Source organism: Ursus maritimus, unplaced genomic scaffold, assembly GCF_017311325.1.
Source record: "Ursus maritimus isolate PB19 unplaced genomic scaffold, ASM1731132v1 scaffold_11, whole genome shotgun sequence".
In the NCBI taxonomy this organism is placed as follows: Eukaryota; Metazoa; Chordata; class Mammalia; order Carnivora; family Ursidae; genus Ursus; species Ursus maritimus.
This window is the reverse complement of record NW_024423453.1, coordinates 28,567,657-28,639,745: the sequence shown is the minus strand read 5'-3', so window position 1 is coordinate 28,639,745 and position 72,089 is coordinate 28,567,657. Positions and strand designations below refer to the sequence as shown.

The 72,089-nt window shown below is 35.0% G+C and overlaps 1 pseudogene; it reads left to right on the top strand.

Moving 5' to 3' along the window:
* Positions 1-37,462: 37,462 nt before the first annotated feature.
* On the top strand, positions 37,463-37,860 carry LOC103657955 (annotated as a pseudogene).
* The last annotated feature ends 34,229 nt before the right edge of the window (positions 37,861-72,089 follow it).

Genomic DNA, 72,089 nt, shown 5'->3' with positions numbered 1-72,089 from the left:
GACTTCATTCCTCAAAACTGCATCTATAAAAAGGGAATAATAACAGGATCTCTTCCTTATGGCTGCTAAATCTATTATAGGTAATATGGAAAGTAGCATATAGAGAAAGAGCCCCTAAAATCTGAAGTGTGATATTTATTTACTTAATTTTATTTTTAAAAAGATTTTATTAATTTATTTATTTGAGAGAGAGAGAGGCAGAGAGAGCACAAGCAGGGGGAGAAGCAGAGGGAGAGGGAGAAGCAGACTCCCCGCTGAGCAGGACCCTGGGATCATGACCTGAGCCAAAGGCACACCCTTAACCAACTGAGCCACCCAGGCCCCCCTTAAACGTGATTTTTTAAAAAGTTAATAGAAATAGCAGGAACTTTAAAATCATGATTTCTAATCTGTGTTTTGGGAAGAAATCACCTGGAACCTTGGTTATGGGTGTTAGGGTGACTTTTGTTGGTATTATAAATAGTGGATTAAACTATCATAAGCATAGCTTTAAATCATTTAAAATTGTCCTAATGCTATTTGTTATTAACTAGGTATGCTGTTAATGTAAGACCATTTTATTTATTTATTTATTTAAAATATTTATTTATTTGACAGAGAGAGAGATAGCCAGCGAGAGAGGGTACACAAGCAGGGGGAGTGGGAGAGGAAGAAGCAGGCTCCTAGTGGAGAAGCCTGATGTGGGGCTCGATCCCAGAACGCCGGGATCACGCCCTGAGCCGAAGGCAGACGCTTAACGACTGAGCCACCCAGGCACCCTGATGTAAGACCATTTTAAAAAGAGGAGTTTATAGATAGACTCCAAATATTGTTCATTTAAATGTTATGTTCTCACTAAACTTAAGTTTGATAATCTTAATTAGTTCTTTATAGACAGTCCAGGGAAGGCAACAACTAATCTAGCAGATCAATATAACAAAACTTAATTTTATATTGGATTTGAGTTACAACGAGGTGTTCTGATACTATCATAACTTAATTATTTTATGAAGTAATACATAACAGTCCTTGGACTCGGTCCGCATAATGGTGTGGATTTCACTGTAATAAATTTGCACACTGTGCTCACCGTGTAGAGCCAAATTTAAAGTAAAACTGATGTTACAGTTTCAAACACAAGTCACTCCAGGTCTCCCACGTTACCTCAGTGATGCTCTTGTTTTCTCTAAAGGAACCCGGTCCTGAGAACTGCTTCCTGTTGATGTCCTGTAACAATGTGAACTGTTTGAAATATACATTAACTAAAACTACAGATTACATGGATTTAAATCAGTCACATACTGTGTTTTTATCCACAGGAGTCTGCAAATAATAGCACTCATGAAGAGAATATAATGTTTATTTGATAAATACTAATGCTTACCATGGGAAAATCACTTTCTTACAAAATTTCAAAGTGCATAACAAATGTTCAAGTTACTGTCTATAACCCTCTAGCAAACAAAGATTATTACTCTCATTTTACACGTTGCTAGATTTTAGAAAATAAGGCATTAAAACACTAAGTGGTTGAGAGAACAAATAAATGGAATCTGGACAGCAGTCAAGTGGAAAGAAATAGATTCTAATTATCTAGCCCAGTATGTCAAATGAATAAAGTATGATAGATTCTTACAATAAAATATCTTACCAGAATAACTTTATTAATATCAACACTTAAAATATTAGTCTTCATAGAAACAAAAATACCAACTTCAAGTTGTTGTGGAACCAAAAAATCCAAATGACAATTTTTTTGTGTGTGACTCTGCCTAAGTTTGAATCATACAGATCCCACTCTTTTGATTCTAATAGTCCTATAAGATGCTCACTATAAAGTGGAAACATAAAATATTTTACAAATTGTTATTTTTTTTTCTTTTTACACTGCACATATACATTTACCAACTGCAAGTAAGGAAAGAAACTTTAAATGTTATTTTTTAAATGTGATTTTTTTTTTTACTGCCTTTTTGACTTCGAGTCATTTCTTCTGACATTTTGATGAGATTCTTTCAATTTAATGGATCATTGGAGTCATGCCAAAACATGTTATTTGGTTTCAGTAAACAATTTAAAAAACCGCGTTTGAAAATTTGCGTTGGATGTGTAAAGAATGTGCAAAATCCTGTTTCAATATGAACATAGTTTCTAAACAAAACCATATGTTGCTGGCAGACCTTGGATAGTACTTAAAATCTGTTGGCTATCTATAAACATTACATTCTAGAAGAAAATGTTAAATTCTACCCTTTAAAACATCAAACTTAGAAAAACTACTTTTTATAGGTAACATTTTATTAGATCATACTAAAAGCAAAATAAAGGGAAAAGAAAGTAAAGATGGATGAAAGAATGAGAATTTTTGTGCTTTTTAGCTTACGTGTTAATAAGCAGGAGATGAAGAGTAGTGCCAATAAAGGAACTGAAGTTGAAGACGTCTAAACCCCACCCTCTGCCATAGGGCTACATTTTAGCAAAGGCCTGGTTGTCCATGATAGAGGCTGGGTTTTCAGAGGCTGGAGCTGGGGATGAAGTCTCTCTTCTAAGGAATTCCAGAACTGAATAACTTGAAATAACAAATCAATTAGGGAAAACCTATTATGAAATGCTAGCAAGATGAAAAACACAAACTCTGCCCATGGATCCAGTAGGGTGCTGATCCAATAGTTTGAACTATGTAAGATACAGAGTGAATTTGAAAGTGGGTTTGGAACCAGTGAAGTGGTCACACAGCAATGGTTACAAATAGCCTTAGAAGATCTCTTACCTTCTCTCATGTACTTATGCTTGAGTGTTTCAGGCAGGAGGAGAGTGTGAGAACTTGAAATAGGAGAACGCAATGGAACAGGTAGTTGTGTGAAGCAGGGAGTAGTGTAGATGGAGCATATGTTAGCCTTCCTAAAGATGAGGACTTTCTTCCCTAAAGTAATAGAAAAGAGAGGAAGAGTATATGGAAATAAAAGAAATTTTTATAAAATGTGGATACGCTTCTACTAGATGGATAAATAGTGGTGGGGGATACAGAATATGGTAGTCAAATTACACTTAACTCACACTGAAAAGCCAACTAAAACAATCAGACACTTTGATTCCTGCATTTTTGCTATGTCTTATTGAGAAATTGAGTATTGCTTTTTTTTTTTTTTTCTTTTTAAGTAGGCTCCACACCCAGCATGGAGCCCAACATGGCAGTTGAACTCACAACTCTGAGATCAAGACCCAGGCTGAGATCAAGTATCATACACTTAACCAACTGAGCCAGCCAGGTCCCCCAAAGAAAGAAAAATGAAAGCAGGATTTCTCTTAGGTTTCTCAGCTAGGGAACTTAGTGAATAGTGATGACAATTTCTGATAGAAATGAACCCCTGGAAGTCCCTGAGACTTTAAGTAGATCTGTGAAATCAAAATCAGTTTCATAATAATTTTAAGACACCATATGTCTTTTTAATTCTCATTCTCTCATGAATATTTCGTGGAATTTTTCAAAGACTATTCATTATGTGATAACATCTTTGCTCTGTTGGGCAATAAAATGGCTAGTCTGTGTATTCTTGTGTTCAAATGTTGCCTTTAATTCCTAATTTAGTAAGATAGCTGTAAGTCTTATAAGAAAAACTCTTTGGAGTCCTTCATTATTCAAAAAAACCAAGACATTCAAAGATTTTAATGAAACAAGTCCTTGAAAGTGACAAACTACCAAAAATCAGTTAAAGAAAAATAGATGGCTGGAATAACTCTTTATCTATTTAAGAAGGTAAAAGCTTTCATCTCAGTAATATTCCAGGCCCAGATGGCTTTACTGTTAAATTCTAACGTTTAAAGAAGAAATAATACCAATTTTACATAAATTCTTTCAAAAAATAGAGAACAAGGAACAATTTCCAACTCATTTTATGAGGTATGCCTTACCCTAATAGCAAAACAGAAGACACAAAGATATTACCAAAAAAAAAAAAAAGGAAAGAAAACTACAAACCAATTTACCTTACAAATATGGATACAAAAATTCTTTATATATATAATATATATGTATTAAATATATATGCAATCTCCTATATCCAAGTGAGGTTTACTGTAGGAATGAAAGGGTGGCTTAACATTTAAAAATCAATCAATTTAATTCACCGTATTAAGGTTCTAGGATGTAAAAATTTTATTATTAATTCAATAGATGCAAAAGAAAAAGCATTTGACAAAATTCAACACCCTGTCATAAAAATTTCTCAGCAAGTTGGATATTGAAGAGAAATTCCTCAATTAAATAAAGGTACAAAATCCCAGGGATAACATCAAATTTATGACATAATACTGAATTCTATCTCCCCATGATCAGAATAAAAGTAAGGGTGACCATTTCTATTTGATATTATAGTTGAAGTTCTATCTAGGGTAATAAGGCATACAAAATGGAAAGAAAGAAAAACAATTTGTATTTTCAGAGGACATAATCACCTATGTACTGTAGAACTATTAAGTTTGCTGCAAACAGCCTCTTCTGAGAGACATTTGTTAAGAACAATCAGAGGCAATTCTTGAATATCACCGAACAACCAGAGGCAGTTATTGAATATTGAAGCTATAGATAATAGTTGGGGCAAATAGGGTAGCCAAAAGCTTAAAAGGAAAAGCTGTGGAATGAGATGTCTATCTATAAGGGACATTGAAAGTCTACATCATATTCTTGGGAATGGAGAATGTTACACACGTATGTGCAGCTGTGCATACATGCAGGGCAGTGTGAATGCTCTGGAAAAACCAAGAAGGCCCTAACCTCTCCCTTCTAGCTACTCGTGAGACTCTGTGTAAAAATGAAGTAAAGGCTAAGATGGAGTTGTGAACTCTGGGTGGTGTTGAGGCATGTCCCAGAATACATACATAGCCTGTTGGCAAAAACTGGGATGTTTACTGGCTTGAGACATCTAAGAAAAATTTCTGTCCAATCATTGGCTGATATTTCAATGACCACGCATGACAAAGTGACTTCATAGAATTAGTTCAGAGATGTCACTAAACAAACAAACAATAACAACAAACAGCAAAAGCAACAATGTTGATAAGGGAGAAATATCTGATTTTCTAAGTTGCCACACTATATTATTTAAAATGTCCAGTTTTCAACAAATAATTGTGAGATATGCAAAAAACAATAAATAATGTCTCTTACATGTGAAAAAATCAGTAAATAGAAACTATCCATAAGAAAATCTAGATGTTGGATTTATTAGACAAAGGCATTACATCATTTATTTGAAAGAACTGAAAGGGACAGATCTAAAAACTAAAGAAAAGTATTAGGATAATGATTTACCAAAAAAAAAAAAACAAAAAACAAAAAAAACCAACAACAAAACCCCAATATCAACAAAACAGAAATTATAAATTAGAATCAAATAGATATTCTGGAGTTGAAAAGTATGATAACTGAAATGAAAATTTACTAGAGAGAATCAACAGCAAATTTTAGCAGATGAAAGAAAAAGTCAGCAAGTTCGAAGATGGATTAACTGAGATTATCCAGTCTAAGAAACAGAAAAAAATTAGAAAAATAAATAGAACCTCAGAGAGCTGTGAAACATCATCAAGTGTACTACCATATATATAATGAGTTCTAGAAGGAGAGGAAAGAAAAGGGGGAGAAAAATATTTGAAAAATAATAGCCAAAAACTTTCCAAATTTGATGAAAAATATTTATTTATGTATCTAAGAAGCTCAGCAAAATGCAAATAGGAAAAGTAAGAAACCAAATGCCTAAATGTAAGAGCTAAAAATATTAAATTTTACAAGAAATCATAGGTGTGAATCTTAGTGACCTTGGATTAGGCAATGGTTTCTTAGATATAACAACCAAAAGCACAAACAACCAAAGAAAAATAAGTAAGTTGGACTTCATCAAATTGGAAACTTTTGTGCATCAAAGGATGCTATCAAAAAGTATAAGACAACTCATGTAATGGGAGAAAACATTTGCAAATCATATATCTAATAAGGATCTAGTCCAAAATATATAAAGAACACTTACAACTCAACAATGAACAGACAAATAACCCAGAATATTTTTTATAGAGGGCTTTTATATTTAGTGAAAAACTCTGAATAACCCTTATAACTCAAGATACGGAGGCCTTGGTTTTGATCACTATGTGGTGGGAAAATCAGGCTTGTCTTTAGAATGTAAGAGATAGGTGGAAAGCACTAAAAATTCAGGAGCCTGGCCACATCTCAAGATATTTCCTGTTGTAACAATATCCACTCTGTTCCAATCCCTGAACTCCAAACTGACCACAGTATTTTAATTCTCTTCAGGAAAGGAGATTGGATCCATGAATTTGAATTGTATTCTAGAAGGAAGAAGCCATCAACACTACATCTTTCTCAAGAACGGTGGTGATACAACTTGGTTGACATAGGACAATTAGGATTATGCCTGTCATCCTATCTTCATTATCAATAACGTCCCTTTTATTTTACAATTTTATTGGTTTAACATGTAGTCATGTGGTCACACTAAATTGAAGCCACATTCAAACTAACAGATAAACAGATAAACAGATCCTCTTTGAAATAATTCTTCAGGGAGACCAGGATGGGAGAACGTGGGGATAAATAGCTGTTGCTACTTCTTTGTTCATAGCACAGACATCAATACAGCTTTTTAAAAATTATTCTTCTTAAGACTTGGTTTAGAGTTGTTCAAGTGTTCCCAATGTAGAAACACCCTGGTGGCACTTAAAGAGGCAGTGTCCAAATTATTAATCTAACAAGCCATTTTTTTTACAATTTTCTAACCTTCAGTATTCTCATATTTAAAATAGGGATGGCACCTTCTTCCTTCCATATGTCACAAGGATGTCATAAAGGAAGGTCATATATGATAATGTATCTGAGTTCAATTTATAAATCCCAATGTGAGTATATAATTGTTTTGAAAAAAACTTTTCCTTTTTCATCCCAAATCTTAACTTCCATTTAAATTTTCTTGAACCCTGTTTAGTAGCTATTTCTTGACTATCTTCCTCATTCACATTGTTTTCCTTAAATTGTTCTAGCGTCTGATGATGAAGATAAACCTAGAAATCAATGCTTGCCCCAAGTGACTGAACTGAGTTGGGCTTATGATCCAGGCTGACTCTGTCATCTTCCTCTTAAGGATTGGAACTGAGTTAACACGAAGCACTTTTCACGTGATGTCCCTGGAATCATAGGATTATATAAAGTCATGGCCAGAGTTGGTTCAAGGTTTACCCAAATTTTCTGGTAAACCAAAATGATGAGGAAACTGAAACAAAGAACCTTGCAGGTGAATGTCTTCCAGACAGAAGGGAAAAGAGCAGATGGAGAGATAAGTAGAGGCTGGCTGCCAGAGGGTTTAGCCTAGAGTAAAGAGAACCGCTGCCCTGTGACTTTCTGCATTCGGGTTCTGGGAGCTGTCTTGCATTCTTATCAGAGACCCCCCTTCACTTAAGATAGCTGATTTGAGTTTCAGTTCTTAGCAACCAAATGATCCCTAACTGAACTATGACATTCCCCTCACTGTATAAAACATCCCTTGATTTACTTCAACTTTCTTTGATAAAAATACAGCATTAAACTTATTCTTTCACTCCACTCTTATAATTACTACATTCATACCTCTAGACTTAGATTTAACTTTTTACTCTCAGTAAGTGATCCGAAAGAATATTGTCCATCTTTCAATATAAATCTGTAGCACCTATGACATTAAACACACTATCACTGACATACATATCTTTCAAATGATTACTTTGGTATACATAGAAAAAATAGATTTCTTGGAAATAAGAAAATATGAGGATTGTGGTATTTTTCTGCTAGTAGTGCAGCTTATTTCTCCATTCCCAGTTTTCCCTTGCTACAAAGTTTTCTGTTTTAAAGATTGCCCAACTAATGCAGCACTTGCTGGGAAGCTGAGGTATTATCCATGCAGCTTAAATATTTATGAGTAAAAAGAAACTACAGGCTGAAGGGTGTGCCATTTATGAAAGCTTTAATGGATGTCGTTTAGCCCAAACTGAAACCTGTTTGGGGAGCACAACTGCATTTGTTTAATGATACATGAAAATATTACTCTGTACTTGGCATAGCATCAGCAAGTAATTGGAAAGCAGAAAATGCCTAACTGTAGTTGGTGAGACTTTTACTGCTGGAAGAAAAACTGCTATGATTATAGCAGAAGACTATGTTAGCTAAATAACCGTGCTTCTGGGGCTTAAACGCAGGGAATATTATTGCACATATGTCATGACAATGCAGTCCCTGTCTTCTTAAGTGGGGGTTTGGTCCCACGTGGGCAGTGGTGAGCAAATATTGGATAACATTGGCACTTGGCAGCGACACCTGCAAAACACAGACGTCATTGGCAAGTATTGCACTTATTCTAATTCAGAGCCACGTTGGCTTCTAATTAGACTTCTGAGAAACAGTGGGATGGTGGATATTCACAGCTTCCAATTAGACTTAGGAGAAAAGGGAAACAAGCATGTAGAGAGATTATTTGGGAGACTCTGCCTTTGTTACATTGGCATATACTCTACCCACTCCCTCCCTCCTTTTATTTCCATTTGTTGAGAGACAAAGACCAACTCAGGCTAAGTGAGTCTCAGAGATTTGTTTCAAGTATGGATAGTTCCTAGTCACAGCTGATTGAATTTGCTATTGTGTGTTTGTGGGTGGGTAGAAGGGGGACAGATGAAAGAGAAAAGAAAGTAAGAGCCATACTGCCAGGGGCTGAGGGTGAGAAGTGTCAGCTGGGATTTCCTGTGCAGTCTGAATAGAGGAGTTCACCTCCACGAAAACCCTTTTCTATTGCCCAGGAAGAACACTCTTGAAGTACATCAGACCAGAAATGTCCGGTCAATTCATTTTACCTTGTTGGCTTCCGGTCTCCTAGGCCAAACTGAAAAGCACATAGCTAAATATAATTCATCTATCTTGAAAATAGCCTAATTTTTCATTAAACAACTCAAAAGCTCATCCTGATTATTTAGTACTTAAGAATTTTATACATGGTAAACAATGATTTTGATTTGATCTACCCAAATATAAAGAACCCATAGATTGTAATCTATGTGTGTATATATAAACACACATGTTGTAATTTTCGTTTTCAATTCAGTATTATGTGCATTAAAGAAAAATTAAAGTTATAAAAGTTATACATGCACATAGTTTCAAATAATTCTACAGGATTGAAAAAAGAAGCAATAGAATCTTCTTTCCCTTTCCCACAGTAATTCCCAACTCTCCCTACCTCCTCTCACCTCCAGGGGCAACCATTTAAAACTTTAGTTGTTTCTTTGGATATTTACCTCCATGTGTTTAAAAACATGCTAATGCTGCTATGTTTTGATTTTTTTTAGGCATATTGCTTTCCCCTATGTAAGATTAAAATATATTCTTTCATATATGCCATTAAAGAAAATTTATTCTGATACTTTTTAAAACAGTAAGGGAGACTTTATTCAGGACTATTGCAAAAGGTGTCAAGACTATCACAATAGGGAAGAGACATCAGGCTCAACTCTGAATACAGTGAAGACAGCTGGGGATTTGTAACCCCAGGAGCAGGGTGATGGAGACAATGGATATAAAATTACCAAGAGGAAACATCAAGGGTAAGAGGTTTATTGCTAAATTAATTTAACAGGACTTTTGCTGAAAGCAGGCCAGGGTGACCAGGTGTCAAGAGTAGGGATTTGGAATTTGATCAGGTATTAAGAGTGACATCAAGGATGGAAAGAATTCTTACAAAACTGACTTCGGGATTCTTGCTAGAATTGGACTAGGCAGACTGAGGACAAAGCAAAGGAAAAGAGAACTCTGGAGAGCCTGTCTAAAGTTTGGTTGAGAGAGATTTTATCAAACCCTCTTCCCTCACTACACCTAAATAAGTCTTCTCTTCCCAGATGGCTATGTGATAATTTTTAATCACCATTTGCTTTATGATTTCACAAATATAATGTATAATGTCTGTCAGATCCTTGCATCCCATAATCTCTGTGCCATCCATACTTCCGCATCTGTCAGATCTGCATATCCCGCATCATATCCTGGATCAGTTATTCTGATAACACCTGTTAAATGCCCATGTCCTACCTGGGTGGCTCAGTCAGTTAAGCATCTGCCTTTGGTTCAGGTCATGATCCCAGGGTCCTGGAATCAAGCCCTGCAATCGGGCTCCCTGATCAGCAAGGTGTCTGCTTCTCCCTATGCCCCTCCCCCTGCTTGTGCTCTCTCTCTCTTGCAAAAATAAATAAAATATTTTAAAAAATTCCAACCTCCTTAAAAAAAAAGATGATGGAAAGTGAGTTGGTGGCACTCAAGAAACAGAAGGAAGAAAAAGAATTACACAAAAATTGAGGTAATCTTAACTACAGAAAGAAGGAGAAAGGATATGGATGAAGACAGAGCAGCAACAGGGAGAATATGTTTGAAAAATAGACTAAACTAAAAATAGAAAGTAATTTTAAGAAAAATTAAAGAGAAAGTCATTGATATGAAAGCACAAGGAGATACAGGGTGTGTATAGTTTGTGTCCCTGAAGAAGAGAAAAAGAAATGGAGAAGTAAAATATCCAGAGATATAATTTAAGATAGCTTTCCTGAAATCAAGGAAGGGTTGAATTAACAGATTAAAAGGGTATAGTATATTCAAATAAAATCAATATGGATTTATCATATTGATTTATCAAACTCTAGGATTTGTCCTGGTTTTATGTGACTGCAAAGAGTAAGAACTATTCCCCTAAGTTTTAAGCAACAATATTCACAGCAAAACTTACAATAAATATCAAGTCACTGATAGGAAAAAATTCAGACTTTTCCAAGCAAAATGAAACATTTGAAATGCAGCCATTGTATATGGAGGGAAGAAAGTGCCAGAGACAGAGAGAAAGAGAGGCATAGAATGAATTCAAAGAAGGGCAGGGCCCAGATCATGTTGAGATTTTAAGTTGCAATAAGAGATTTAGATTTTAAGTGCACTGGGAAGAATTTGGGAGATGCAGTCCAGGGGAGAGATGGAAGTAATGGAAACTGAAGAGATAGCAAAGGAGATGGGGAGAAATAGTTGCGTTAGGTACATATTTTGGAAGGAGAATCAACAGGAATTGGTGATACACTGTCTGTGGGTAGCAGTAGGGAGAGCAGAATAAGTGACAACATGGGAGTGAGCAGGTTTTTGGATTGAGCAACCGGGTCCTGGTGGTGCCATTTCATTGAGATGCAGAGACTGGAGGAGGAACAGTTTGAGAGTGAAGAGTTTGATTTGGGACATGTTAAATTTGTGATGTCAGGAGTGATATTAAAATAGTTAATAGGTGAGATTTTCACAGGATCCTGCTAAGAGGAGCCGCTTTCCAATCAGGACCGCATAATTCAGTATAAATACTAATCCGTACCATTGTGAAGTTGCCTAATGGAAATTATGTTATATGGAATAGGTGCTATGTTAAATGAGCGGGAAACTCAGGACAGAGATCAGGACTGAAACAAAGCAAATGTAGGGTTTGTTGTAATTTAAGTGATATTTACTGCTTCAAACTCGATGATATTTCCAGGGGTGTAGAAAGGAAAGTCAAGTTGTCCTAGGACTAAGCCCTTGGGGCACATTAAGATTTAGAAATCAATAGAGGAATAAAAGTAAATGGAGAGGTAAGAAGAAAACTAATTGTGAGTTATCATGGAAGATAGGGAAAGAAAGTGTTCAGGAAGGTATAAAAGCAGTCAGCTGAGTTGAACTCTGTAAGGGCAATAGTATAAAGACAGAAGGAAGTCATTGGTTTGGCAACAGGGAGGTCCTTGGTGACTCTGACAAGAGTAGTTTCAGCAGTGGAGTGTTGTTTAGGCTCTTGCTAAAGAAGGTAAAGGGTAATACAGGAAGTGAGTTTGCAGAGGCAGTCACTAGACAATTTGCTTAAGAAGAAGAAATAAGAAATAGGGTGGTATGTAGGGAGAGATTAGAGAGCAAAGGGGATTTATTTATTTTAATAGGGCAGATATTGAGGCATATTTGTGCACCGGGAGGACAGGTCCAGTATAGAGGGAGAAACTGAGGGTGCAATAGATAAAGGAGAAAGTTATCAGAGAAAGACTTTTAAATAGACAGGAGGAGGTAAGATCCAGGACTTAAGGGAGAGATTGGACACTGACAGGGGAAGAGATATGCCAAACATCGCACCAAGAGAGAAGGCAGAGGAGGGCATGGGTGCAGAGGTAAGTAGGTTGAAGATTTGATGATAAAAAAGTGAGGAAACTATTGTCTAATTGTTTCCATCTTCTCTATGAAATATGACATCAAGTCATGAGCTGAGAATGGGAGGAGGCAAGTGAGAGGCTTGAAAAAAGAAGGGAAAGTGTGAAACTATCACTTGAGAATGGAAATGAAGTTTACCAGGGAAATATAGTGGTTGAATTTAAGATTTGAAGATTATTTATAGTTTTAATTTCTAAGAATTTCCCTCTCTCTTTCAAAAAATAATACCCTGGGCTTTTTTCCCCTATTGTTTTCAATACATTCTCTTATCTCTGGAAGTATATTGCTTTTCTTTTCAAATATTAATCTTTTGGCCTAGTATTTTTCTTCCAAATTTCATTTACCAATTGGCTTGTTCTGGGCACCATCTTTCAAGTTTCTGGCAGTCTTTGTATGATTACACTTACCTAAGAGTGGGAAATTAAAAGACATACTAGAATCTATGAATGCCTGGATAGGTCTTATCTACTGTAATCTTCGCTGTACTGTGATATGCTTGGACATTCAGTTGGGATTCATCCCAAGTCAGAATTATTATATTTTTCCCCCTGGGCTGTTTAGATTTCCCAGAGAGTGAAATTATGACTGCCAGTGTTCTGAGATCCAAAGAACCCTGAGGATGGGCTGAGGTCCATGCCCCACAGTGCACATACTCACTGAATGTCCCTGCAGTATAGTACTTCCACTCTCAGATAAGCTAACAAGTGCCCAGTCTTCTTCCAGAGTGGTAGAAGGACAGTTTGGAAGGGAATCTGAGAAGGTAGTTTATTACACAGACTTTCAACTTTGCTTCTATTATAGGTTTCCCTTTCCTCCATAATCCCTTCCTAAGGTCATGGTGCTACCAATTTGTGAGTCTTTTGGGAATTCTGAATTGTTCATAAGATTATCTCTTGGTTTTTGTCACTTTGGGCTTAGAATTTAGTTTTCTCCAGTCTTTTAAGCTCTTTGTTATATCTTTTTTCCAGCTCTAAAAGTCCTATCATCCCATCATTTCTTCCATTCTCTTTCTATCCTGTAGCTTTGATGAGTGAAACGAAACTGGCTAACTATGTTTTGGTAGGAAGCATTTGAGATGTCATTTATACCTGGAAGTCCTATCCACTCTGCTTGATATTTCTGCTCTAATAATAAGAGCTATATATAGTGTTTCTCTTTATGCTTTTATATTAATTGACTGCTGGTCTCCAAACTTAATGCCAAAGGGATTTTTACTGCTACCTTTTTATTCTCTCTCACTTGTGACAATATTGATCTTCAGGGATTACATGTATATGAATAAGGGTTTTGCTATTCAAGTTCTATTCAGTATCCCATTGTCCATTCCCCTCCCCAATTTATTTATATAGTACTTTTCGTCTAATTTTTTGTAACACTAAAACTATCACTGATCTCATGTTTATTTATTTATTTTTTTAAGTTTTGATTTTTTATTTTTTTTAAAGATTTTATTTATTTGACAGAGAGATATAGTGAGAGAGGGAACACAAGCAAGGGGAGTGTGACAGGGAGAAGCAGGCTTCCCGCAGAGCAGGGAGCCCGATGTGGGGCTCGATCCCAGGACCCTGGGATCATGACCGGAGCCAAAGGCAGATGCTTAAGGAAGGCAGACACTGGCTGACCCACCCAGGCACCCCTGATCTCATGTTTAATGAGTGAGATTAAGTTATACCTAATAAAGGCATTTGCTTTTGTAAAGCCTTTTATATTGCATAAGGGGTGTGTGTGTGTGTGTGTGTAAATCTCATTTAGCACTCAAAATCTCTCTCTAGGGCTGAAAGGTTATTATTAGAATTATTATTCCAATTTTTAAGATGAGGTAAATTTGTTGAAAGTTGCAGTGTCCAAAGGACGTAGAACTTGAACTCAAATCTTTTGATTTAAAATTACATGTTCTTTCTACTTGATTTACTTTTTATTATTCAACAAATACATCTTTATCTACTTGTTATCTATCTGGCTGAAACTAGAGTAGTTTACAAGATTGTCAACTACTATGATTTTATAGAGCTTATTCTTGGGGGGAGAAATGGGTCAAAATCAATGATTTTATAAATAATTTTTAAAAAATCTCAACAGAGGCTTTCAAGTAAAGATAACAGTTTGAAGACATTCATCTATATTTCTCCCTCCCCACATTCCACAAATTACTCTGTTTTGTTGTTGTTGTTGTGGGGGGGGGTTGTTTGGTTGTTTTTTTTGTTTTTGTTTTTTTTAGGTTCATTGATAAGAAAGTCTCTCTCCATGAAGAGTCCATTTTAGAGCTGAACTCTAGGGCAATTCAACATTACATGTCCAGTAGAAATACAAGAAAGTAGCAATGAGGTTTGAGAAAGAGAAGCCAAAATCGAAGAAAAAAGCCTCGGGAAAATAGTAGAACCAAAGTCAGAAGAAGAAATTGTTTAAGACTTGTCAACTGTGTTGACTGCTGTTGAAAGGTAAAGATAAACTCAAACAAACTGATTAATAAATTTTGCAAAGCTACTGTTATAATAGCAGCCTCCATGAAGTGTGGAATGTGGAGTCATTTGGGAATGATTTTAGGAAAAAAATGGAAGAGGAAGAGGAAGTGAAAATGTGATTGAAGATAATTTTTTCAAGTGGTTTTATTGTGAAGAGAATCAGAAAAATATAGCAGTAAATGGGAAAAGTGAGATGAAATGAGGAGTTTTACTAGTTTTGTTTTTTTTTAATCAGAGACTTTGTGCATATTTCTATGTTAACCGAACTGATAGAGAGGAGAAAGAGAAAACAATCTTGCAAGAAAGAGGGGTCATCAAGAAGCAAAATCCTTGAGAAGGAACAACAGATGGCATCCAGAACAAGAGCGGTTAGCATTTGATAAAAGTGTTAACATTTCCTGCAGTTCTAACTGGAAAGAGCCAGAATATACAAATGCAAATGAGCTGGGAGATTTAATGGAGGTAAGTGAGCACGTTCATGTTTGATTGTTTTTGTAACATTAAAATAGGAACAAGTTCACCTGCTCAGTCAGTGAGGTGAGGACCATATTGGAGTTACTACCTCTGAACTAAAACAGAGTATGTTAAAAAAAAAATAATAATAACAAAATCGGAATCAAAGTGCATTTCTCAGTATTATTTTAGCATATGCCAGAATAAAAAAAATAAAGATTTATGACCCTTGAAATACATATCACCAACCATAACAACTTCTCACTCAGATATAAGTCCTGACATACTGCCCGTACTCACTTAACTCTAAAGTGCTATTAGAAGAAGATACTTCTGTTACCATATCCCCAAAACAATGAAGTATACAACTATTTAATCCTATTTGAGAAAATGTTTCATTTTCCCAATAGAGCCTCTCAGGCATTGATCAACAAAAAGAGAATAGATGCCTAAGGATGTAGGAAATAATTTCCATGTATCCTATTTGTAGTTTAGTTGAATAAGATGCCAAAGCTATACGAAACAGAAGACCATATAGCGCTTCAAGATTTTGCTAAGCAATGTGTGTTTCAATGAAAATACACACTCATAGATTTTTCCTGATAATGTTGTTTTAAAATGAAAAAGTAGCAAGATAGCAACTCATGTTGTCTAGGTCTTCTACTAAGGGGCCTCTTAGCAGAAAGTGATTTATTATAATAAAACTACACTATTGTACCTAGTATCTCATTTCGTGTTTTAAGGAGAAGGATATTGTTTGGGAGAAAATGAAATAAGTCTATTCATTTGTATGAGACTTCTTCATCTATATAATCAATGAGTTGATAATAAATGTATGAATAGCTTTGTTTTTTTTTTTCTTATAGATCAACAGTGAATCATCCTCAATTCTAACATGCAGATTATTGGGGTTTTTTTTTTTTTTTGATGAAGTGAGCTTATAGGGTACACAGCATTTCAACACACTTCCTAAACTTACGGAATTTTTAAAAATGTTTAATAAAATTTCTTTACAGAAAAGTTATCATTCTGAAATTGAAGACCTTAGGGGGACAATAATTAATAAGATAAACTGAGGCCATAAAAAGGTGAACTGCTTATGCAGCATGGTTAAAGAAATACTCTCTAAATTATTTTCTAAGACCAATTATTGTTTTGCCTCACTTGCACTCTAAATAATTCTTTTCTACATTTTCCCCAATCATCCTTAAAGAAAATAAATAAATAAATAAATAAAGTAGAAAAGAATAAACAAAACCAAATTGAACACATCATCTTTAGAAAGCCATTCCGGAATGTACATATGTTGCTTAGATGCCCTTTAACCCTTTTTCATGAACATTTATCACGGATAAGCTTACTGAGTGAATGTTCACAGGTCATCATCACTTTGGATACTATTTTCTCCAATTATAAAATGAGATATTTGGAATTTTTTATCTCTAAGAGCCGTTTGAGCTATTAGCCTCTGTTATTTGAATCAGATTACCCAGTGGAGTCACTGAGCCCTGATAAGATGACAGTTGGGCTAAACTAGAATTGGTTAGGAGTGGAGGGTGGCAGCAGCAATCCTACAGTTATAGCTCTTATCAGGTTTCATTAGGGTCAGTCCATTCACCTGAACACAGCATTTTGAGAGCTGTCATTCACTCCCTTACACAGTCTTGCATATGACTACCACAAAATCTAGGGAATTCAAAAAATGCTTGTTGTACTGGATTGGACTGTATGTGCACAATACAATTTTCCCAAACTGGAGAGGTGAGGTTTGAGGTCAGGGAGCCCCAGGGGGAGGAGAAGACAGTATCCTAACAAGCAATATCATTACCTCCTTGAAATGTTACTTTCTCCATCTAGTTATGAAACTATGTTAATCTAGCTGTGGAACCAATAACATCTTTTGAACTTTCCATGTAGATAGATTTAGCCTTTTACAGAGAAGTGAAGCATGCAATGAGTTTAAAAACACAGACTCATAATTCTTAGAAAGATTATTTAAACTCAAGTAAAGAAATTGTTGCTGGGCCGGGGTGCCTGGGTGGCTCAGTCTTTAAGCATCTGCCTTTGGCTCAGGGTGTGATCCTGGAGTCCTGGGATTGAGCCCCACATCAGGCTCCTTGGCTGGGAGCCTGCTTCTTCCTCTCCCACTCCCCCTGCCTGTGTTCCCTCTCTCGCTGGCTGTCTCTCTCTCTGTCAAATAAATAAATAAAATCTTTAAAAAAAAAAAGAATTTGTTGCTGGGGAGAGGTGGTAAAATGGGGGAGGGGGGCTGTCAATTTTATTGTATATATCCCCTGTGTTGTTTGATTTCTCTTTCTCTCTTTTTTGAAATAAGTGTGTTTTCATAACTAAATAATTTACCAAGTCACTAGATGATAGATAGATAGATAGATAGATAGATAGATAGATAGATAGATAGATGATAGATAGATAGATAGATAGATAGATAGATAGATAGGACCAAAAAGCAATCACTGGAACAGCAAGTGAGTAAAGAAGTTACAGAGGAGAAATGACTAAGAACACTGACCTAAAATAGTTATCTGTTCCTTATTCATTATCTGTTAACATCTTTAAGTTCCCTCTCTCACGCCTCTCCTAATACCCTCATAGCCTCAGGTGGTTAGGGATCCTTTTTCTGTAATCCTTCTTAGTTGTATTTAATGGAGGTGAAACCAGCCCACCTTCCTACCCTAGGGAATATTTGGAAACTCGGTGTATGTGTTGAGAAGGGGCCTTTGTCATCAGCAGACTATGGGACATGATGACTGTTTAGTAGCAGGAATATCAAATATCCTGCAACGCATTGGAGAATCCCACAAAATGAAGAACTTTGGTGGCCTAAATGCCAATAGCATATTTGTTGAGAAACAATGTATGACTTTTTCTGGTATAGTTGTGATCCCTCAATGATATGTGATTTTCTACAAAGATCCAAGTTTATGATTTAGGTGGATATTCCTTTTTTGAAGTGACATTAGGAAAATCTATTACATTAAAACCTAAGAGTATTTTTTCCTGTGTATAAATCATGAATCTTTATACCATGATTATTTTGTAGATTTAAAAACAAGTTTTATTGTCAGAGAATAAGAAATAAAAACATTAACTCAAGAATAGATTTATAAAACTGACAGGTATTTCTCCAGGCTTCTAAGTTCCTGATCTTTGTGCTTCACTTAAGATAACTCGCCTGTTCTAATCTGCTACCTATTGGAACCTACCACCTTCGTAGGTATTATTTTTCATTTAGACCTCACAGCTCTAGTTTCTGTTATGCCACACAGCCTCAGTTTGTGGGCATTTGAGGATATGCAAGCTGCTCTGGGGCAACTGACCCATTTTCAGCTATGTACTCACATTCCTCTATGATTACAAAAGTAAGAAGAATAGCTTGGAAGGGAGGAAGAGAGGAATGCAGGGAGAGAGAGATAATTTGTTATTTTACATTAATATTTACAATTTATTTTCTGAAACAGCAGAACCACTGTTCTAACATTAAATATCACTTTTAACTTCTTTTGTATGTTTTCTCCTTAATCAGGTCAAAGATCTACTTCTCATTTTTTCCTTCCTGGTCCAATTCCATTGACATTGTGGTTAGGCGATCAACATGCTTGATCTTCTCTTTTGGTATAATCATTACAATGGCAATTTAGCATTTATCAAACCTTCATAACCACAATCTTTCCATGTGGTAAATATATAAACTTAATAAAATGACAGTTCCCATTTACTCTCACTTTATTTCAGGACAAAATGGGCTATGTTCGTGCAAAGTCTGGTTTCAATGAGTTCCGTCAAGAAAAAAAATTTTTTTTCTTTGTCTGAATTTTGTTGTGCCAAATAACTGGCTAGATGGAAACTTTTATTTTTATTCAGTTTGGCTTTGCAGAAATCCAGTTATAGGGTACATCTGTGGTTGAAAATACATTTACTTTTATATTGCAGTTTTCTCAAATTCTGTTGAAAGTCATTCTTTACTCAAAACATCACAATATGTGCTCTTTGGTTCTTCCAGAAGGAAAAATATATCATTGATTTTGGCAGTAATCCCTATATATATCAGTAAACTTAAATTTAATGAACTTCACTTGAAAGTATATTTTGTAAGCATAGATGGCTATAAAAAATCAAGAATAAACTAATTTAGGTTTTATTGTTTAAAAAAAACAGATGAAGATGTCTTGTATTTGATCATAGTGAATTGAAGCAGTACAATTTTATAATATAAGGGATCTGGAACTTGGCCATTCAGAACTAAAACATTTAGAATTTATCCCATATAGTTTTACATTAGTTAAAGACCATGTCTCTTCTATCCTCATTACCTTGAAAATCCTCAACAACTTACTTTTTTTTTCAATACCCTAAATTCCAAGGCAAGTGTTTAGTACAAAACTGAGTGGTGAATGAATGAATGAATTATGGATCAGGACAACTACAGAATCCACAGGTCATTGCACTTATGCTTGGGGAAAGACACTCGATTCATTACAGAGACTTAAAAGGATGCCTAGAAAAAAATGAAAGAGTCTAAACTTTGTGAAAGTAAAGTGCAATGCCTTGAGTTAGGTTCTGAATTTGTACCTATGAGAAACCTTTGGACCAGACACCTTAGGGTAATGTTGTCTGATGGATCTCTTGGTTATATAAAAAATATTCTACATCTATGCTACCCAATATGGTCGACTGTAGCCGTATGTGGAGATTGAGCCCGGAGTAACCAACACTGGAAGTAAGCAGGAGTAACCCTCCCGTATTTCTCGTCATTGTTGGCTATTTGTTCTTCAGTGAATACACACACACAAATATCACACATCATGTGCAGTGACAACAGAAATCAGTTATTATATACACAAAGACTTAGAAATTATGCCACCCATGAATATTTTCTGAAAATTTTGCATAATGAATACTCCAGCTGGGAGGCGAGTCAGCCAAATAAGCATAGATATAAAAAGTTTGCTGCTACTAATGAAGCGAGTAATATAGCTTTGTCCAAACAATGGCTTTATATTTAGTGATGAAACACTACATATGCCAAATGAGCTTGCTTTATATTTATAACCAGAAAAAAACAAGATTGTAAGTGTTCGAATAGTACAAAGTAGTGCTACATTTTAAATATGTTATATTGGATGAAATGAAATTATTTTATTCTCTGAAGTTATTCTAGCATAAAACTCAAATTCTAGGCATATAAAGAGGACTTGATTCCCATTTCTTTTATAATGAAAACATATCATTCTTTTGAAGTGTTTTATGATGCATTTTTAAAATTGATTCTTGTAACACTGTGAGTTTAGTAAGGCAGGCGTTCTTATCACTATTTTTCAGAAACAAACAATGCAGAGGATTTATGGACCTAACCCAACACCCTATAGTTAACAAGTGAATAGAACCAGAACTTGAAATGGGTTCTTGGGAAACAAGCGCAGTGATTTTCCTACTCTATCTCCCTGGCCCTTTTTAATGATGATGATAATGATTATGATAACCGTAGTGAGAAAATGATGGTATTGATGATTCACATCAATTACAAGGACCACGAATGTCCTTATAAAGAGATTTACAGCCACCATATTATTCTTAAATTGGAGCACCTGCTTGATGGTTGTGTGATGTATCATTTGTCATATTTGCTATGTTTGAAATTATAGTCTCCTTTAAAAATTTTATGTCATAATCAAATAAGGTTTTGAAGTGCTATTATATTTTTTCTCAACCCTATGCTGTTTTTAAATATTCTGGTCTGCAATATTTTCTTTCTCTCTATTTTGTCACAGTGTTTTCTAATGATCTTAATAGCCGGAAAGTTTTTTTTTTTTTTTAAAGCTTAAGTATGATTCAGTTTTACACTACTTGTTACAGGGTTCAAAATATAGAATTAATGTCAAATATTTCTGTAAGCCACTCTAATTGGCGAGTTAAATTTTTAAAAATATTCTATTTTTTTAAATCAAATATGACTTGAACAAATCAATTGTTAATGGGAATTTTAAAAAATACCCAAAGCACATAATTCTCATGCTATTACACAGATAATTATCTTTGTGATAGCTTTTTATCTTCACTATTTATTTCAATAAGATTTAACATTGTTTTGCATCACATCTATGTGGACACAGGGTGCTAACATTAATGTAATTAGCAAACTGAATTGATACAATTAAGGAACAGAGATTAAGTATTTTGTCATTATTTTTAATAGTACAATAATTTTCCCCATAGAGTTTCTCTGATTCAACATATTTTAGATTCTGAGTAGTTTTAAATAATGGCTATTCCCTAAAATATCTAATAAAATGCAATTGCTAAAAAGTACATTTGTTGAGAATTAAGTGGTCTAATTAGGTTGCATGTAGGGATTAATTGAATGTTCATATAATTATCAAATAATGAGACTATTACACTGGCATTTCCCATAGTGGAAATATTTACTTTGTACAAAAATACAAATCTTGAAAACACTTGCATGCAGGATCACTCTTCAAGGGTGTAGAAATCATTGAAAAACTATTAATAAAATAAGAGGAACCCAAGGGGCTCCTGGGTGGCACAGCGGTTAAGCATCTGCCTTCGGCTCAGGGCATGATCCCGGCGTTCTGGGATCGAGCCCCACATCAGGCTCCTCTGCTATGAGCCTGCTTCTTCCTCTCCCACTCCCCCTGCTTGTGTTCCCTCTCTCACTGGCTGTCTCTATCTCTGTCGAATAAATAAATAAAATCTTAAAAAACAAAACAAAACAAAATCAGAGGAACCCAAAGCAGGTAAAAAAAAAAAAATCATTAAAAACGAAAGGCAGGCTAATATTAAGTTTAATATATTTAAAATATATTTAAAGAAGTAATTCTTTCCCACCCACATCCAAAAGAAGAAATAAAACCAAACCAAAACAAAACAAAACAAAAAGAAGTGGGAGAAAGTTCAGTTCCACAAAGTTGGTAGACCTTAGCCAACTTCTATCTTCTCAATATAAATATATATGTATTCCAAAATATTCCAAAATAATTACATATATAGCTGTATATATAATATAAGGGAACTCTTCAATACCTGAAATAAAGAGAGGAGTCGAAGGCAGTGCAGGAACCTATGGGAAGGATGGACCAGATGTTGGCCCTCATAGAAATATGCTTCAGTACCTACAGAAGGACTATAAATGGGCCATGGGCCCAAAAAAAAATGAGCAGCTGGAATTGAAATCCTCATATAGATCCAGAACACTGGAAGAGATACAAAAGGGTGAGTCGTGAACAATGAACTAGAGAACTGCTACCTGAATACTAGAAAACTGGCTTAAGGCGGTAGTGGGGAAATATGTCTCCATTCATGCCTGGAGACATAAATAGCTAAAAACACAAGCCTGAACTGTGTGGATTTAGAATGTAGAGTATCCTGAGGGAATCCCTAGCCTAAAAATTAACATCACCAAGAAAACTAGATCAAGCCAAGTTTAGGACAAACCCTCTGAGATACTCTATAGAAATAAATGTAAACTGGTTTCCAAGGAAAATTCTTCATCCCAGGTCTCATGTGAACCCACAGGAAACAACAAAATAACAACTTATCCTTCTCAGGCCTGATATTTGACCCTACCTCTCAGACACACATTCACAGAAAGGACAGCTGCTAATGAGCTAAAAGATAAAAAAGAGAGAGAAAGAGAAGGGGAGAGAGAGGGAGGGAGAAAAGGAAAGAAAGAAAGAAAGAAAGAAAGAAAGAAAGAAAGAAAGAAAGAAAGAAGAAAGGAAGGAAGGAAGGAAGGAAGGAAGGAAGGAAGGAAGGAAGGAAGAAAGAGAAAGAAAGAAAGAAAGAAAGAAGAAAAGAAAAGAAAAGAAAAGAAAAGAAAAGAAAAGAAAAGGAAAGGAAAGAAAAGAAAAGAAAAGAAAAGAAAAGAAAAGAAAAGAAAAGAAAAGAAAAGAAAAGAAAAGAAAAGAAAAGAAAAGAAAAGAAAAGAAAAGAAAAAAATGGGATCCATTCTAAAGAGAGTGAGTGGCAGACAAAATAAATAGAAGGACTGTTACTCCCTTCAAGAACTGGAGATGATGAAACAACCCAAAAGAGACCATAAATAACATATGCTTTAAAATGATTAAAGATATAAAAAAGAAATACAAGTTATAATGAAAATAAAACCTATTATGAAAAAAATAGCAAAAAGATTTGGAAAAGTACCCACCGGAATATCTAGAAATAACATATGCAGTCATTGAAATTAAGAGCTTAGTTCATACTTTGAATGACTTAGTTCAGTTAGGCTGAAGTAGATTATATAAAGTAAAAGTGTGCACTAATAAGCATTAAGTCTAATGAGAGACACATATTCTATGTGAACCTATACACTGGGAACAAGACCATGTTTCCCCAAGGCTTCCACCTTATAACCACAAGGATCCAGAGGAAACCCAAGCTAAGCAGAGTACATTTTCCAGATGTCCTCAACTTCATCAATCATCTTTAAGAGGGAGTGATGTTTTCTCCAAGCAATCCTGTCAGTCAGATCAACACTTAGCACCATGCACTGGGATTAAAATCAGGCTTCCTCAATATAAGCAGCATAAATCAAAGGGGAAACTTTTAATAAGTCTGCTGTACCCATAGTGTAAGGTCCAAGAGTGGACCTTACATTTGGGACCAAGACCACTCATCCTACTACCATTTACTCCCATCACCAGGGACCAAAGAAGACAATGCATTCATAATAAAATCTAACTTTCCCAGATATTCTTAACATAGGATGAACATGGGTCCTAGCTTGCCTGGAATAGTCTCAGTTTGGGCCTGTTATCCCAAGAATTATAGTGTCTTCTTTAGTCCCGAAAGTATCAAAGAATGGCCAATAAATTATTTGATTACCCGACATAAACCTCATCAACATACCCTTTGAGTAAATTTGTTTCTTCCCTAAAAGGCAACAGGAGTGATTCCCAGTTTATATCTTATTTTCTGAACTTCACCCCAGGCAGGGATTGTCATATTTCCTATTTTGTCCCCTTCTTTGACTCCTCCTCAAACTGTGAAACCCATCTATGATATCCTCTAGAATTCATGGACTATTATTAGCAAAATTCTGTATGTCCTCCACTACTTCTCTGACACTCTCTGAAAGCATGCATCTCTCCTGAAAACACTACTCCCTCAAGTGGTGGCTACTCTACATTTCCACCAGGTTGCCTAATAGAAATCTCAAACTAACACATGCATCCAAAGATGAATTTCTGACTACTTTCAAATCTATCCTCCTACAGTCTTTTTCTAACGCTCAGTCAAAAACTTTGGAATTGTCTTTTCTCCTCAGTTTTTCTGTTATACTGCCTGCAAACTGTCAACATAATTATGTTGGCATTATCTTTAAAACATATCCAGAATCTGACCATGTACCATCTTCACTCATAACCAGTCTGGTACAAGCTATAATATTTTTCTCAGATTTCTGTAATATCTTTCTGACAGGTCTCTCTTCTCTTACTCTGGCCCCACTTAGTGTACTCCCAACTCAGTAGCCAGACTGATCCTGCTATACATTAAATCATGTCACTTCTTAACCCCCAACCCTGAAATAGCTCCTCATTTTATTCAGAATAATTTCTAACTTCCTTAAAAATCCCACATGACACCTCTATTTACTCTCTGACCTACCTTCTCCTTCTGTTTTTTGATCCAACTATGGACACATAGACACACCTCCTTAAACTCTTTAAATGGCTATTACTTCTGCTTGTTGTGCTCTGTTTTGGATATTCACACAGCCAACTTCCTACCTACCTTAAGTTTTTGATCAATTGTTTTTTACTCAATGAAGCTTACCCTGAAGACACCATTTAAAAATAGCTCTTCAAGGGTACTCTCAATCTCTCATATCCTGAATGATATTTTTTCTGTTACATCACATGTGATGATCACCCCTTAAATATACCCATGTCCTATTCCCTGGAACCTGTGAATACCTTATGTGACAAAAGGAACCTTGCAGATATGATTAAATCAAGGGTCTTGGGATGGGGATATTATCCTGGATTATTCATATGGATCAGGCCCTAAATGAAATCACATGAATACTTATAAGATGAAGACAGAGGGATATTTCAATTCAGAAGAGAAAACGGGATGACAACAGAGATTGGAGCGATATGAGAAAGGGGTCATGAATTAAAGAATGCAGGTCACACCCAGCAGCTAGAAAAGGCAAGGAAACAGATTCTCCCCTAGCGTTCTGTTGACACCTTGTCTTTATCCCTTCAGACATCTGTTCTCCAGAACTATAAGAGAATAAATCCACATTGTTTCAAGCCACCAAATTTGTAGTAAATTGTTACAGTAGCCATAAGAAACTGATAACAACCTAGCATATAATTTACTTATTGTCTTTCCTACGGTTGTCTCCTTTTCTCCACTATAATGTTCCAAGAAGACATTTTGTTCACTAGTCTAGCCCTATTTTTTTCAGAAAGTGCTCGACACAGAGAAGCTGCTCAATAAGTGTGGATGGAATTTGTTAAAATCCTAGTGATTAAAACTATGAAACATTCCTCACTTTAACTTCTCTTGTATATAGAATGCTCAACCATATATTTCTAGAATGTCATGTTTGTTATTTAATTGTGTATATTCTTTCAGTACCAATTGCAAACCAGTCTCTTTAAGTCTAGTTACTTTGCAAATCAAGCCAAGGACTTAAAATTTTTTCACACGTCTTGATTTGTAATTTTGTCTTAATTATTTTAAATTTAAATGACATGTTTCTTTCAGTTAGTGTCATCACTTCAATCACTTCATTTTCTATTTTTTAATTATTTTATTAAAATGAGTTTCTGTGTTCCAGTGCAACATGTTAAAGGCAGACTGCTCTGGTTAAAACCAGGTAGGAGCACTTGAATTCATCCAGCTACTGCTTCATGATATCCACCAGACTTTTAATTGTGATCTCAAGGCATATAAGAAGACTCTAATACACTGTGTATGAACTTTCAAATTCCTTGCAATGAAATATTACTGATGCTTGTATATTTTTCTATAAATATGATAATGCTGTTTAAAATGAACCCATGGGCAAGGAAGATGGTGAAGTAGGAGAATCCTGAGCCCACCTTGTTCCACAGACACGCAGAGGCAACAACTACATGTATTGCAACTAACTCTGAAAACAACCTGAAGACAGGAAGAACAAACTACCCACAGCTACTCATACAGAAAAGGCCACATTGAAAAGGGTAGGAGGGGTGGAGATGCAGCAGGAATCCAAAACCCCTGGCATGACTAACCACAGACAGGAAAGACATCACAAGTGTGGAGGAACAAGGGGATCATATCCCACACTGTGCATCCTCAACCTGGGGGTCTGCACCGGGAAGATTAGTCTCCATAACATCTGGCTTTGAAAATCAGTGGGGCTTAACTCTGGGAGAGCCAGATGGCTATAGGAAACCAAGTCTCCACTCTTAAAGAGCTAGTACAGCAAACAAGTTGGCCAATACGTAGCACGGAAGCAGAAGTATGAAGAGAGTCTGGGATATACATAAAGAAGATTAACTAAATTTTAGTATGTATGTTGGTAGGGCAAGAATCTGTAGATTTCTCTAGGAACAAAAGGGTTCATGGGTGCCATTTTCCTTGCTCTCCTTCAGACTAGACAGCTGGAAGCTTGCAGAAATCAGTTTGAACTCTCTGCATTGATCTTGCTAGCACCATGTGCTCCACCTCAGCATTACCTTATGGTCCAGCCTTACACAACCTGTCTCAGTACCCTTGCAAAGTGATTCCTGCCCTGGGGAGAGGACAGACATCATTAATACCATTTATTATATTATATTATATTATATTATATTATATTATATTATATTATATTATATTATATTATATAGATCCCAGAAGGAGAAGAGAGAGAGAAGGGGGCAAAAAAACTTATTTGAAGAAATAATAGCTAAAAAATCTCTTAATCTGGAGAAGAGAACAGATATCCAGGTCCAGGAATCAGAGAGTGGCCCAAACAAAAATGACCTCAAGGAGACCTACACCAAGACATATTGAAACGGCAAAAATTAAATATAAGGAGAAAACATTAAGAGCAGCAAGGGAAACACAAAAAGTTACATTCAAGGGAAGCCCCACAAGGCTATCAGCTGATTTCTCAGCAGAAACTTTGTGGGCCAGAAGAAAGAGGATGATAAATTCAAAGTGCTGAAAAGGAAAAATCTACAACCAAGAATATGCTACCTGACAAGGTTATCATTCAGAATTGAAGGAGTGATAAAGACTTTCCTAGATAAAAAAATGTTAAAGGAATTCACCACCACTAAACCAGCCTTGAAAGAAATGTTAAAGGAAATTCTTTAAGAGGAGAGAAAAGGCAATAAATAGAAGCAAGAAAATTATGAAAGGAAAAATTTTACAAGTGAAAACAAACATATAGTAAAGATAGTAGATAAATCACTTATAAAGCCAGTTTGGAGGTTAAAATAAATTATATCTACAAAAATTAGTCAAAGCATACACAAAATGAAAAGATGTAAAATATGATGTCATATACATAAATGTGGAGAGAGGAGTACAAATTTAGTGCTTTTAGAACACGTTTGAACTTAAGTGACCATCAACTTAACAACTGTTATACACATAGAATATTATATATAAACCCCAGATCATAACTCGAAAACCTATAGTAGGTGCACGAAAAATAAAGAGAAAGGAATCTGCATGTGACACTAAAGAAAGCCATTAAAACATAAGGAAAGAGAGCAAGTGAAGAAAGGAACAGAGGAGAACTACAAAAATAACAAGAAAACAACTAACAAAATGCAAGGAGTACATGACTATCAATAATTACTTTAAATGTAAATGGACTACATACTCCAGTCAAAAGACATAGGGTTACCGAATAGATTAAAAAATGAGAACCATCTATATGTTGCCTACAAGAGACTCATTTCAGACCCAAAGACATATACAGTTGAAAGTAAAGGGAAGAACATATTCCATGCATATGACAGTGAAAAAAAAAATGCTGGTTTAGCAATACACATATCAGACAAAATAGGCCTTAAAGCAAAGACTACAGTAAGAAACAAAGAACAGCACTATATAATAATATAGAAATCAATCCAACAAGAGGATATAACAATTACAAATATTTATGCACCCAACACTGAACACCTAAATACATAAAGCAAATATTAGTAGATATAAAGGGAGAAACTGACAGCAATACAATAATAGTAGAGGCCTTTAACATCCCACTGTCATCCATGGATAGATCATCCAGAGAGAAAATCAATAAGAAAAAAGTGGCTTTGAATGACACATGAGACCAGATGGGCTTACCAAATATATACAGAACATTCCATCCAAAAACAGCAGAATATATATTCTTTTCAAGTACACATGAAACATTCTCCAGGACAGATCACATGATAGGCCACAAAACAAGTCTCATAAATTAAAGAAGATTAAAATCATACCAAGCATCTTTTCTGATCACAATGTTATGAAACTAGAAATCAATCACAATCACTAACTTAAAAAAACCACAAACACATAGAGGTTAAACAACATACCACTGAACAACCAATGGGTCAATGAAGAAATCAAAGAGGAAACCAAAAAATACCCAGGGACAAATGAAAATGGAAACGAAATGGTCCAAAATCTTCAGAATGTAGCAAAAGCAGTTTTAAGAGGGAAGTTTATAGCAATACACACCACTTCAAGAAATAAGAAAAATCTCAAATAATCTGACCTTATGCCTAAAAGAATTAAAAAAAAAAAAAAGCAAAACCCAAGATTAGTACATGGAAGGATATAATAAAGATGAGAGTATAAATAAATGCAATAGAAACTAAAAAGAAAAATAATACAAAATATCAATGAAACCAAGAGCTGATTCTTTGAACCTTTAGCCAAACTTATCACACACACACACAAAAAAGACAGTGTGAGAGAGAGGATTCAAATAGGTAAAATCAGAAATGAAAGAGGAAAAATAATAGCTGACACCACAGAAATACAAGGGATTATAAAAGACTACTATGAAAATTTATATGAAAAATTATAACAAATTGAACAACTTAGAAAAAATGGATAAATTCCTAGAAACATACATTCCTCCAAAACTGAACTGGAAATAAATAGAAGATTTGGACAGACTAATTACTAGTAGTAAAATTGAATTGGTATTCAAAAATCTCCCAACAAACAAAAGTCCAGGACCAGATGGATTCACAGGTAAATTCTATCAAACATTTAAAGAAGATTTAATACCCATTATTCTCAAACTATTAAAAAAAAAACCCAGAAGATAAAAGAAGGAAAACTTCTAATTCATTCTATGAGGCATGCATTACTCTGATAAAATCAGTAAAAGAGACTACAAAAAAGAAAGCTACAAGCCAATATGCTTGATTAACATGGATGCAAAAGTTCTCAGCAAAATATTAGCAAACCACATTCAATACTACATTAAAAGGATCATTGACCACAATCAAGTAGGATTTATTCCAGTGATACAAGGCAATTTATTATTAGCAAATGAATGTAAACACCACATTTACAAGAGGAAGTATAAAAACATATGATCATCCCAATAGATGCATTAAAACCATTTGACAAAATAAATTTGTTCATGATAAAACTCTCAACAAGGTGGGTTTAGAGGGAACATACCTCAACATAATAAAGGCTGTACCTGAAAAACTCAAAGTTAACATCATACTCAATGGTAAAAAACTGAAAGCTTTTTCTCTAAGATCAGGAACAAGACAAGGATGTCCTCTTTCACCACGTTATTCAACATAGTACTGGAAGTCCTGCCACAGCAATCAGACAAGAAAAAAAGATATTCAAATTTGTAAGAAAGAAGTAAAACTTTCACGATTTGCAGATAACATGACAATATACATAGAAAACCCTAAAGACTCCACACACACATACACACACAAACTATTAGAAGTAATAAATGAATTTAGTAAACTTACAGGATACAAAATTAATATACAGAAATCTGTTGAATCTTGATATATCTAATAATGAAGTAATAGGAAAATTAAGAAAAAACTCCCATTTATAATTGCACCAAGAAGAATAAAATATCTAGGAATGAATTTAACCAAAAAGGTAAAAGACCTATATTCTGAAAACCACAGAACATTGATAAAAGAAATTGAAGACACAAACAAATGGAAAGATATCCCATTCTTATGGATTCTAAGAATAAATATCGTTAAAATGTCCATACTACCCAAAGCTGTCTACAGATTCAATGCAATCCCTGTGAAAATACTAATAGCACTTTTCACAGAACTAGAACAAATAATACTAAAGTCTATCTGGAACCACAAGGGACACCGAATAGCCAAAGCAATTTTGAGGAAAAAGAACAAAGCTAGAGGTAACACAATCCTAGATTTCAAGGTATAATGCAAAGCCATAGTAATTAAAACAGTATGGAACTAGCACAAATATAGACACATAGATCAATAGAACAGGATGAAGAGCACCTAAATAAATCCATCCATCCATCCATCCATCCATCCATCCATCCATCCATGCTTTTATGGTCAATTAATCTATGATGAAGGAGGGAAGAATCTACAATGGGAAAAAAACCACTATTTTGAATAAATGGTGTTGAAAAAACTAGACAACTAAATGTAAAAGAATGAAACTGGAAGTGCCTGTGTTGCTCAGTAGGCTAAGCATTCAATTCTCGATTCCAGCTCAGGTCATGATCTCAGGGTCATGAGATTGAATCCTGAATTGGGCTCTGCACTCAGCTTCGAGTCTGCTTGAGATTCTCTCTCCCTCTGCCCTTCTCCCACTTCTTCTTCTAAAGGAAGGAAGGAAGGAAGGAAGGAAGGAAGGAAGGAAGGAAGGAAAGAAAGAAAGAAAGAAAGAAAGAAAGAAAGAAAGAAAGAAAGAGTCTTTTTTAAAAAAAAGAATGAAACCAGACTTCTTTCTTACACCATACACAAAAATAAACTCAAAATGGATTAAAGATCTAAATGTGAGACCTGAAAACATAAAACTCCTAAAAGAAAATATAGGCAGTAAACTCTTAGACATTGACTTTAACAATGTATTTATAGATATGTTTCCTTGGAAAAAGAAATCAAAAGCAAAAATAAACTATTTGGACTACTCCAAAATAAAAAGCTTTTGCACAACAAAGGAAACCATCAACAAAACAAAAAGACAATCTATTGAATGGGAGACAATTTTTGCAAATCATATATTCAACAAGGAGGTAATATCCAGAATATATAAAGAAGTTATACAACTCAATACCAGAACAAACAAAATCCAATAAAAACATGGGTAGAGGACCTGAAAAGATAGTTTGTCAAAGAAGACATACAGATGGCCAACAGACACACAAAAAGATGCTCAACATCACTAATCATCAGGGAAATGCAAATCAAAGTCACAATGAGATACCACCTCACACCTATCAAAATGGCCAGTATCAAAAAAAACAAGAAATAACAAGCATTGGCGAGGATGTGGAGAAAAGGAAACACTTGTGCTCTATTGGTGGGAATGTAAATTGGTGCAATCACTGTGGAAAACAGTATGAAGTTTCCACAAAAAATTAAAAATAGGAATACAATATGATCCAGGCATTCCACTATTGGGTATTTACCCAAAGAAAACAAAAACATTAATTTGAAAAGATATATGCATCCCTATGTTTATTGCAGCATTGTTTACAATAGCCAAAAGATGGAAACAACCTAAGTGTCCATTGATGGATGAATGGATAAAGAAGATGTAGGATATATATATAATGGAGTATTAGTCATATAAAAAGAATGAGATCTCACCATCTGCAACAACATGGATGGACTGAGAGTGTATTATGCTGAATGAAATAAGTCAGATATAGAAAGAAAAAGACCACATGATTCCACTTATAAGTGGAATCTAAAAAGCAAACAAAGGAATGAACAAAACAGAAACAGACTCAGATATAAAGAACAAACTGGTAGATGCCAGAAGGGAAGGGACCAAGGGATGGGCAAAATAGGTGAAGGGGATTAAGAAGTACAAACTTTCAGTTATAAAATTAAGTCACAGGGATGAAAAGTACAGCACAGGGCATATATTCAATAATACTGTAGTAACATTGTATGGTGACAGGTGGTGACTACACTTACCATGGTGAGCATTAAGTAAGGTATCAAAATTTCAAATCTCTGTATTGTATACCTGAAACTAATGTAATACTGTATGTCAACTATACTTCAATAATGATAAAAAATGGATCTTTGGAAGAAAATGACATCATGAATAGTGCCAACATGTTAGAATATCATCATGTGATATTAATTACATTGAAATTCAATTATGTAGAACTAAAGATCAGATATATTAATTTTGAAAAATATTCTTTCTTTAGAGTCCCTAATAAGTTGTCCACAAATAGTTGGCAGAAGCAATAGAATACATAGCCACACCCCCAAAGTTTTAGCAGAGATCTTCAGACTAATTAATTTTGTAGTTTCAAGTACATTTTTATCTTATGTCTTTATTTTTAATATTTATATGGAAAGAAATTGTTATTTGGATTTGAAAGTCCAAATTGTTTATGTGAATTCTTTGAATGTCTTTCTTCATGACTTCATCTCTCTGCAAATTGAGCAGAATTTATTTTTGTTCTTATTTTCCCAGACTCTATTATCTTGGCTCTTGACCCAAACTTCCTTTCTTCAAACCCGCTTCCAAACATCTCAACCTAAATCATTTGCTATTATATCCCCTCCATTTCACTTCTGATTTTGAAGAAAATATACTTAATGAGGAAAATTCTAACAGAACTGCACCAGGAGCACCTGAGTGGCTCAGTAGGTTAAGCTTCCAACTCTTTGTTTCCACTCAGGTCATGATCTCAGGGTCCTGTGAACACTCTGAACTCAGCATGAAGTTTTCTTGAGATTCTTTCCCCTACTCCCTCTCCCTCCCTCTCTGCTCTGTCCACCCGCTTGTGCACTCTCTCTCTCCCAAATATATAAATAAAAAATCTTTAAGAAAAACAAAAACAAAATACACTGTAACATAGGCAATAGCATCATAGATTACCTGTTTCCATTTTATATTGGAAAGAACATATTTTGAGAACGTGCAGTCCTGGTTCCTATTCCGGCTGCAACTCTCAATAGTTATTTAGCCTCAAAAAAAGTTTCTATGATGAGCACTGGGTGATACACTCAACTAATAAATCATTGAACATTATATCAAAAACAAACGATGTACTATACCTTGGTCGATTGAATTTAAATTTTAAAAAAGTGTCTAAACTTCTCCAATATCCAGTTAAAAAATCTTTTTCACAAGCCATGAGGCTCCTGAGATCATGAATTATATGTGGGTTGTTAAATTAGTGCTATAGCTCTCTCGTTTCAACACATACACAAACATCATCATACACCACACTTGTGTCTGGATATTTTATTTGGGAAGGAGTAGACTGAAGAACTGGGGAGAATGACGTAAAGAAGAAGGTTCATTGTAGAGTTGGTCACTGCTGTAGACAATTGAGATTCAGTAAACGCCAAGAGATTCTAAAAAGCTACAAACTATGTTTTTTCAGAATTGTTTACTCCATGTGGAACTTTTATCTACTAGCTCCCAAGCCCCACTGGTCAAAGTTCACTCCATAAATAAAGTAACTTCCCCATATTTCCAGATTGCACCATGAGTGTGAGGTATCCAAGGCTGCTGAAATGTAAGTAGTTGTCAGGTTCCACCATCTGGAACTTTGTTGCCATGAAAATGATTAGTGTTAATTTGGGCCCAGCAGGCACAAGAATCTGTTATTACAGGGAATACCTAGAACCTAGTGCAGATTTAGGCACCTAGTAGCCCTAATACATTTTTAATGATGAATGATTACAAAGCAGGGGCCAATAATATCTACAATATAGTTACTATGAGGTTAATTGTTTAAGCATCAGCTCTAAAAACCCTAGAAGTAAGTATGCACGTTTGTTGAGCTTGAAGGGTGCAAATGTAGTTATTTTTTCTACTTTGTAATTGGATTTTTAAAAAATGTCAAGGCCTATTCTACTGGATGACCAAAAAACCCCTAATCTACTATTATGCAATCAGTTTTGGTGCAGGGTGAGCAGACCTGAGGCCATCCTCTCTCCTGCCAGGGTCCATGGAGTCTGTAGTTCTGAAGATGTAAGGACACTTGTTCCATTTGCTATTTGTATTTGCTGCTGCTATAGTTCACCCTCTTCATATCCTTGAGCCTCTCAACAGCTTCTTTCTCTTAACCAAAGCCTGAAGCTTTCTTGGATCTACTTGAAAATTTGTGTTTTCTTTTTGCCCCGTGACATTCTGGGATGCAGAGATGTGGAAAGATCAGCTCCCACTCGCATCCGCTTTCAGCATCCAATCAGGTACCTGGCCGCACTGCAGAACCTCGTTCTACTTCTGCCGAGCCCCCAGACTCCACTCCTTTTACTTTTTCTCTAACCTCTTTTCATCTCTCCTTAGAGAGAGTAGCTTCACTTATTCTGGCTTTGAGAACGGAAGGTTTGTGGTGCGGTTGGGGGTCATTGGTTCCACAAGTACAGTTTTTCTAGAAAAAACTGTGATTTCAATGCTTAGGCTGAGAGATAAGATCAACATAAGTAAAGGAATTCCAAGAACCCAAAGTATGAAAACTCACCAGTTATTACTTTAAGGTTTTATCCCCGTACGCCTGATTATATATTATTACTTGTATTTTCAATACTGAACAAAAAGTATGACATATGTAAATGTTTGTGAGATTATTTACTGAACAACTAAAAGACTGTCTTGTGACATAGAACACCTGTTCAGAAGTACTTTGAAACAGGAATTTATTTATTTTTTATTTTTTTTAAAGATTTTTATTTATTTATTTGACAGAGAGAGAGACAGCCAGCGAGAGAGGGAACACAAGCAGGGGGAGTGGGAGAGGAAGAAGCAGCCTTCCCAGAAGAGCAGGGAGCCTGATGTGGGACTCGATCCCAGGAACCTGGGATCACGCCCTGAGCCGGAGGCAGATGCTTAATGACTGAGCCACCCAGGTGCCCCGAAACAGAAGAATTTAATGTAATGTAATTATAACTAGTTTATAGTCTCATTAATTTCTATCAACATATACACATGAGAATACGCCATATTCTCAAAATACATTTCCTGTTATGTAGGTAAGATTATAAATTAGTAGATGGTTCCCATAACATTTTTCGTAGTTTCAGTAGTCTGTAATTATTTTAATTTATAGATTAGCATATAATACAAGACATGTGGGGAAAAAAAGTTAATATTATCTTCATTATAATAGATTTGTCCAACATAACTCTTAATACCTCTTTTTTAAGTTATTTTAAATTCTTGAACTAAAAATGCTAAAAGAATCTTACAACAGAGTATTAATAGTACTATTTGTGGTGATGGTGGTAGAATAAATTTTATTCCCTTTGCGCTTTTCTGTATTTTCTATTATTTGTCCTTTCCTCTTTTTTTGCATTGAATATTTGTTACTTCTAGTTTTTACTTTGGGCCTTTCACCTCTTTCTCCTTGTATCTGGCTCCTTTCTATTTCTATTTCCCATTTGCCACAACTTTAATAAGTATCTGTGCCATCCACCTGCCTGAAATGCTATTCTCTGCAGTCTGCAGCCCACATTGCCCTCTCATGGCTTATGTTTTTAAAGACAATGTCTATGTTCATAACATTAAATATGCTGATGAGTCCTGGTACTCAGTGGGTTGACAATCCCCTGCCAACATCAATTGGCAGGCACAATGCTCTCCATCCTCTCAAATGGCTCTGCTTGCCTTCCCATGCGGACTGAAACTGTCATTTTCACCAAGCCCCCATTGTTGCAAATTAGCTGTTGCTGGCAAAAGTTCATGGTCTGTTTCCAGGCATTAATTTATGATCTGTGCATCTATTTTCTCCATTCAGACCAGCATAGCACAGAAGTTCTTCTGAGTGTGAATCATTACTTATCCGGGCAACTTGATTGAAGAAACAAATCTACATTGGTTTTTAGCAACTTCTGCTATCTTGCAGTTATCTTCACACACAAAAAAAGGTAAGTATAACTTGGTTTCTTTTCCTAAGTACACCCATTTTATTCATTGCATCGATTGGGTTTATACACAGAAAGGAGGCACTTTTTCTGTATCTAGATTTATCTCAACAGTCATGCTGAATGACTGATGAAAGCATTAATAAGACAAAGTGTGGGGATGAGATCCAGAGGTCAACATTTCTTCTGTCTCACCTATTATCTTGTTAATTGTTAAGAGACCTGAAAAAGAAAACTAAACGACTGTAATGGAAAAGATCTAACTGAATCTAATAGCAGTGCTTTTCACTCTAGTGGCTTTTTTTTTTTTAACTCCTTAGGAAATGCCTTAAAAATATTACTACTTGCTGAAGCAGTTAAAGACAACATTTATTTATCATACTATGAAAATAATGAGATAAACTTATAAGCTTTTCTACCTTATATCCCTGGTCCCTCGCAGAGTCCCTGTGGGCACACAGCAGATGTTCAATAAACAGTGTGTTGATGAAAACTCTGGGAAGACACAACCATTCAACAAAGAAACACAATCAGAATTTATCATTCCAAATTATGAACTCAATAATTCTCATGAAAAAAAAAAAAAGAAAGATTTCACAGAACCTTTGAGGACAGAATAGTTTTTAATGTTAAAAATGGAGTCTCAGTGAACACTCAGTTTCTCTTTGTCTCTCTCTCTTTCAAACACACGTGTGTATGCACATATTCATGCAAACACATACTCTTTGAAATTCTGATAAATATTTAGATTTTCTTTTTCACACACTCACTCACTTATTAAACAGGTATGTATTGAACCAGGTAGCATCCTAAAGACTTTGTGTATAGACATGAATAAGACGGACAAAGCCCCTGCCCTTAAGGAGCTTACATTTTGATCAGGAGCTTGAAGATGACCTTGGCGTTGAGGTGGGAAATAAAAATATCACACTGAAAGTCATGGGATGGTTCAAAGCCTTCCACATCATTAATACTGCTTTATCTTAGATCAGTGGAGATTGCTACTAGATAATACTTAAACTGTCACATTTTGAGTGCTAGAATTAGTTTGCCCTACATATCTCTAAACCATTTAATCTATGGTATTCAAATAAACTAAGTGTGAGAATGAGATTACTTATAAATAGCTGAATGCTGTCTATGCATGTTACACAAAGCAAGAAAATATAGTCTCCATTAATAAAACAGCGTGGCTTTTCCCTGGCTGGAAGTGCAGAGGCCACAAGATGCCTGGAGTTACTGTAAAAGACGTGAACCACAGGAGTTCATCAGAGCCCTGGCAGCCTTCCTCACAAAGTCTGGGAAGGGGTGGACACTGTCAAGCTGGCCTACAATGAGAACCAGTTCTACGAAGGAGCCGTTTCCACAGCTCTGCACCTGTACCTCCGAGATGGCGCTGGGGTCAGCTCCGCGACCACGATCTATGGGGGACAGCAGAGAAACAGGGTCATGCCTAGCCATTTCAGCAGAGGCTCCAAGATTGTGGCCTGCACTGTCCCCCAAGCCCTAGAGGGGCTGAAAATGGCAGAAAAGGACCGAGATGGGGGTGGCAAACTGATATCTGAGGGACAGAGATCTGGACAGAATCGCCAGACAGGTTGCAAATGCCAACAAGAAGCATTAGAACGAATGCTGGGTTAATAAATTGCCTCATCTGTAAAATAAATAGACGATAGATAGATAGATAGATAGATAGATAGATAGATAAAACAAAATAAAATAAAATAGCTTGATAAAGGCAAAAATTATTGTATTTTTCAGGTTGGCAAATACTATCTAAATAATGGAATGATGAATATACAAGCAGGATAAATCTGTAATCCTATTCACTCTGCCTCATATGTATTCAAACAAATGTTTTAAATAAACACCTGTCCAACATGTGGTTACTTTGCGAGAGCCATGATATTTCCCTAAAGTTCTTTAGCAAATTTCTTTTAATACAAACTCTGCCTTGTGGCTTTGCATAATAATCAAAGCAAACAAAAATATTATTCTTTAGGCATATGCCAAGTGATGAGAAACAGCCTCCTCTACTCCCAAGCTAGGATAAAAATACTCCCCTTTTTGCAGGTGTAAACTAGCATTGCCAACTTTAAATGAAGCTCATTTGAAGGTTGGGATATATATAAACCATTAGTATAATAGAGCAATTAACACTACTCCCAGGGTAGATGAATACATCGCTGATACAAGACTTTGTAAATGCTGTTACTAAGTACAGAGTGATATGATATATATTATATAAACATATATCAATCTATATGAGTGTATGAATGACTGGAAACACACACACATATACATAAATGCCATATCTGCCGTTTGGCAGAGTTCTGCTAATTCTCATATGATGATACACAGGTAAGTGGAAAAACAAACATCTGCTATAGTTTATTTCTTTTGTGAGTGGTTAAAGTAGCCCACCTTTTGAAAATGAATTTATACTTGGGCCTTACATGTCTGGCCCAATCACAATGTAAGCCGCCTTTTTTTGCTCAATGTTATGAGAAAATGGTAAAGGCAAATTGATACGGTGGAGTATGGCACCAACGGTTCTTACAGGGTGATGGTGTTGATGGAAGAGCAGAAAGCATGTCTAGCAGAAGGCATGGCTATGAGAAGGCATATGAATGAGACAACCGATTCCAGTTCCCAAGTCTTGCTTTCGGATTCTGCCTCTATTTACAGAGGAAGCGTCTGGCAGTGGAAAAAATATACCTAGTTTTTCTAATATAAAAATCTAGAGGGAATGTTCTGCTTAACAGACAGCCTATTACAGTAGAAAAATAAGAACCAGCATCTCTGCTTGCTACAATGGGCCTCTCTATGTAACAGACTACGACAAAAGTAAAAAGGAGATTAGAAGGCTGAGGGTTTGAACAGGCTTCTGGAGATCAGTGTGGGGATATGAGGTAGCTTTCTCCAAATGAAAGAAAAAAAACACTTTAAAAAATAGCAAAAATAGTTAAAGGATCTCTCCTCATAGAGATGATTAATAGAGAGAAAAGAAGCAATAATAGTTTGAGAATTGAATTCACTGGATGGAGTTCACGAATACTGCAAAGATATCTTCCAAATGCACAATACCCAGGAAAGATCAACCTGAGTGAAGCAACAGACTCCCTGGTGACTAGTTGGGGACTGAAAGCCATTATAATGTGCACATTAAAATAAAAGAGAGTTTGTTTTTACCTCATGCTAGTAAAATTGTTCGTTCTCTTTACATATCTGTAGGAATCATATGAAGAGCAAAAATCATCTTGTAACCCAAAAGAACTAGTCCTTTTTAAAAAAGATTTATTTATTTATTGTAGAGAGAGTGGGGGCAGAGGCAGAGGGAGAGACTTTCAAGCAGAATGCCCACTGAGCACAGAGCCTGTCACAGCGCTCTATCCCATGACCCTGAGACTGAGATCATGACTTGAGCCGAAACCAAGAGTTGGACATTCAACCGACTGAGCCACCAGGCGCCCTGAACTAGTCCTTTTTTAAACTATCCCTATTTACAAAATGTTTGTATTGCTGATTTTTTTTTTTGACATGGAGACTTTGTTGTGTTTTCTTAGTGTATCATGGTCACTGTTGACAACAAACGTGTTGTGCCTATTCAGAATCTTTAGAAAAGGAAAAGTTTCTGTTGGATGTATGTCCCTAGCTGTTGTGCTGCAGCATAGGGAAAAATAGTTTGATTATACTGGTAAAATGAAACTGAGCTAAATCTCTGTTTCTATTGGCAAAGGGAAGGGAGATCAGAACTCTAATGAAAAGGGTCAAAGAATGGAAATGTGCTCAAGAGGAGGCTTCAGACTTGGCTCCTAAGAGGACTAAGGGGAAAGCTGACAATGAACGAGATCCTACTTTTGTCACCATCTGTTACCGTTATTTCCCTATTCTCAATTTGACGTGTTTTTCTTTTCTTGTCTGTGCCCATAGAGAGATTCTGCTGTTTTCCTATCTACTGTTCTCTCTTCTGTTTAGTATTATCATCTGATTTTCCTTTAGGGAACCTCTATTCTCAGGCTCTGTAGCTTAGATGGGATTGAACTCAAAGCCAGTTCCAGGGGTAAACACAAGAACTATCTTTGGTCAATCACAGTCCCCAGGATTAGTTTAGGAAGAGGTCAATCAACCAAAAACACAGAAGTTGGTTCCAAGACTCACCTGGAACCAGTGGGTATCAGGCCTTGTCTTTCTGCTGAGGTCCTTAATTTATTGTATAAGTCAGGAGTTTTGAAAACTATATGGGAGGGGGCTTTTCAGAAGAAAGCCAATGAAGAAGAATCAGAGCCAAGATATAACATATATTAAAACCCCAAAAATTCCTGGTGATACTGTTTGAGAATCTTAATCCAGCTATTCTGGAAATTAATCCTAAATATTTCAGTACTGGGAGCCATTTACTTCTGTTTTGTTTAAGATAGACTGAGTTGTATTTCTGTTACTTGCAATCCAAGAATTATGTTAACATACCATAGAACTGATACAAATAAAGTAAGGTTAAAATATAGAAATTTGTCCCTAGATAAGCAAAAAACCAAATCCAAATAAAAATATCACAGGAACTGGATGGTAACAAAAAGCAAGGAGATTCAGGAGGGAAATCAACACTTGGATAGAGGGAAGGCATTGGGAGAATTTCTTAATTTTGCAGTTTTTAGTCTGAGGGTTTCCAGTCTTACCATATAGTATAGCTAACTCTCTGATAGAAAGCCCACAGTCTTTCTGGTGTCAGGCAATCACAACTGTTGGAAAATGAGGGGAAAAAAAATCCCAGAAAAAAAAATGTAGTAATAGATAGGTGGCCCAAAATTCTGTGTAGAATGTACACTCACATTTCTGGCTGGCTCTCGAACCAAACATTTTGGGGTAGACTTCAAGCAACCTGGGGCAAGAGCAAAAGCACAGAACTGAGATTTGAGCTGCCATCCAAGATAGAGTTTGCAATTTGATTCCAACCAAGTTAATTGACTGCTAAAAGAACTACAAAAATCAACACTCTTCAGGGGAATATAATAGAATACAGAATTTTCACAACATAATATTCACCATGTCTAGGGGACAATACAAAATTTGAACTTCAATGGAAATTAATGTCAAAATACAAGATTTTTGAATTCATAGAGATTTTAAAGCATCTGTTATAGCTATGTTCATGACGTAGAGAAAAATTTACTTGCAATGATTAGAGAAATTAGAAAAATTAGCAGATAAACATAAAGTGTAAAAGATAACTCAAAGAAATTGCTATGATGGAGTAAGAGTAGGATTCCATAAAATAAATGAAGGATATGAGCAAAATAGGGGTAGAAGGTTCAACATCTCTTAAGTAGACTGGGAAACCTATCTACTTACTCCAGTAACATTTAATTATGATCAGTGTTTTCAGGTGATTAGTTTATATTTAGCAAATTCTTCATTTAATACATAGTGAGCCCAGCAGTCATTGAATACAGTAGTCTGTAAACAAATTCTAAGTTCTTTATTACCTAGGGTAAACTTTACAAAGAAATAAAAGAATAAAGTCACTTAAGACAGAACTTGTCATATTAATTTTGGTTGTTTTTATATTTTAAGTTTATTTAAATCCATTTTGGTGCAAAGTAGAAGATAAATAAGTACATATTTTAAAGTACCATTAGAGAAACTAATTTTAAAAGTCCAAAATATGACAGGACATAAATGGTAATGGAATTTCACTCTCCTACAGCGTAGAAAGCACTTTTGCAACATTCCAGAAAAAAATAAATTTTAACAGTTCCATGGGAAAGGCAAAGTGCCACGGTTATAAAGCACATAGGCATTAGACTCAAACAGATATAGATTTAAGCTCCAGATCTATTATTTATTAGCTATATGAACTCAGGCAAATTTCTTAGCTTTTTGAACTTCAGATAGCTCATTCCAGAATGAAAAATTTGACATTACCAGTTTCTTTTTTCCTGCTCTGATGCTTATTATTTTCTCAGGTTACTTTTAGCTACATTAACTGATACTAGTGGCTATGTTTTATTATTGTCTCTCATGATAGAGTATAGATGATTATTTGGAATTATTTGGAAATATCTGGAATTATTTGGAAATACCTTATTGGCCAGCGATTTAAACAAATATTATCATTTTAAAAAGAGGTCAGTTTGAAGATAAACTAAGGACACATATTTTCTTTATCCCAGAATACATAACAAGCCACTTTCCTTGTGATGTTGTCAATAAACTGTTGTATTCTTTATGAAGAGGAATTCAATGTATTTTTGCATTAGTAAGGAGTATGACAATAGTGAATTCAGTTCCAACACAAGTATTTTCAAATGTATATACTTTTTGTCTAGGTTTCATAACTATTAAAAGGACACATTTCAGTTTGTATAGTTCCTCATAATATGAATCTGACTTTTACACATTTCTTTTTGTCTTTGAACATCTGCCTTTCTTTTTATCTACTGAATAAAAACAACTTATAAATAATCCTGGTTGCACTTTCTTCTATAACGTGGTCTTGGCTAATTCCCCAGGGATTACCCCCATGTGCCTCCACTTTGGAATGGTTTACAATATTCCTCTTCCCTCTTTGCCAATAACTTCAGTGTGCTGCTACTCCTCCATCTGGTATGGTAAATAGAGTGTTGTTCTTTTCAAGAACACTCATGAATGGAAAAGCCAAATTTCTCATTCCTCCCCCACACCAGAAATTTTAAAAAAGAATTAGTAGTCTACTGAAAATATACGAGCTGTTTGAGATTTTCAAAATTCTAGCCATAGTGTTGAAATGACATTCCTTCAGTCATGTATGAATCATCATTTTTGTGGAGGGAAAAGGGAGACACGCAAAAGAATATAGTACTTTCTCTGTGAAATGACCTAATAGCTTAGCAACTCCCAACTCCCCCAGTTCGTGAGTTTCTGCCTTAGAACTTCAAGAAAAGACAATAAATCATTTATCTCTGCCTTCAGATTGGATGATTGGCCCTTGAGGTCTTCTGAGCTACCCCTGTGTAAATTAGAAGCATAGATGGCAATGAACTTGTCTTAATCATTAAAAGGAAAGCAAAGATTGAAATTGACCCTAGGGAATGACTATTTCAATAGATCCCTTGACTTTATGCTCATAGGCTGGGTGAACTCTAGGCAGTATGGTAGTAAATTTTTATTTCACCATGACAAGGCAGTACTTAAAAGAATGTAAAAGCATGCAGCAGCAATTTTTAGAATATTTTTGTGTCTATGGAAAGCCCCCTGTTATATACGAAACAGTTGAAAATATTTGAATCATATGCATATACATATGTGCATACACACATACACACACACTATATTATCAATATATGGCTATATATTAGCCAAGTGTGCCATGATTGGATTGTGTGAGTCACCATTTTTTTATGAGCTGAAATTATTCAAGTGCATTTGTTGCTCAATGACAGAGCCAAAAATTATTAAAATAGAAATAAGAGAATTAGCTCACAGAATGGAATAAAAGCTACAAACATAAGTGTAATGATATATAAGTATAATCATAATTATAAAAGTATAATTATGAAAATATAATTATGAAAGTATAAATGTATAGAGAATGATATTATAATTATAAAAGTATAACACATAATTTTAATGAATTTAGAAATAATTGTTTTACTTCCCTCATTATAAAAGGGACTCATGCTTATTACCAAAACATTCCAATGATACAGAATCTTATAACAGACAAGATAAAAATCCCCAATAATCTTCTCTACCTAAAGTACATCATTGTTAATAATGAGATTCATATCTTTCCTGACTTTTTTATTAGCACACAAGTATATATATTATCATTTTAAGACCAAATGAGATCATACTGTAAGTAATGATTCCCAAAATCTTTTGAGAAACCAAAGCTAAATATATGCACATATATGTATATGCACACACACGTAAATAACCATTTTTTAAATTAAGAAGATATTTATATACTGATGTACAACATGTTATGTTTTCTTTATCAGTATATGAATATCTTCCTAGTTTTTCAACAGGTTGTATTGTGTTTTATTTTATGACTAATATAGAACATATTTCATTAATAGCAGTGACAATCTAAGTCATGTATATTTTTATTTTGAGTTGCTGTATATTTAAAGGAAAGTATATTTGGAATTTTAGTATGGTCAAATTACTCCCATAAAAGACTGTATGGCTTCAGAAATGTATACTGTGGTCTACTTCTACGCATCTTCCTAACCACTGTGCATTGGTCATGTTTCATTTTTGCTAATCAGATAGGAAAGAAATATCTCAAATATATCTTTTATAAATTAATGTATATTTCCATATTATTATTAAAACTGAGGATCTTTTTGGGGTGCCTGGGTGGCTCAGTCGGTTAAGCGTCCAACTCTTGATTTTGGCTGAGGTCATGATCTCACGGTCATGAGATCAAGCCCATGTCAGGCTCCATGCTCAGCTCAGAGTCTGCTTGAGATTCTCTCTCCCTCTGTCCCTTCCCCTACTCACTCTCTCTCTTTCAAAATAAATACATAAAAAATCTTAAAAAAAAACCCTCTGAGAATCTTTTTATGTGCTTATTTAATGTTATTATTTCTTCTATAAATTTATTTTTATCTATTTTTTCAATACACATTTATTTTAAAAATGAAACACTGATCACCTGATTTTCTACATAAAATTTGATCTGATATACATAATGCTGTTTTTCACTGAAAGTGGATGATTACAAATTTGTTATCAGTTAATTCAATGAACATTCATTTGTTAAAAGACACTTATTGGGTACTGATCTTTTCTTAGAAAGGTATTAGGTGCTGAATATACAAATATATAAAACTCTAAATGGGAATTAGGCATGCCTCTCTTGAAAAATTGATTTCTCACATTATTCAAAGAAAAGTAACTATTTAATTCCTGAGTTGCCTGACAGAATGTGAGGAGAAACACAATATTTAATTTTGACGTTTTACTGATGTCCTGTAGAGATTAAGGCTCAACACTGCCTGCTGCCCTCTACCTTCATGGAAATGTATTATTTTTTCTTTTCTTTTTCTTTTTTTTTTTTTTTTGTTTTTGTTTTTAAGATTTTATTTATTTATTTTTCAGAGAGAGAGAGAGAGATCACAAGGAGGGGGAGTGGCAGGCAGAGGGCAAAGCAGGCTCCCCACTGAGCAAGGAGCCTGATGTGGGACTTGGTCCCAAGACCCTGGGATCGTGACCTGAGCTGAAGGCAGATGATTAACTGACTGAGCCACCCAGGCATCCCCATGGAAATGTATCCTATAACTCATAAATATGAGCCTGCCTCAGTATCCTTGCCAGACTCAGGTGTTGCAGACCAGCCTATAGGAAGTGTGGTCTCTCTGTGAACTTGGTGATTGATTCAGACCTTAGTAGCTGTGGTCCTACGACAGGACCTACAACAGGTCCTCGCACAATAGAAGATCTAAGTGATGCCTATTCATGGCTGCAGGGGGCTATCTCTCACCTTCTGTTGGTTGTATCCTGGAAAGGTGTGAAGGTCAGTACTTTCCAAACAAAGTGGTTAAAGTCAAAGCATTGCTGGGGAATTGGAGTTATAGTAGCATTCAATGACAAGGAAGGAGAAACCAAGAACTCTAATATTGAACATATAATCATTTATACATGATAATAGGTAGTAGTTTACCATTCTGGAGATAAGACTGGGAGATATTTATGATGGTCTCAAGTCAAGCTTATATGGGTGAACCTTACAGAAGATCCAATAGATAAAAATTGACATGTGACCCTGTGGGGCAGGTTTTTTTAGTTCCAAGAGGAATCTAGACATAACTAACCTATTGACAAATGATCCCATTCTAAACATTTTTTTCTCTTGCCTTCTAGTATACAAGTTCTCTTCTCATTGTCTTATCTATGGTTTTAAAGCAAAGTGATGGGAGTGGGAATAGGTTAAGAAAGGGAGCAAAAAACCCAAGCCTGTTCTGGGGTATAAGTGAAGCTACCTGTCTCTAGCAGCAGGAGTAAAGGAATCCGTAATCAAGTCTTGAACAGTTCTTCATAGTTACAAAAAGAGAGTGATAAGTACTTTTGATTCTGAAGATGCTATCCAAGTACTGTCTCCCCATTGAGTTGAAGTCACGGCCACAACATGAACGCCAGGACCCAGTGTTATGTTCATGGGTTTAATTATAAAAAAGACACCAAAACATCTGTGCTCTGCCATTTTACATTATATTAATTTAAGATGACAGCTTCTTTGGTGAAACAATTTTTTTTCTGTTTTACTTGCATGCTGTGCCTCATGGTGATTATTGTAGACATTATTTCACACAGGGTGGTCCACAGTCATTTAACACCTTATATCACATTGGGATCTCTGCATAAGGACTCATTAATTAGGTAGACAGAAGATAAATGTATCTGTAACAATGGCAAGGAGCCAAGGCTTACTCTTCCCAGGTGTTCAGAGAAGTTGCTAGAACCCAATCCATCTTCAGAGAATGACTAACATGGGTTCAAGAGGGGAAGACACTGACGTGAAAGAATGCTGTTTCAAATAATCATTAAAAATGAGACGGATTTACTTATTCAGATGAAATTCTTTTAAATAAATTTCCCCCAAGAGTTACTAAGCAAAAATCTTGGAGTACGTCCAATTTGGGGCTGATACAGCTTCCTGGAGAGTCTAGTAAATGTTTTGAGGAATCCCATATTAGGGTCATTTTATTATTTTTCAGGATCTAACAGCAATGAAGGTACTCATAAAATATACTAGAACTGGCATTCATTTGGAGAAAATTAGAGGGCCTTTTATGTCTAGGAAATGAAATTCTTTGAACAAGAAATGTTTTCACTCACATGTTTCTCTTTACTGAGGTCTTTTATATATCTCAAGTAGTATGACTTTTTCTTTTTTAACTGTCAATGTCTGTGATGTTTTGAATCAATTTTTGTTTGAAGATCAGGACAACAAAGTTTAGTTCGTGATGATCCATTTTCTATGAAGTTTTTTTTTTCCTCTAAGATGTCTATCCAAAATAAGGCTTTAACATGATCATAGGGTAACTTGTATGGTGGTTGGTGATGGCCATGAAAAAAAGTAGAAAGTGTCTGATTAGGATGTTGGTTGATATGGTCTACAAAAATGAACTTTTGAAGATTCTATGGATTTGTGTATATATTGTAAATACATTCTAAGTCATAAACCTTACTTGAACAATTTTTAGAAAATCAAGTTAAAACAACTAAAGATTTCAAGCTGTTGGGAACATTGCATGACTAGAAGGACTAACATTGCCATAGCAGAACATGCACAGACATTGGATAGAATGGGAATAAAAATGTTTCGATTTCAAGGAATATATTCTTACTCTTTGCCTTACACTGGAGATATAAACTAATATGTTGCTATTTAAATTCTACTGGGACCAGACATAATTCTTAAATCTTATAAATGAATCAAGCACTAGCAAAAATACTATATTTGGAAAATGCCTAATAGTGATGCCCAGGTGTGTGTTCTGCCACTTCAAATGTTGATTATACAGCATTTGAAACAGGGCTGCGTGTTATTGTCAAGGGGTATGTATTATTGTTAGCCTTTCTGTTTTGCCTTCACTATGCCTTGGTTAGCCATCAGAATGAAAACTAAAGGATTAGCAATTGCTTATCAAATCCCATGTCTTCCATGGTATTTGAGAATAAAACGTCCCCAATTTTTATAGCTCACCATCTTCAGCACTTACTAATTATATTTTAGGCAAATATTTTTACCAGTGAATCAGTGATACAAAAAAAGCCATGATATTTAAAACTTATTTTCCCTCTCCTTTTAAAAGTACAACTTTTTGAAAAAAGAAACGATATTTGTCTTTTAAAATATATCCACTCTTTGCTTTTGAAAAAGAATTTCCATTTTTATGCCAATTTTATTCTTAAAACTGTATGATGTTGTATATTTTTGTTGTTGTAGTTTTAATCCTACCAGAAGAAATGCTGGATTAAATTGCTTTTGGCTAATAAAAGAGATTATAAAATCAAAGTAAGCTAAGAGATGTTCCTTAGATATTTTTCTCTTTCAGAGCTTATAGAAGCAGTAATGTCTGCTAAGGATTACAGAGAATTCTGGGGATCAATAGGAAGAAAAATAAATTCAAGGTTAAAGTAAATAAGAACTGGACTTTGGATACAAAGACACAATAGTTCTTTTATACTTTGTCATATATTGATTTATTTAACTGATATTTGGTGAACTCTCACTAGATGTCAGGTACTATGGAAGCAATAAGTTCTCTAGTAATAAAACTAAGATTATATCTTTATTGTTAATAGCTTAGGTGAATGAATGATACAATAAATATGTATTAAATTGCAAAGATTTTGCATTTGTTGATTGTGACATTAAAATAAATTCTTTCTATAAATGTTTTAAAAATTGGATTGTTAGTCAAATGTAAATCTATTGTTTGAGTCCTTAACACTTAACAGTAACATTTATTATCATTATTTTCCTGAAGTCACTTTTCATTTTAAGGATCATTATAAAGTATGACATATTGTCAGACTTACAAAATAACAATAATTTTAAAAATAGAGTATAACCCCCTGATGAATTTTCCATGAAATTCCTACCCTGTAGTCCAGTAATTGCATTATTAGGTACGTACCCAAAGAATACAAAAACACTAATTCAACAGGATACAGGCACCCCTATGCTTATAGCAGCATTATTTACACTAGCCAAGATATGGAAGCAACCCAGTGTCCATCAACTGATCAATGGATAAAAAAGAGATGGTACTCTGGAAAACAGTATGGAGGTCCCTCAAAAAGTTAAAAATAGAACTACCCTATGACCCAGCAAATGTACTAGTAGTTATTTAGCCAAAGGATACAAAAATAGTGATTTGAAGGGGTACATGCACCCCAATGTTTATAGCAGAAGTGTCCACAAATATTAGAAAGAGCCCAGATATCCATCAATGGATGGTTGGGTGGGACACTTGGGTGGCTCAGTTGGTTGAGCATCTGCCTTCTGCTCAGTTCATGATCCTGGGGTTCTGGGATCAAGTCCTGCATTGGGCTCCTTGCTCAGTGGGGAGCCTGCTTCTCCCTCTCCCTGCCTCTCCCCCTGCTTGTGATCTGTCTCTCTCTCTCTGATGAGTTAATAAATAAAATCATATAAAAAAAAAAAAGCAAACGGATGGATGGGTAAAGAAGATGTGTGTGTGTGTGTGTGTGTGTGTGTATTACTTAGCCATCAAAAAGAATGAAATCTTGCCATTTGCAATGACATGAATGGAACTAGAGGGTATTATGCTAAGCGGAATAAGTTAGTCAGAGAAAGACAAATACCATATGATTTCATTTGTATGTGGAATTTAAGAAACAAAACAGATGAACATAGGGGAAGGGAAGGAGAAATAAAATAAGATAAAAACAGAGAGGGAGGCAAACCATAAGAGAATCTTAACTATAGGAAACAAACTGAGGGTTGCTGGAGGGAAGGTGGGTGGGGGGGATGTGGTAATTGGGTGAGGGGCATTAAGGAGGGCACATGATGTAATAAGCACACAGTGTTATATGCAACTGATGAACCACTAAATTTTACCCCTGAAAATAATAATACACTATATATTAACTAAATTGAATTCAAGTTAAAAAAAAAAAAAGGATTTAAAAAAAAAAAAAGAAGAGGTGATACACACACACACTGGAATATTATTCAGCCACCAGAAAGAATGAAATTGATGAATGAAATCTTGCCATTTGTTTGCAATGACATGCATGGAGCTAGAGAGTATAATGCTAAGTGAAATACGTCAGTTAGAGAAAGACAAATGCCATGTGATCTCACTCATATGTGGAATTTAAGAAATAAAACAAATAAGCAGAGGGGAAAAAGAGAGAGAGAAACCAAGAAACAGACTTAATTATAGAGAGCAAACTGATGGTTACCAGTGGTTAGGGAGATGAGGGGATGAGTGAAGTAGGTGATGGAGATTAAGGAGTGTACTTGCGGTGATAAGCTCTTGGTGATGTATGGAATTTTTGAATCACTGTATTGTACACCTGAAACTAATATAACGCTCTATGTTAACTAACTACAATTAAAATAAAAACTGAAAAAATTAAATATAATCAATGCAGGGACTATTTTGTAAAGTAAATTAAATGAGTAGTTTATCATCACTGTTCTTGGTGGTGATTCAGATCTTTTTCTTGGCTTTTATCTCACATTAGTCTCTTTAGGTCTTCTTACATTCTCCCTGTCCTTTTTTGAGCTCTGCAGGGGTGTCTTGTTTTTTCAACATCAGCATATATCCAATGGCCTTTATAAGACCTCTACTTAAATATCTCAAGTCTTTTAATCTCCAAATATCCAAAACTAAAGTCCTTACCTTCCTCTGTATGTATTAAACCTCTGTTTCTTTTGGTATTTCCCATTTTGATATGCAGCCCAACCATAGTCCCTAATCACAAAGCCAAACTACTGGAAATCATTTATCTTAGTAAGGATGTCAGTTTATAAGTTAGTTGACATAATTGATAAACCCCTCAAACATCATGGCTTAATTCAATGTAATTATTTCTCACTCTCATCACAGTCAAAAAACAGGTAATATTTTAAATCTTTCATCTCCAACTTTATGCTTTGGTTTCCAAGGTCACCATGGAGGTCATCTCCACCCAGGAAGGCAACAAGAGCAGAAAGCACAGAAATTTACTCTTCAGTGACTTTTATGGACCAAGCCTAGAAAAGCAAACATCTTTTCTGCCATAATTTTATTAACTAGAATTTTGTGCATGGCTATATCTAACTGTATGGTGTTGGAAAATTTAGGCTGCCTGTCTGTCGAGAAGGAAAATAAAATAAAGTGGGTTTTAGTAATTATACAGAAGTGTCTACTCCATCATGAAGTCTTCTCCAAAGTCTTCTCAGCCCATTTCCAAATGTTTTTATTCATGATTAAAACCCTCTTCTCACTCTTTACTCTCTCACTCCTCCTTCCTCATTCTCTCTCCCTCCTCTGAACATAGGCTCTTAATTGGTTTATCAAATGGAATAATAGTATTAAAATTTGCTTAAAGGAAATGTGCATTCTTCATATGCATAATATCTGTTTTATAATAGTTAGAGATGGTTTTGATGGTAGAAACAATACAGTGACACCCAGATATGTGAAAAGAAGAACTCTTTTTGATACATCTCCAAACAAACAAATAAAACAAAGGCTGCCAAATAGGCAGTTGCACCTGAGGACTAATAGCAATCTAGAGCTCCGAGGAAAAGCTTATATATAGCAAGAGGGATGGGGTTGGCAAGGTTTCCAGGGCTCCCTATAGATTGGCTAATCTGAATAATTTTTCAGGCTCTGGGGAATGAAGGCTCTCTCTAGTTTTCTGGCACCTGGCCTGGGGCAATTAGAACAGGTGTATGGTGGCTTCAGTGAGAGAGCCTGATAAAGAAGTTGTTGGGGCGTGGACTTAATCAGCTGCTTATGAAGGAGAATTGACTGGCCTCTACTCAGGATTTCAAAATTAGGTTAGGAAAATAAAAGTATATTTAAATGCCTTATAGAGTCCTTGGTAAAAATAAGTACTTGTTTTATCTTCATTAAATATTTAACATTATTTCTTAGGTCTTCTGCTTAGTATTAACATTTAGCTTTGGCCATTCTGACATCAAGGTGAATTTGAATAGTTACTGCAATGCCTTTTATTAGAAATCTATTATATGATGGTGTTATAAATGTCATTGTGTTTAATTTTCAGTAACCTTTTAAAACTCCAGAAGTTTTTGAAAATAGTGAATTTTTGGATCTGACCATAAGTTGATTTAAGTATTTTTGTATTATGTTAGACAGTGTCTCCAAATTCTCACCTCCATCATCTGATGGAGGAAACATCATGTGCAAAGTTATTCTTCATATTAATATCATTCATTTTATGTTTAGCCAAACCCAAAATATTCATACCAGGTCTCAATTTACCAAATATTTTGTTTTAGTGGTCATTAGCAATGGAAACAGTCACTTTCTGGTCTCAACATCTGTGAAATGTAATGGACATTCAAGAGGAAAGCTAAGAGTTATTTTATCGTGCACCATGAGTCCTTGTTTTGACTATTTTTCATTCTTAATCATTTGGGATGCTCTGCACAATTCCATCTGCAATACAGAACTGGCATGGTGCTCTTCTTGGAATCAATATGTATTCCTATTATATCTTCCTCATCTTGATAGCAGAGAGAAGAGAAACCATTTTCATCTCTCCTAATGCCAGACACCTGCTTCAATTGTCTGGTCTGGTTCATACAATTTAGTCATTTCCAGGATTATTATAAACTTACATTGGGAATGATTCTGGCAAAAGACACACTTTCATTTGAAATGCTTGCTTCTAGTTTCACCTTTGTACCATTTACTCTTCCACTACTGCCAGCCCTTTCCTTTTGGTTTTCATCCATTTTGCTGTTATTGTTCTTGTTAATTTTCACTATTGAGTTGCCTATGAAAGAATAGTCTAAAGATTTCCGTGGTTCACATATGATATTCTCTGTTCTGGTGATGATGAAATTCATCTGAAAAGATCTTGGTTTAGATTATGCCCAAGAAACCCTGGATACTACTCACCAATTTACAGAAATCATGGCAGCCTGGTTAGTAATAACTAAGTACTGATATGGTGCCTTAATGTAAATTCCTTCTAGATGTATCAATGTATTCGACCTTTACAAAACATTGCAAACTAAGGAAGTCAGTATGGTTGTTCCTGTTGATAGATCAGGACTCAGGCTGAAAGAGGTTAACAGAGCTGCTGAAAGGTCACCATGCTTTTTCTAGTAGTTATCACAAAATCATGCATTATTCTTCATTATCTTAAGAAACCTGAAATAACTCTACAAAATGATTTTAAATAATAATGTGATATTTTCCTATTAAGGTCAGAAGAAATAGCTAAAATGGAATACTTACAATTTAAATTGATTCTTAATATTGCTTAGTCAAAAAATAAGTAGAAATTCTATTTTTAAGATATTTGCCTATGTCTTTGATTGATAGTAAATAAATGTAGTTACTTTGATTTATAGTAAATAAAAATGTAATTCTGAGTTCCTCCCCTACAAATGTTATTTTTGTATACTTCTTTGAAATTAAAAAGAGAACATAATGTTATAAAGAAATGAAAACATGATACTATTTATGGTAACTCATTACCTGTCAATGAATGTAATTGATGATACATTTTTAGTTCTACATTTTTTATGATGCTATCATTTATTTATATAACCGATACAATATTCTGTTCGAACAATTCTGTTCTCTATACAACTATAATTACATAAAGTCAATAATTTGTAAGCATACAATTTAATAGAATCTCTAGAATAAAAACTAATACCAGGGCTAAAATTTTATTTTTAGTAAACACTTGAAAAAGAGGAATAACTTTAGCAATTTTGAAAATATAATTTTCTTGGCCATCTTTTTCACAGGACATAACCACTTTTTTTTTCAATAAAATCTGGATATTAAAATGTGTGTGTGTGGTGCATTGTTCATTGTGCAAATTCATTTGACAAATATGTATTGACTACCTACCATGTGACAGTATTTGCTTAGATCCTTGCTTAATGCTCTGTTAAACCATGACTCCAATAAATAAGGTTATAGACAATGATGGATCAATAAATATTTGTGACAGTAACATTCAAAGAAAAGCCAGTAGTGTTGAGATTTTTATAAAATTGTTTCTGTCAAACATTATTTTCACCAATGAATATAAAAGACTATTAAAAGTTCTTGAAAATCTGGTTCCTTAGCATCTTTATTTGCTATGATCTTCACTGAAAGCTCTGCCTACTTCCCTAAATATAAAATTTCAGCCCAGGATAATTGTCCTACCCTATGACACACCACTGCAGTGTGGAAAAATCTCACTTATCTATGTCTGGAAAAATCTCCCTTATCCAACTTATTAATTTTTCCAGTATGTGATAAAAATAGGAGACAACTGACATTCCCAAGCGGAATAGCCTTTTCTATTGAGGACGCCATATTAGTCTGCTCAAGCTGCCGTAACAAAGTTTCATAGACCAGATGGCTGAAACAACAGAAACTTATTTTCAAACAGTTCTGGAGGCTAGAATTCAATATCAAGGCATCAGGAGGGTGAGTTTCTTTTGAAGCCCTTTTCTTGGCTTCTAGATCACCATCTTCTCCCTGTGTCTTCACCTAGACTTCCCTCTGTTTACATCTCTGTACAAATTATTTCTTCTGTAAGGCCCCATTCGTACTGGATGAGAGCCCACCCTGATGACCTCATTTTAATTTAATTACTTCTTTAAAATCCCTATATGCAAATCCAGTCACATTCTGAGGTACTGGGAGGCAGAGCTTCCACATATAAACTTTGAGGAAACACAATTCAACCCGTAAATGATGTTAATATCTACCAACCAAGAGAGACACCAAGGATCCATTCAGGGAACTGACCATATTTTGTATTGATTATACATCTGTATGTGTAGAATTCTTTGGTGGGCATTTATCTATTTTGCATTGCACATTATACAAGCCAGTGGAATTCACAGTTCTGAGAAATAAATCCTGGATGTTTAGAAAAGCCTGTCTCTCTTTAGATCTGAGTATCTTTACCTATTTTCCCTTAGAAAGCTAATTCCCTCTCATTTCCTTAGCAGAATCAAATAATAAATATTTTAAACTTCCTGACCACTTAAAATCATGTGTGTTCATGTGTGTGTGTGTGTGTGTGTGTGTGTTGCACACTTTTTGACTAAGATTTTTCTTGTATAAAGTTTTTAGCTAGTCTGCTTTCCACTCCAATTGGTCTCATTAAAACGGCAGAGTTGGGCTCCTTACCCACTCCCCTAAAAAGAGTAACAATTTTCTGCCTGACTATATTTAGAAATATTAAGGTAGCTCATGAAGTATTCATCTTACTTAAATATTTTCCTATTTTATTTTCTCAATTTTTTCACACTAAGCAATTATTCACATACCAAAAATACCTTTCCAGATGTTTACAAAGGGAGATATTTACATCTTATTATATTTTGAAATAAATAAGAAAATTCCTTTGATCTTTTAAACGCCCATCAGGGCTTAGCCTGCTGAAATAGTTAGTGTAAGTCCTTTCTCTTGTTTTTTGGATTCTAAATTTCTAAAAATTAACTCCTAACATTGAGTGAAGATATTTAAGGTGCTTAGTCATTCCCATTATTAGCCAAAACACAGTTACACAAGGGTGAAAACAATACATTTTCAAGTGTGCTAACAGTGGCATTTGTTTATATTTGCTGCTTGTTTGGTTTGTGTTTTATCACTATCTTATTCTTAGATTAGTAAAGCAAAGCAGATATAAATTTATCAGAGGGGCACCAGATCTAGACTTCATATAAATTATGTTCTGGTAAATCTCTGAACATATATACTATCAGTAGGAGTTAAATCCAAATTATAACTTCCCCAAAGCATCTCTAGTCTCTAGTAAATATCCACGATAATTTAAAATTACTTTATATTTTTTTTATTAGACAGATTAGCGCTCATCAACAAATTGGTCATGAAAAGTTTTGGCAGTGTAAAGTACTGTTAGGGTTCAAAATATAGTTCCTGCATTCTTACCTCTTCAGCACAGTTCCAAGATCTATAGGAAAGCCCCCAAGGAAAACATCCCTGTAGATTATCTTTTCTACTTCTATCAGATGACCTTTTTACATTCCCTAGGGTGTCACTCGATTCTGGAAGTGATCCTGGCATCCTTGGTCTTCCATAATAGTTCTCATTTCTATAATTATTATGGTAAATTTATTATTAGAAGTTACAGATTTTTCATCAGCTCCCTCAATTAGCTATATACTATATTGCTCTATTTTAGCTTTGTACTGTATTGATCTTAAACTTCTCTTTTAGACTTCTTGATACAAAAATGTTGTCTATTAGAAATGAAAATTTTAAAGGTCAGGAAGGATTCCAGGAAGCTTTACTTATGAGATGCCAAAGTACAGGATTCTTATGTTGGGACAACAAAACCAAGGCAACGGAATTTGTATAATAATTTCAATTTGACAAAATTTGTTTCATTTCATTCCCTTTAGGTTGAAGGAACTACATCTTAGATCATTGAAATGACCTATTTATGGCCCTATAGATACTGGGGAAGAACTAAGATTTGAGGCAATGTCTTCTGGCTATTTTTAATACCAGGAAAATTAAAGCATTTGTGAGAGAGGTAGAAGTATGGTGAATGGTGTTAATGAAGAATTGTTATCCTCTATGTTGTCTTAGAAATTTAGTCCCCAAAACATTATCAACAATAAGAACAATAAGACCTTAACATGTTTAGAGTAAGATATTACTTCCTAATTTCTCTCATGAAGGATTCAAACTGATGATACGAGAATAAGCTTAGGCCAGTTTTCACAAATGATGGCTTCCTGTCCGAGATTGAAAGACAGTATTCCAAGGATAGTATTAAATTACCAGTATGGCTCAGTGCACTGTTCAACTTTCAATTCATTGTCATATGAAATTGGTATAGTGTCAAAAACCATCAAAACCCTAACACAACAATTTCTCCCTGGAGAAACATACTGTAACTATTACAAGGCACTTTTAAGGTTTATTGATTTGGTGATAGGAAGCACAGCTAGATGGGAGAGATGACAGAGATGAAGTACATTTTTCAGACAAGCATAATAAACATGCTCCCAAGTCAGGAATCATAAACACGGAAACAGAGCATCACTTAATTGTCATATGTTCTGCTTTCACAGCTGTATTTGCACCAGACTATAAACATCCAAAAGGCAAAGATACTGCTTTTCAAGATGTTACTACCAATATAATAATTGCTTTTTCTCTGGTAGAAAAATAAGGATGATAGCTACAAAATCTAGGGACTCTGCAGATAAAGAACCATAAGAAAGCTAAAGGACTCTGCCTAATATCACCATCTTAACTTCAGCAGAATTTAGAAAATTGACCAGCCAACTTCCCATATTAGTTTTATCCCCAGTTAGTATCTTCCTGCAATGCAGGAACCTTTATAATGCATTTCTGGGTAAAGGTGACTATTGGATTGATTTTTCCTGGGGTAGAATTATCAACATGCTTATGCTTGTTACAATACTAAAAATAGTGCCAATTGGGGTAAAGTGCATTCTTAAATAATTTCTAGTCAAGAATATGTTAATCTTTTCATGCAGTTTAAATAGTGTCACTGCAACATTAATTGATCAAACTTGAATTCTGTATTAAAACTGGCAAACAAAACAGTGACTTGAAATAAAGCCTGCATTAATAGATGCATAACCAGTTTCTAATTCAAGAACATCTATAGTATTTTTTTTGCTGTTTTAATATTAAGAATGCTATTCTCTAAACAGTTTACGTATATACACTGATAATAATGCAGTGAATCTGCTTCATTATTTCACATATTTGTAAATTCAAATAAAAATAGCAATATAAAACTAGCAAGTATGAAAAATGTCTGTGTCTAGTAAATTAAGGTAAATAATCTTTGAAGGTCTTCAATAAACATTTAAATATTGTGAATATAGCCATAACTTTTATGTCATAAAACGTAAGATTTAAGGCTCTTATAAGATCTTCAGAGGTGTTTGTGACCTTCATGTATTATTAGCTACAACATTAGAGACATTTCCACCCAATTCAGGAATAAGTAGATGATACTGAATATCAACTGTATTAACTATATTGTCCTAAACGTTGTAGTTCATGTATAAAGACATAAGACAACAAAACATTAAATGATGAGGGAATTATCTTCATTTATATAAGGCATAGCATTGTACATAATATTTAGATGATAAATGACTAGATTTGATGACGTCCCAAAAAGTTCATTTCCGCTTTTGTTTCCCTGGCCTTTGGAGATGTGTCTTGAAAGAAGTTGCTGTTGGCTGATGTTGAAGAGATTACTGCCTATGTTCTCCTCTATGATATTGATGGATTCCTGTCTCACACTGAAGTCTTTCATCCATTTAGAGTTTTCTTTGTGTATGGTGTAAGAGAACGGTCAAGTTTCATTCCTCTGTATACAGCTGTTCAATTTTCCCAGCACCATTTATTGAAGAGACTGTCTTTTTTCCATTGGATGCTTTTTCCTGCTTTGCCGAAGATTAGTTGACCACAGAGTTGAGGGTCCATATCTGGGGCCTCTATTCTGTTCCATTGATCTATGTATCTGTTTTTGTGCCAGTACCATGCTGTCTTGGTGATCACAGCTTTGTAATATAGCTTGAAATCAGGCAACATGATGCCCAGAGGGGAGGGGGTGGGGGGGTGGGCTAGCCTGGTGATGGGTGTTAAGGAGGGCACATATTGCATGGAGCACTGGGTGTTATACACAAACAATGAATCATAGGACACTACATCAAAAACTAATGATGGACTGTATAGTGACTAACATCACATAATAAAAGAATTTTTTTAAATGACTAGATTTGTAAAAAATGTTTAGTGCAACAGGTAGGTATAAGAAAAATCCTGACATGAAAATAAATAACTTTCATATACTGCAAAGATAAGTTATAAATATATAATGGAAAATGCCTTCATTCACAATATATAGTCACAAAATAGTTGGAATAAATTTAGGAATAAAAGAATGGGTCTATTGAAGAGAGCAATAAAAATATCAAATACCAAACATGTAAAAAAGAAAAAGAAAATGAGAGGTTGAGCATATTAAGAAAAGAAAATTTGAACACTTGCAATATAAGTTCTTGAAAAATAATGCAATTACAACCTTAATCTTTAATTTTGTTTTAAAAATTTGAAAAAGTTATCTTAAATTCCTTTTTGAAAAAATCAAAAAGAGAATAAAACAAAAGGGCCAGAACAAGACAAGGATGTCCACTCTCACCACTTTTATTTGACATAGTACTGGAAGTCCTACTCATAGCAATTAGACAAGAAAAAGAAATAAGAGGCATACATATTAGTAAAGAAGAAGTTAAACTGTCACTATTTGCAGATGACATAAGACTATACATAGAAAATCCTAGACTCCACTAAAAAATTACAAGAAGTAATACACAAATTCAGTAAAATAATGGGATACAAAATTAATACCTGAAAATCACTAGCATTTCGATACACCAATGATGAAGTTAACAGAAGGAGAAATTTTTAAAAAGTACCATTTATAATTGCACCAAAAAGAATAAAATACCTAAGAATAAACTCAAAAGGGGGAAAGGGCCTGTACTCTAAAAATGACAAAATATTGCTAAAAGGAATGAAGATGACACAAACAAATGAACAGATATTCGATGCTCATGGATTGGAGGAATTATATTATTATAATGTCAATATTATCCAAAACAATCTACAGATTAAATGCAATCTCTATCAAAATACCAATAGCATTTTTCATAGAACGAGAATAAATAATACTAATATCTGTACGAAACAACAGAAGACCTGAAAAGGCTACTCAACACCAAAAAAAGAAAACCTCTGATTAAAAAATGGGCAGAGGACTGAATAGACATTTTTCCAAAGAAGACATACAGGTGGCCAACAGGTAAATGAAAAAAATTGAATATATGTAATCATCAGGGAAATTCAAATCAAATCCATAATGAGTTAACACCTTACACCAATTAGAATATCTAAAAGCAAAAAGACAAGAAATAAGTGTTTGTGAGGCTTTGGAAGAAGAGGAACACTTGTGCACTGTTAGTGGGAATGCAAATTGCTACAGCCACTGTGGAAAGCAGTACGGAGGTTCCTCAAAATATTAAAAATAGAAATACAATATGATCCAGTAATTCCATTACTGGGTATTTATCTGAAGAAAATGAAAACCCTAATTTGAAATGATATATGCACCCCTATGTTTATTGCAGCATAATTTACAATAGCCAAGATATGGAAGCAACCTAAGTGTCCTTAAGCCTCTGCCTTAGGCTCAGGACATGATCCCAGAGTCCTGGGATCCAGCCCTGCATCGGGCTTCTCTGCTGGGAGCCTGCTTCTTTCTCTCCCACTCCCCCTGCTTGTGTTCCCTCTCTCACTGGCTGTCTCTTTGTCAAATAAATAAATAAAATCTTAAAAAAAGAAAAGAAAAGAAAGGATGTTCTCATGCAACACTGCATTATGACACTGTGTTGAGACTATATATAATGAAAATGTTTTACATGGTTTTTTATATTATCATGAAAATAAAAACAATCCCTGGTTAAATATTTGAATTTGGAGCTCAAGTCTAGTGTTATGACTCACTGGATTTCACAATGGGGTGTGTGTGTGTATGTGTGTGTGTGTGCGTGTGTGCATGTGTTACTGAATTATTGTAATTCAGGGGAAACATCTTTATCTTTAAATTAAAAAACACATTACTGATTATACCCAAGTCCATGGAGACAGCCATGGGCACAGACCAGCTGTTTTTCTGCTTTATCAGGGTGATCACATCGATACTAAAGTTTGTATAACCTGAATTGATTGAATATGGTTGATTATGGAGGTGGAAGTTGGATTAATCTAGCATATATTAGCATAAGTCCAGGCACCCAATAGAAATACCCAGGCTAATGAAATCATCATCTTACTTTCAGTACTTTTATTTTTACCTTTTAAAATTCCAGTGTAATGGTTAAGAATGTTCCAACCAATAACTTTGTGAATTTTTCGAAATTACTTACATGTAACGTCTCAGGATCTATAATTTTTAAATTGACATACAAAGTATGTATCTCATAATTATAATGATTAAATTTAAGCAACTTAGCCTACTGCCTAACACATAGTTAAAAATAATACTCGGTAAAAGTTATTATCATTTTTATAATAGCTTCTTGCTATGATTATTTATCATGGCTTTCAAACTCTCTCAAATAATTTTGGGAACAATTTTTTATAAGAATCTATAGTTCTGAAAGAAGGGTATTAATATGTGTGCATTTTGTATCCCCATAATGCCAAGCATGTTTTTAGCACATTATTAGATATTTAATATGCATTTGTGCAAGTGAATAATAGTCCCATAATTGCTTTATGTCAACTAGAATCTAGTACTAGAATTAGAAAGATTTACATTCTCTAAGGAAGAGCTCATGTTTGCATGGATCTGATCATGGTGATTCTAGGAACAACTACCAACATTTAACAAAAATAAGATATTTTTATTAAATGTACTGAGTAGCCACTGTATCACCATTGATAGATTGTTTTTCCAGGATAAATTATGTTGAAAAGATAACTAAGATACAGTTGTTATTTTACTCATTAGTTCAAAGATTTAAAAGCTTGTATTTACAAGAGGTATTGTCCTATATTTGCTCGGTGCATATAGACAAAAGATACCTAGAAATCTCTTGGAAAATATGACAGCAGTAAGTATTTTTTTAAAGATTTTATTTATTTACTTGAGAGAGAGAGAGAGCAAAAGCAGGGGGTGGGGCAGAGGGAGAGGGAGAAGCAGATTCCCCGCTGAGTGGGAGCCCAATGCCCCTGGATCCCAGGATCCTCATGACCTGAGCCAGAGGCAGACACTTAACTGACTGAGCCACCCAGGCACCCCAGCCACCAGTATTTTATAAACAAATATTTAGTAACCTAAAGTATTTTGACAAGTTTTTAATACTCTACTCATATTATTATGACTACCCTGGCAGCAACATATACATGGTCATGATAAGTTATGTTAAATATAGCTTGGTTCTGAACCAGTAGGACTTCTGTGAAACAGTTCTAATAATTAATTTGTTAGAGAAAAATTTAAATGACTGTCATGTTAATGTAATTTGAATTGGCCTATTGATGCTCCAATGTACTCTATCTACACATAATAGGAAATGAAACATGGAAAGCACTTTAGGAAGGTTTCTTTCTAAATGGTCTATGCCCAAGCCACAGACATTTCAAGCACCTGAACTGAGACTGGTGGTTTACAAGGGCCCCTCTTTGTTGTTGAGCCCCTAAAAGCCTGTATTGTCTCTCCCAGGAGAATGAGATTGTAAAACAACAACAACAAACTTCATTTGGTTTTCTTAAAATCTTTGAAAGTGCTTTATGCTCGTCTTCCACATACACAGCATTTAACAAGTGCTTAAATGGATAATTGCATGCAGATGTTAGACTCATTTCACTTTGATTCTTATTTCTCAAGGATCCTGGTCCCTCAAGTCCTCCCCTCCTGGCCGCTTTGGTTGTTTTCCAGTGCCCCTTTAAAAACAAAAAAAATCTAGTTTTCATAGTTTTTCTCAGTTAGAGGCTTAGTTTTATACAAGTTGCTCCAAATAGCCTGCAGCAGCCAACTGGAGGGATGACTATTTTTGTTGTTATTGTTGTTAAATGTATAGATTTTGTATATCAGGGCAGAGGAGTTGAAAATGGGCTTTAGGTGAGATTCTGATTTTTAAGGCCAATGGCTGGGAAAGAACAGTCATTCTCATTTTTTTTTTTCTGGACTCTAGAAGAATTCTTTAATTTTACTCTTGGATACTCAAGTTTCCAATAAGGTGAATCTTTCTAAGTTTATAACACTACAGAACTCTTAGAGATGGTCCTGATGCTTGAGAAAGAAATCTACTCTTTATCCCCCAAATCCACAATCTCTCTATTGCATAGGTTTTGCACTTTGGAGACCATTGTCCTTCAGGGTGTCTAATATACTTTCTAATCACATTCCTTCCTTATAAAGGGACACACTTATGCTAATATTTTGGAACTGAAGGCATCATTTCATTACCTTCAATTTTATAAAGATATTCTTTTCTTTAAAATTTTTTTTTAGTAACTACATTTTTATATTGATAATTTATACCTTTGATATAAGCCTCTCATTTTAATAATGTGTCTGTGGGAGGAAGGTGCAATCTATTTGACAACAGTTTGCTTTATAAAGCAGATCTGAGAAAAAATCGAAATAAAAAGGGTATGGGCTTTGTACATATTTTAACCTATAAAAGTAATTTTAGTCATATATATTCATATATGAAAATATATCATATATAAAACATATAATATAAACTAGATAGATACCACATATACACACATATATAAAATATATATAATAAATATGTAAATATATATGTATAATATGTATGTATAATATGTATGTGTGTATGTGTATATATGTATGTATGTGTAACAAAAGCTTATAAATGTTAAAACTGTCACTATTTGCAAATGGCGTGACACTATATAGAGAATCCTGAAGATTCCATGAAAAAATCTTCGAGTATACCAAAAGAATAAAATATCTAGGAATAAATTTAACCAAGGAGGTGAAAGACTTGTACTCTGAAAACTATAAGAAAATGATACAAGAAATTGAAGAAGACACAAATAAAAGGAAAGATATTTTAAACTTTTGGGGAAGACAGTGGAGTAGGAATACCTTAGCTCACCCTGTCCCAAGGATACACCTAGATAACACCCATACCAGGGTAAATAAACCAGAAAATAATCTGAAGCCTGGCAGAACAGACTCTCCACAGCTAAATGTAGAGGAGAGGCAACAACATCAAAAAGGGTTGGAAGGGTGGAGATGTGGCCAGGAACCAAACTGACCCAGAAGATCGCAGGAGGAAGAGATACTGCAGGTACAGAGGGAGAAGAGCCTATTCCATGCCAGGCATGCCAGGCATGGGAGACCCTGACCAGGAAGACAAATCCCCATAATATTTGGCTTTGAAAGCCAGAAGGGCTTAGCTTCATGAGTTCTTACAATCAATGGGGCTCAACAACTGAACCTTTAAAAATCAGTTGGCTCTGCTCCAGAAGAGCTGCAGGGTGATAGGAAACTGAGACCCCACCCTTAAATAGGCAGCACAACAAACAGCCCCACTGAGATTCAGTATAGAAAAAGCAGTTTGAAAAATGTCTGGGTTATAACAGGAGATATATTACTAATCTCAGAACTTATGCTGGAGGAGTTAGGATCTCTAGGAGTTCTCCAAGAGCAAAAAAGTACATATCTGCCAAATGCCTGGTTTGACCCAACTCAAGTCCAAGGTGAGCCCAGACTAGTCCAGTAACAATACAGGGACAAAACCCTACCACAACANGGAAAGAGAACCATTGCAGACGACTGGACTGAAGGCAAATACACCTCAGCCACAGTAAGGTACATGCAATATACATAGCAGAAACCACGAGAGCACCAAATTCTGGTGAATAGGAGACATCATGCTGCAGGAACAGTCTTTTTCATTAGGCAACAGCTTTCAAGAGTAGGAGGCATAGCTGACATTCCTAATACACAGAAATGGACAAAAGTTAAACAAAATGAGGAGACAGAAGAACATGTCCCAAATGAAAGAACAGGACAAAATCACAGCAAGAAAAATGAATAAAACAGAGATATGTATTATGCCTGATAAATAATTTCAAGTAATGGTAATAAAGATATTTACTGAACTAAAGAAAACAGTGGAGGACTTCAGTGAGAACCTCAACAGAGATAGAAAATGTAAAAACAGAACCAATCAGAGATGAAGAACTCAATAAGTGAAATTAAAAATACATTAGAGGGAATAAATAGTAGACTGATGAAGAAATGAATGAATGACAGAAGAATGAATGAGTGGCCTATAAGATAGAGTAATGGAAAGCTAACGAAGCCAAACAGAACAGAAAGGAAAAAAATAATAAAAAATAAAAATAGATATAGAGAACTCAAGCATAATAACATTGACATTATAGGCATCCTAGAAAGAGAAGAGAGAGGAAAGAGGGCAGAAATGTATTTGAAGAAATAATAGCTGAAAAAGTCTTAATATGGAGAATGAAACAGAAATCCAGATCCAGGAAGCATAGACAGCCCACCCAAAAATCAATCCAAGGAGGTCCACACTAAGACACATAGCAATTAAAATGGCAAAAACTACTGATAAAGAGAAATATTAAAATCAGTAAGAGGAAAAAAAAAAATAGTTACATACAAAGGAAACCTGATAAGGCCATCTAGCTGATTTTTCAGCAGAAACTTTGTAGGTCAGAAGAAAGTAGCATGATATATTCAAAGTGTTGAAAGAAGAAACATGCAGCCAAGAATACTCTATTTAGCAAGTCTACCATTCAGAATACAAGGAGAAATGAGTTCTCAGACAAACAAAAGCAAAAGAAATTCATTACCACTAAGCCAGCCTTACAAGAGTAGTAAAGGGGATTTTTTGAGTGGAAAGGGAAGACCATAAGTAGTAATAAGAAAAGTAGGAAGCACAAAATCAGCAAAATTAAGTATATCTATAAAAATCAGTCAAAGGATTCACAAAACGAAACGATGTAAAGTATGACTCTATATAGCTAAAACATGCTGGGGGGGAAAGGAGTAAAAATTTAGTGCTTATCAAATGGGTTCCAACTTAAGTGACCAACAACTTAATACAGATTGCTATATTCATAAGATATTATATAGAAACCTAATGAGAAGCACAAATCAAAGGCCAGTAATTGATTTTAAAAAGTAAAGAGAAAATAAGTATATCACAAAACAAAGTTGGCAAACCATGAGAGAAGAGAGCAAGAGAAGAAAGGAACAGAAAAGAACTACAAAAACAACCACAAAACAAGTTACAAAATGGCAATAAGTGCATACTTATCAATAATTACTTTGAACACAAATCTACTAAATACTCCAATCAAAAGACAGATGGTGATGGAATGGATTAAAAAAGCAAGACTCATCTATATGCTGCCTACAAGAGACTCATTTCAGATCAAAAACACATGCAGATTGAAAGTGAAGGGATGAAAAAGCATTTATCATGCAAGTGGAACCAAAAGAGGGCTGAGAAAGCAATACTTACATCATATAAAATAGACTTTAAAACAAAGACTATAACAAGAAACAAAGAAAGATATACATAATCATAAAGGGAACAATACAACAAGAAGATATAATGATTGTAAACATTTATGTACCCACCATGGGAGCATCTGAGTACATAAAGCAGCTGTTAATAAACACAAAGGAAATAATCGATGTAATACAATAATAGTAGGGGACATTAATATTCTACTTATATCTTACATATAAGAGACAGATCAGCCAAACAGAAAATCAACAAGGAAACAGTGACTTTGAATGACATAAAGTCAGAACATTCCATCCTAAAAAAGCAGAATACACATTCTTTCCAAGCGCAAATGGAACATGCTCTAGAATAGATCGCATACTAAGCCACAAAACAAGTCTCAACAAATTCGAAAAGATGAAAGTCATTTCATGCATCTTTTCTGACTACAATGACACTAGAAATCAACCACAAGAAAAAATCTGGAAATGGCACAAATACCATTTACTCCAAATCATCAAACTCTCCCAGTGGGTGAGAAAAAATATTTGCCTTTCATTCTCTTCTATAGTGGGTAAGAAGAGTCAAGTGACTCTAAACACTAAACTGTTTGAAAACTGCATATGTAGAATATTCTGCCAAATGTCTCCTTCTCTAGACTATAAGCTTTGATAGGGTAGAAATGATGATTTTCTCATCTTTGCAACTCTCAACCTCTGTAAAATTCCTGTCACATTTTAAGTGTGTAATGTTCTTGAATAAATAAATGATCTAAGCCAAGGGGCAGTGTATTAATGTATTTGAGCTGCTATAACAAAAAACTAATATGCTAATAAACAATGAATGGGTCAATTAAGAAATCAAAAAGGAAATAAAAATATACACAGAAGCAAATGAAAATGAAAACACAACAGTGTTTTATAATTTGGAGGTTATAGCAAAAGCTGTTCTAAGAGGGAAGTTCATAGCCACACAGGCCTACCTCAAGAGATAAGAGAAGTCTCAAATAAGCAACCTAACTTTATACCTAGAAGAGCTAGAATTAGAAGAACAACCAAAGGGGCGCCTGGGTGGCACAGCGGTTAAGCGCCTGCCTTCGGCTCAGGGCGTGATCCCAGCGTTCTGGGATCGAGCCCCACATCAGGCTCCTCCGCTATGAGCCTGCCTCTTCCTCTCCCACTCCCCCTGCTTGTGCTCCCTCTCTCGCTGGCTGCTTGTTCAAATAAAAAAAAAAAAAAAAACTTAAAAAAAAAAAAAAAAAAAAAAAAAAAGAAGAACAACCAAAACCTGAGGTCAGTAGAAGGAAGGAAATAATAAAGACTGGAGCAGAAATAAACAAAATAGTAACAAAAAACAATACAACAGATCAATGAAACCAGGAACTGGTTTTGAAGAGATCAATAAATTGATAAAACTTTATCCAGACCCATAAAAAAAAAAGAGGACTCAAATAACCAAAATCAAAAATGAAAGAGGAGAAATAACAACTGACACTACAGAAATACAAAAGATTGTAAGATTCCAGTATGGAAAAATTACACACCAACAAATTGGACAACCTAGAAGAAATGGACAAATTCCTAGAAACATATAACCTCCTGAAACTGAATTGGGAAGAAATAGAAAATTTGAACAGAGAGATTACCAGCAATGAAATTAAATCAGTATTAAAAAACTCCCAACAAACAAAGGACCAAGAACAGATGGCTTTGCAGGTGAATTTTACCAAATCCTTAAAGAAGGAATAAATACCTATTCTTCTCAAACTATTCCTCCTCTTTGGGGAAAAGACGAAGAAGAAGAAGAAGAAAAAGGAGGAGGAGGAGGAGGAGGAGGAGGAGGAGGAGGAGGAGGAATAGGAGGAGGAGGAGGAGGAGGGGTAGGAGGAGGAGGAGGAGGAGGAGGAGGAGGAGGAGGAGAAGGAGAAGAAGAAGAAGAAGGAGGAGGAGGAGGAGGAGGAGGGGGAGGAGGAGCTGGAGAAGAGGAAGAAGAAGAGGAGGAGGAGGAGGCAGAGGGGGAGGGAGAGGGGGAGGAGCAGGAGGAGGAGGAGGAGAAAGGAAAGCTTCTAAATTCATTCTATGAGGCCAGCATTACTCTGATACCAAAACCAGATAAGACACTACAAAAAAGTTCTTCTTTGCCGATGTGGATACCTTTTATCCAAATCGGCAAAGAAGAAGTTAAACTGTCTCTCTTTGCAGATGACATGATACTCTATATGGAAAACCCAAAGAATCCACCCCCAAACTACTAGAAGTTATAGAGCAATTCAGTAATGTGGCGGGATACAAAATCAATGCTCAGAAAGCAGTTGCATTTCTATACATGAACAATGAGGCTGAAGGAAGAGAAATCAGGGAATCAAATCCATTTACAATAGCACCAAAAATCATGTGTTATCTCTGAATTAACTTAACCAGAGATGTAAAGGATCTATATTCTAGAAACTACAAATCACTCTTGAAAGACATTGAAGAAGACACAAAAAGATGGAAAAATATTCCATGCTCATGGATCAGAAGAATAAACATAGTAAAAATGTCTTTGCTACCCAGAGAAATCTACACTTTCAATGCCATCCCAATCAAAATACCAATGACATTATTCAAACAACTGGAACAAACAGCCCTTAAATTTGTGTGGAACCAGAAAAGGCCCCAAATTGCCAAGGAATTGTTGAAAAGGAAAAACAAAGCTGGGGGTATCACAATGCCGGATTTCGAGCTGTACTACAAAGCTGTGATCACAAAGACAGCATGGTACTGGCACAAAAACAGACACATAGACCAATGGAAAATACACAGAAATGGACAAAAGTTAAACAAAATGAGGAGACAGAAGAACATGTCCCAAATGAAAGAACAGGACAAAATCACAGCAAGAAAATGAATAAAACAGAGATATGTATTATGCCTGATAAATAATTTCAAGTAATGGTAATAAAGATATTTACTGAACTAAAGAAAACAGTGGAGGACTTCAGTGAGAACCTCAACAGAGATAGAAAATGTAAAAACAGAACCAATCAGAGATGAAGAACTCAATAAGTGAAATTAAAAATACATTAGAGGGAATAAATAGTAGACTGATGAAGAAATGAATGAATGACAGAAGAATGAATGAGTGGCCTATAAGATAGAGTAATGGAAAGCTAACGAAGCCAAACAGAACAGAAAGGAAAAAATAATAAAAATAAAAATAGATATAGAGAACTCAAGCATAATAACATTGACATTATAGGCATCCTAGAAAGAGAAGAGAGAGGAAAAGAGGGCAGAATGTATTTGAAGAAATAATAGCTGAAAAAGTCTTAATATGGAGAATGAAACAGAAATCCAGATCCAGGAAGCATAGACAGCCCACCCAAAAATCAATCCAAGGAGGTCCACACTAAGACACACTAGCAATTAAAATGGCAAAAACTACTGATAAAGAGAAATATTAAAATCAGTAAGAGGAAAAAAAAATAGTTACATACAAAGGAAACCTGATAAGGCCATCTAGCTGATTTTTCAGCAGAAACTTTGTAGGTCAGAAGAAAGTAGCATGATATATTCAAAGTGTTGAAAGAAGAAACATGCAGCCAAGAATACTCTATTTAGCAAGTCTACCATTCAGAATACAAGGAGAAATGAGTTCTCAGACAAACAAAAGCAAAAGAAATTCATTACCACTAAGCCAGCCTTACAAGAGTAGTAAAGGGGATTTTTGAGTGGAAAGGGAAGACCATAAGTAGTAATAAGAAAAGTAGGAAGCACAAAATCACAAAATTAAGTATATCTATAAAAATCAGTCAAAAGGATTCAAAAGCAAACGATGTAAAGTATGACTCTATATAGCTAAAACATGCTGGGGGAAGGAGTAAAAATTTGTGTCTTATCAAATGGGTTCCAACTTAAGTGACCAACAACTTAATACAGATTGCTATATTCATAAGATATTATATAGAAACCTAATGAGAAGCACAAATCAAAGGCCAGTAATTGATTTTAAAAGTAAGAGAGAAAATAAGTATATCACAAAACAAAGTTGGCAAACCATGAGAGAAGAGAGCAAGAGAAGAAAGGAACAGAAAAGAACTACAAAAACAACCACAAAACAAGTTACAAAATGGCAATAAGTGCATACTTATCAATAATTACTTTGAACACAAATCTACTAAATACTCCAATCAAAAGACAGATGGTGATGGAATGGATTAAAAGCAAGACTCATCTATATGCTGCCTACAAGAGACTCATTTCAGATCAAAACACATGCAGATTGAAAGTGAAGGGATGAAAAAGCATTTATCATGCAAGTGGAACCAAAGAGAGGGCTGAGAAAGCAATACTTACATCATATAAAATAGACTTTAAAACAAAGACTATAACAAGAAACAAAGAAAGATATACATAATCATAAAGGGAACAATACAACAAGAAGATATAATGATTAGTAAACATTTATGTACCCACCATGGGAGCATCTGAGTACATAAAGCAGCTGTTAATAAACACAAAGGAAATAATCGATGTAATACAATAATAGTAGGGGACATTAATATTCTACTTATATCTTACATATAAGAGACAGATCAGCCAAACAGAAAATCAACAAGGAAACAGTGACTTTGAATGACATAAAGTCAGAACATTCCATCCTAAAAGCAGAATACACATTCTTTCCAAGCGCAAATGGAACATGCTCTAGAATAGATCGCATACTAAGCCACAAAACAAGTCTCAACAAATTCGAAAAGATGAAAGTCATTTCATGCATCTTTTTCTGACTACAATGACACTAGAAATCAACCACAAGAAAAAATCTGGAAATGGCACAAATACCATTTACTCCAAATCATCAAACTCTCCCAGTGGGTGAGAAAAATATTTGCCTTTCATTCTCTTCTATAGTGGGTAAGAAGAGTCAAGTGACTCTAAACACTAAACTGTTTGAAAACTGCATATGTAGAATATTCTGCCAAATGTCTCCTTCTCTAGACTATAGCTTTGATAGGGTAGAAATGATGATTTTCTCATCTTTGCAACTCTCAACCTCTAAAATTCCTGTCACATTTTAAGTGTGTAATGTTCTTGAATAAATAAATGATCTAAGCCAAGGGGCAGTGTATTAATGTATTTGAGCTGCTATAACAAAAAACTAATATGCTAATAAACAATGAATGGGTCAATTAAGAAATCAAAAAGGAAATAAAAATATACACAGAAGCAATGAAAATGAAAACACAACAGTGTTTTATAATTTGGAGGTTATAGCAAAAGCTGTTCTAAGAGGGAAGTTCATAGCCACACAGGCCTACCTCAAGAGATAAGAAGTCTCAAATAAGCAACCTAACTTTATACCTAGAAGAGCTAGAATTAGAAGAACAACCAAAGGGGCGCCTGGGTGGCACAGCGGTTAAGCGCCTGCCTCGGCTCAGGGCGTGATCCCAGCGTTCTGGGATCGAGCCCCACATCAGGCTCCTCCGCTATGAGGCCTGCCTCTTCCTCTCCCCTGCTTGTGCTCCCTCTCTCGCTGGCTGTCTCTATCTCTGTCGAATAAATAAATAAAAAAAAATCTTTAAAAAAAAAAAAAAAAAAAAAAAAAAAAAGAAGAACAACCAAAACCTGAGGTCAGTAGAAGGAAGGAAATAATAAAGACTGGAGCAGAAATAAACAAAATAGTAACAAAAAACAATACAACAGATCAATGAAACCAGGAACTGGTTTTGAAGAGATCAATAAATTGATAAAACTTTATCCAGACCCATAAAAAAAAAAAGAGGACTCAAATAACCAAAATCAAAAATGAAAGAGGAGAAATAACAACTGACACTACAGAAATACAAAAGATTGTAAGATTCCAGTATGGAAAAATTACACACCAACAAATTGGACAACCTAGAAGAAATGGACAAATTCCTAGAAACATATAACCTCCTGAAACTGAATTGGGAAGAAATAGAAAATTTGAACAGAGAGATTACCAGCAATGAAATTAAATCAGTATTAAAAAACTCCCAACAAACAAAGGACCAAGAACAGATGGCTTTGCAGGTGAATTTTACCAAATCCTTAAAGAAGGAATAAATACCTATT